Here is a 72,089-nt window from a genome sequence, read left to right on the forward strand (position 1 = left end):
GCAAGGGGCACCCGATCGAGTAAGTGACGTACTCGATCGAGTAAGTCGGTTTTACGCATTATTTTGCCGGGTTTCGTTAGCAATGCGAGAAAGATATATAAACACTTCCGTCAGTTTCTTTTTCACTTTTACCTTTTTCTAAAAACTTCACAAAGCTTAAACAAGTTACGTTGCTTTCTTTTTCGCATTGCTATCGAATCCTAGAGGCTAGAGTCGTCGGATCGTTGTGTTCTCTGCGCCGTTGAGACCGTCGCATTGTGGGTAAGGTTCTAGTATGATTTTTATATCGTTTCATTGTTTTTGATTGAAACCCTAATTGTGTATTTTGGGGGATTTTGGGAGTTTGGTGATTGTTATATAGTAATGATGTGATTATGTGATTATAGAAGGTGGTTTCGTAGAGAAGCGGTTTTGAATAGCTGATTTGTGACTGTAACACCCCCTCATACCAAGGTAACTTACCAGGACTACCCTAACATGAAAGATTGTTACCATCTCGGTTGCCCGAGGTTAGTGTTATGGATAAAAATGTCATTTATTACCCGTGACATGGCAGAATATCATTGGCGAGAAAAAGTGACAAGGGATGCCAACGTGGCGCGCGACAATTGGAAGAAGAGGGGAGAGAGGGATTGCTGAGGTGGCGTATTGTGGACCATGGGATGGAAAGTAAACAAACACAAGTTGTCTAAGTTAAAAGCCCATGCGCGAGAAAGAATAAAAGACCCAGTCAACTAACAAACTCCTACTTTGTAGCATGCTGACCCGTTATTCCGCAACAGAAGCAGAAGCAGCTTTCAAACCCTAGGTATTGACTTCAACAGCTATAAAAGCAAGAGCAAAGCAACGTACAAAGGACATTGACAAGTATCATCAAGCAGCAACTCCGCCCAAAAACAAATCACTAGCAATTGACGAGAATTATACAGTAATATTATACTTGTATTTCCTTACTTGTTTCATAAAATCTCGATTATAGTGCAATAATTGGCGGGATTCCGACTCCCCCCGCGGTTGTTCCCACACCGGGTTTTCCGCGTCACCAAAAATCCTCCGTGTCCTTCTCTTCGTTTATCTTTATTTCGTCGTTCCTTTCGTTCGTACTTTAAACGTAATTGGCATTAAGGATAATCACTATCACTCACATAATTAATTCATAGTCGGTAAATTTTTACCAAAACAGTTTGGCGCCCACCGTGGGGCCTAATGATCATTTTCTATAGCCAAGCCTCGCAAAACCGAACCAGCCATCGCAATGTCTGGAACCAGCCCGAGTCCTTCCAGTAGCCAGAGTATGTCAGCCCTATCCTCTGCAGCAGGCCTCACTTCTGCATCTGCAGGATCAGTCAGTGCATCCCCTGCATCCAGTCAAATGATCCCTGCCAGCATGTCAACCAGAGCCATGCCCCAGCCTCAGAAACCACCGCAGATTCCCAAGGCGGCGCAAACAGTGCATCCGGTCAAATCCAAATCCGGCAGGAGAGCAGCCCCTGCAGAGGAGGAGAAGCAGTATCCAGAAGCCCGACCCAGGAAAGCTCAGCGCGAAGTTCTCCGGCGAGGGTCCCCAAAGCACTCGATCCGACGGTGATGATTCAGGGGATGGACATTCTGCGTCGGGCCGTTGAGGATCTGAGGAAAGACAACCAGAACATGATGGCTCAAATCGTGACGGCAGTCCAGTCCAAACCAGCATCAACACCAGAGGCTCCAGCCAGAACCAGCAGTGGAGGATCGGGTCGACCAATTCCGTCAGAACTAGTTACCAGGCTGGATCTTGCAGGAGTAGCACCCAGCGAACCAATCGAGCCAAGAGGATTGGGGTGTCTGTCATTCGATAACCCACCCAGTCTGCAGCAGACAACAGGTAACGCTTTGTTTAGCACCCCTTCTGGATCCGACCTTCCACCCTTTTCAGTACCCCGCGCACCGAGGCACCAGGATGGCAACGGATCTGTTCCCAATGCACGATAGTTCCATCCCGCAACCAATTCACCAAAGTGGAGCCTGGATCGGAGAATTGGAAGCAGACACCGGGATGGCACTGGATCCACAATCAATGCAACACCAAGAACGGTCACCCAAAGACCAGGCCAACTTTTCGGAGCGCCCGGCTAGGAGGTATACCCGCGGTTCCTTCCTTTGTTTCTAACTCTCTTGCGGGAGCGGGTAACTCTGTTGGAGCAAAGCAATACCAGGAGCCGAGAGAGCTAATGTATAGGATACGGGCGTAGCCGCCACTGGAGAAAGCGACCAAAGATAGCTACGCAGACTCACCTTTCGTGGATGACATAGCTCTAATCGGTGTTCCTAAAGGATGTGTGCCGCCGACTATGACACTCTATGACGGGACCTCGATCCACTTGACCATATCAACCACTACAAGCGAGAAAATGATGGTGATAACCGCAATCGGATCTCTAAAGGAAGTTTGCATGTGCAAAGGTTTCGGATCAACACCGTCAGAGCGACCCTGCAGTGGTTCGTAGGCTTACCGAACAAAAGCATATCCAGCTTCGCCGACCTAGTCAATGCCTTCAACCAGCAGTTCGCCAGCAGCAGAAAGCCAGAGAAGCAGACCAGCGACCTCTATCGGCTGGTGCAAGGATTTGAGGAATCCACCCGTGATTACTTGAACCGGTTCAACAAAGAGAAGGTGTCAATTCCGAGGTGTGATATAGCAACCGCTATACAAGCCTTCCGCCGAGGGCTGCACCAGGATTCACAGTTATACAAGGAGTTAACCATGCACCCATGCACTACCTTTGAGGAGGTGCAATCGAAGGCAATCGCTGTCATGAGGCTAGAAGAAGACGCTGCACCTGTAAGAGGCACTTATGATTCAGACCCAGTATCCAGAAAGGCTCCTGTAGAGAAGAAAAGCGAAAGATCCAAACCCTACAGCAGGAACGTGAATAAAGTTTCTGGAAGCCCAGAAGGAAAGTCAGAAGCAGATCTGCCTCCGAAAGTAAGTGAGTATGGTTTCACTACCAATCTTGCAGGACTATTCAAAGCCTTGAAGGAGCTGGGACGCAGAGTCAGATGGCCAAAACTTCCAGAAGGAAACCCCAGCAGCAGAGACACAGGCAAAAAGTGTGAGTTCCACGGCAGCAACACTCACAACACCGATGAATGCCACTCCCTCAGAAAGGAAGTCAAATTCCACTATGACCAAGGAAACCTGGATCACCTCCTCCCCAGAAACACAACAAGAGTAAATTCAGCAGACCAGGTTCTGCCCTCCCCTCCTCCTCATTGTTCTAGAACTGTGAATGTCATTACAGGTGGATCGGAATTGTGTGGGCTGACCTACTCAGCAGCTAAGAGGCACGCAATCAGGGCTAAAGGAGACAGACCAGAGAGCTCCTGCAGGGTTAACCACCAGAATCTGCCGTCAGTCACCTTCGACGAAACAGACGCAGGATCTACTCCTGAACAGCACCACGACGCCCTAATCATCACGCTTCCCATAGGAAATTGCAAAGTAAAAAAGATCCTAGTGGACACTGGAAGCTCCGTCAACTTGATCATGATGGAAACACTAAAAGGAATGGGATTCACCGATAAAGATCTAGCAAAGAAGGCAATTCCCTTGATTGGTTTCAGCGGCGAAACAAAGCACTCCTTAGGAGAAATCATCATACCGACCTACGCCGGAGGTGTAAACAAACAGGTAAGGTATCTGGTTATTGATGGGCCCTCTACTTACAATGTAATCCTTGGCAGGCCCTGGATCCATGAGATGAAAGCAATCCCCTCAACGTACCATCAGTGCCTGAAGTTTCCAACACCTTGGGGGGTGCAAGAAATACGTGGGGACCTGGAAGAAGCTAAGGATTGCTACAAGGTGGCTCTGAAGCCGACAACAAGTTCGCTCGCATAGCAATTCTGAGCCAGCGCATCCGGACGAGTACATTGAACCTCAAGAAAGGAGAACTAGACGAAGTCATCCTGGACTCGCCATTGCATCCAGAACGAACTATTCTCATTGGATCTGAATGTAGAGGTAAGATTCGTGAAGAACTCGTTCGGTTGTTGAGAACTAACATAGATTGCTTTGCTTGGTCACATGATGATATGATAGGGATAGACCCAAGTGTGATAACTCACAAGCTAAGTGTGGATCCAAGCTATAAACTGTGCGGCGAGAAAAGAAGAAAGTTTGCTTCGAAAGAAACCAGGTCATAAATCAGGAAGTAGATAACACGCTTTGCGGCGGGAAAGATTCGTGAAGTAAAGTACCCAGAATGGTTATCTAATGTGGTAGTGGTCCCAAAGAAGAATGGCAAGTGGAGGGTCTGCGTCGATTTCACGGATTTAAACAAAGCTTGCCCAAAGGATCCATTCCCTCTGCCACATATAGACGCCATGGTGGATGCTCTGCAGCCACGAGATCCGACATTCCTGGATGCCTGGAGCGGATATAACCGAGATAAAGATGCACCCAGTGACCAGGAAAAGACGACATTCAGATCCGAGAGAGGTATCTATTGTTATAATGTCATGCCTTTTGGACTAAAAAATGCAGGATCTACCTATCAGAGGCTGGTGAACATGATGTTTAAAGAACAAATAGGCCAAACTATGGAAGTATATATAGACGATATGGTCGTCAAATCAAAGCAGGCTTCACAGCACCACCAGCACCTGGAAGAAACTTTCAATACCCTTAGGAAATATCAAATGAAGCTGAATCCTACGAAGTGCACCTTCGGAGTATCCAGTGGAAAATTCCTAGGGTACATGGTGACCCAGAGGGGGATAGAGGCCAGCACCGAGCAAATAAGAGCTATTCTGCAGCTGGAATCACCACAGAAACCAAAAAAGACGACGGCGACCTTTGTTGGAAGAGTGGCGCTTTAAACGATTTATATCCGGATCCTCGGACGGATGCAGGCTATTCTATGATATACTCGAGAAAAAGCCAAAGATTTGAATGGACGGACGACCACGAGAAAGCATTTCGGGAGGAGTCAAGCGCTATCTCGACCCCACCTCTCTGTCGAAACCAGAGCAGGGGAGCCACTGTTCCTATATCATCGATCAGAAGCGGCACGATCGGTGCGGTGCTAGTGCGAGAGCGGGAAGGATCACAAAGCATCCGGTATACTACATCATCGGTAAGTCTCGCTTTCGGCAGAGACAGGTACACATCACTAGAAAAACTTGTCCTTGCACTTGTTATCGCATCCTATAAACTGCGTCCCTACTTTGAATCTCATACAATTTCTGTGATAACTAATTATCCTCTTAAAACTATCATGAGAAAACCGAATTGTCGGGACGAATGGCTAAATGGTCCGTACATTTGAGCGGGTACGATTTGAAATTTGAACCACGTACGGCCATAAAGTCTCGGGCTGCGCGGACTTTGTGTCGACTTCACGCCAAAGCACTCGGACCCAGGCCGAACAGGATATCCGAATCGGAAGAAGACAAAGGAGAACAAGTGTGGGAGTTACATGTGGACGGAGCCTCAAACGCCAAAGGAGAGGAGAGTAGGTGGTCCTCAAATCACCCCAAGGAGACCTCATAGTCAGGCCGTACGATGTGAATTCAAAGCCACAAACAACGAAGCGAGAATACGAGGCACTAATCCCGGGTCGAAGGCGGCTCGGATCGAAAATCGACACCTTCGAGGTTTGCGGTGATTCTAAGCTTATAGTTAACCATGTGAATGATTGCTATGAAGCCAGGGACCCCAGGATGATGGCATATTTAGATGTAGCAAAAGAGTGAAAGTCAAGTTCGTCACATTCAACATCAAGCAAATCCCCGGGAGCGAGAATGCGAAGCAGACGCACTAGCCACCCGGGGGCAACCTTCAAAACGGGAACTATCTCCACGATACCAATTGTCCACGTCGGAGCCAAGCAACACTAAAATCTCGGCAGAAGCGAGAAAAAGTGTGCGGCACCGGCGATGAAGAAAGTACTCAGACTGGAGGAAACCCTATCTAGACCGGTTGCGAGAATGACGTCCTACCCGCAGATAAAAAGGAGGTAAGGGGCTTTAAAATGAAAGCATCCAGATTCCTACTAATCGATAATGTTCTTTTCGGGAAATCCCACGCTGGACCCTACCTCGGATGCCGGATCGGGAAGAGTCTCAGTGTTTTGCATGCTATCCACAGTGGAGAATGTGGAAACCATGCGGGGCGAGAGCCTTGTCCAACAAGGCACCGAGGCGGGGATATACCGGCCCACAATGCGCAAAGATGCCATGGAACTCGCAAAAGATGCGACGCTTGCAGAGACACGCCCATGTTAGCCACCGGCCCAAAGTGAGCCTCGCACCAGGTTATCTCACCATGGCCTTTCATGAAATGGGGGATGGATATCGTGGGACCATTACCCGAGCACCAGAAACAAAGTCTACATGCTCGCCATGACGGATTACTTTTCCAAATGGATAGAAGCAGAATCATCCTCCCGGTTACGAAACCAGGTGATATCTTTCATTAAACGCAATATCATATGCAGGTTTGGCATTCCATCCGAGATTATATGTGATAATGGGTCCCAATTCATTGGAAATAAGATAGAAGCTTTTTGTGCTAGGTGGAATATCTCGTTCACGAGTAAATCTACTCCCAGGAACCCCAATCCAACGGACAAGCTGAGTCCAGCAATAAAATTATCATTTAAAACTTGAAAAAGAAACTAGAGGAAATTGGGGGCAAATGGGCAGAAGAGCTACCTCTGGTTCTCTGGGCCGACAGGACCACACCAAAGGTTGCAACGGGGCAAACCCCTTTAGCCTAGTGTTCGGAGCGAAGCGATCATCCCATCCAAGTCGGGTCCCAACCCACGAGATATGGATGCATCACAGAAGATCGGAACCAGGTAGAAATGGCAAGCAGCCTGGACACAATAGATGAACTCAGAACCAGCGCCCAGATCAGGATGGCTTCCTACCGACGATTTGTGGCTAAAAGCTACAACAAGAACGTAAAAGTAAGAACTCTGCAGGTGGGAGATCTGGTCCTAAGGAAAGTCTTCCAGAATACCAAGAACCAAAGAAGCGGGGAAATTTGCCTACAAGCGGGAGGGGCCATACCAAGTAGAAAGCACGGTTGGAAATGGAGCCTACCGACTCATGACTATGGAAGGGCAAATGGTTCCCAGATCCTGGAATATCACCCACTTGAAAAAGTATTTTATTTAAAGTCACCAAAGAAGGTCAACAAGGTCAACAACCAGAATTTACTCGGCCTACGGATCTGATTGACCCGGGTTCGGATATTGCCTTACATATTTTCTGGCTCTGAATATTTTTCTGTCTCTGAATACTTTTATGCCTCCAAAAATTCTTCTGGCCCTAAAAGATATTTTCCTATTTCTAAAACATTTTTCTATCTTTTATATGTTTATCTGGGTCTAGATATCTCATGAGTCTGAATGTTTCTGGCTCTAAAAAACGTTATTTTTGAATCCAACATTTCTGGTTCTAAAAGCCTTGCTCGTATTTTTTCTAACAAGCTTTAAAATTGCAAAACCACTGTGAATAATTTAAAATATTTTCAAGTAAGCCAAGGAAATAAAATGCAAACTAATCTGGCAGAGCCTGTATTCACTACAGAAGGCGTGTGTTTGTGGCTAAGCACGTACAACCGGGACAACCAGCCTCCCGCGATGCATTAGCACCCATGCAAGCCTGGCTCCTCTGGACGAGTGGGCATACTAGACCCCTTAGCCAGCAATCTAACAGCGATGGCCAAACCAACGACGTGCATGCACAAATCAAAGCACCAGAAACGGTACGACACAAAAAGATAACCAATAGAAAATACTTAAGTCACAAAGCAAAGTACGTCTGGCACCAGAGCCAGACCAAAAGTACACAAACTGTTCAAAATAAAGATGTCATGCCCCGTAGGGCCAAAAACTAACTAAGCATAGCATAAGTCTTTCAGATGCAGAAAAATACTAATCCACGTCAATATGCACCACAGTTTCAGAAGCAGCTGCCTGAGCATCAGGAGCAGGAGAATTGACCTCTTCCTCAGCGCATGGATCATCAGCAGGAACAGTACCAGGCTCCACCAAGCCAGCCAATATGTCCAAATTCAGACCATCAGGAAAAGTAGCAGCAAGCCTCCCCTCTTCAGCTCCTAAATCCCAGGCCGAATGCCCTCCCTTCTGGAACACCTTTATACAATCAATCTTCGTTTCCAGAGCAGCATAAGACAGAGCATCCACCAGAGTCCTTTTCAACTCCTGCACCTCAGAAACCTTCTCCTCCTGAATCTGGGCAACACGAGCCTCTGCATCAAAAGCACGCCTTTCAGCATCAGCAACCTTCTCCTTAGCATCAGACCTCCTTCTCAAAGATCGCTGACTTTCTTCAAAGATCGCAATTTTCTTCTCAAGACGTAAAAACCCGCTCCTCAGCAAGAGAAAGACTGTTCTGCAAACTCTGCTTCTGAGTGGCCTCCTCCAGCAGCAAATCCTGGGACTTATTTAAATCAGCCTGAGTTTTCAGCCTATCCTCATTTGCCTCCTTTGCCAGCTTCCGGAGTTTCGCATTTTCTGCTACCAGAAGAGGCACCTTCTCCCGCAGATACAGGGCCATCTGAAAAGACTGGTGGACCAGAACCAAGCGTCAAAAAAAAAAAAAAAATATATATATATATATATATATATATATATATATATATATATATATATATACAGCAGCGGCCAACGAATGTTTACCTCAAAAGAATGCTCAGTAGCACGATCCACCAAGTCAGGCAAAGGACTGCTATCCAGCGTAGACCTAGGAACCGGAAGAAGCATCTGACTCATTAAGTCCAAGCTACTCGTAGACTTAACCCTACCAAAATCATCTGGAAGTGAAAAAACAATAACCCCCGGAGTAGATTTAGCCCTGAAGCGGGAGCGATTGGGAACCGAAAGCGACGAAGCGGAGCGATCTTGGAACCAGAAGCGGCTCCAGAAGCAGGGATAGCTCCAGAGGCAGGGGTGGCTCCAGACGTGGGAGTCGCACCAGACGCGAGCACGGGGGACGAGAACCGAGAACGACTTTGAAATTAGAACATCTCCAGAAGCAGACGATCCATGCCCAGGTAATGGAGGCCTCACAGCCAGAGGCGTAGCTTCAATAGGAGTCTGCTCCTTAGCCGTTCTCCAGCAGACCTCCTTTTGGGACGAGGTCCGAAACAGGGGGCAGGAGTAGATTTTCTTTTCTCAGCAGGCTTGGGGACAGCCGTAACCTGCTCTTGCACTCTCTGAGCCAAAACATCTTGCAGTGAAATTCTAGATTTTGCAGAACCTAGAAGCAGCAAATATTAAGTCAGAACCAGATATACGAAGAATCCAGAAATAGAACCAAGTCATAAAAGGGAAGAGCAACGCACTAGTCGACATTGAATCTTTTTCTTCAGCAGCTGTTTTCTTCACCACAGCAGCAGAATCCTGGATCAGATTGGGAAAGGTCCTATTTCTTCCGGAGGTGGTGAATAACTTGGAAAGCGAGGCAGTCTTGTCAGGAGACAAAGGCAAGTGGCACAGACCTACACAATAAACCAAGTAAGGAAATATAAGCGCCAAAGAAAAATGCACAGGAATAAGGGCATGCAAATACCGTGTGTTGATCGCCAGACACTGACGATATAGTCAGTCGGAGCAGGAAGAGTATCAATTTTCACGAAAATAAAGCGGGAAAACCACTTGCTATCATCCGGTTTCACGGGGAAGATGATGCAATTCTTCTCCCCGTCTCGAACCCGAATAGTCACTTGACCCCGAGCAAGGGACCTGACCGAGAACAAGTGTGCAAGATCCGGGAGACCAATTTCATAACCAAAACGATTGTTCATAGCATCAATCGCAAGCAAGGTCCGCCAAGTGTATGGGGCCACTTGGCAAATAGCCAACTGATTCAAGTTCAGATACTCTTGGACCAAGGGAGGGAAAGGAAATCGCAGACCCAGACGAAAGGCGTATTCGTACAAACAAATTCACCCTTCCCTCACTGAGTCGGCTTTCTGGCCAGGAGTCGGAATGTGGAACACCACATCATCAGAAAAACCAAAGGTTTTCTTGATATAATCAAGATCCTCGGAGGTAAAGTCAGAATCACAGGAGTGCTTGGCGGAGAGCACACCGCCGGAAAGAAAGAGGTTAGGCGACATCGCCGGATCCGAGTCTGAGATTGAAGAAGCGGTTTTTTGTGACATAGTATGCAAAGAAACAGAAAGAGAGTGAAGGTGAAGACGAAGTACCTGTGAAACAAAGCAACCGGCGGAGAAGATGGGAAGTGATTGATGGTGATAGGAAGTGAGAAGTAATAATAGAGGGAGTTGGGGAATATAAAAAGAGGGAGGATACCGAGGGAGTGGCGTGAGAGGAAGAGTTTGAGGGCAAGTGGGGAAGTTAATGGGCGGTTGGGAAGAATTAAGTGAGGGAAGTTGTAGAAACCAAGATAACTGCTAAGGCTTCGTCAGTTCTCCGCGTCGCAACTGAAATTCCCGCCTAAAAAATATTTGAGACGGAAATTTGGGGGCAATTGTTATGGATAAAAATGTCATTTATTACCCGTGACATGGCAGAATATCATTGGCGAGAAAAAGTGACAAGGGATGCCAACGTGGCGCGCGACAATTGGAAGAAGAGGGGAGAGAGGGATTGCTGAGGTGGCGTATTGTGGACCATGGGATGGAAAGTAAACAAACACAAGTTGTCTAAGTTAAAAGCCCATGCGCGAGAAAGAATAAAAGACCCAGTCAACTAACAAACTCCTACTTTGTAGCATGTCGACCCGTTATTCCGCAATGAACGTATGCGACTTTCAAACCCTAGGTATTGACTTCAACAGCTATAAAAGCAAGAGCAAAGCAACGTACAAAGGACATTGACAAGTATCATCAAGCAGCAACTCCGCCCAAAAACAAATCACTAGCAATTGACGAGAATTATACAGTAATATTATACTTGTATTTCCTTACTTGTTTCATAAAATCTCGATTATAGTGCAATAATTGGCGGGATTCCGACTCCCCCCGCGGTTGTTCCCACACCGGGTTTTCCGCGTCACCAAAAATCCTCCGTGTCCTTCTCTTCGTTTATCTTTATTTCGTCGTTCCTTTCGTTCGTACTTTAAACGTAATTGGCATTAAGGATAATCACTATCACTCACATAATTAATTCATAGTCGGTAAATTTTTACCAAAACAGTTAGTACATATCAAAAACAACTGTCCCAAACACATTTATTAAAGTACTGTAAATGTAATAAGGTTACAATGTTCCAAAAATCCAATAAATAATAATCCGACTGATAACAACTAAAAAACAGACACTAAGACTCGTGATGGTACTACTATATCTGGCGTGACGACTCTCGCATGACCGCCCCAAGCTCACCAAACGCAATACCTGTCACAGCCTACTCACCATCCCCGAATGGATCACCGCAGATATCACAAAACAACATCTGGGGTCGATCGCTCAATTAAAACAAGACAAATGCACAAGTAACCAGTGATCATCCTCCAACCCCGGTCTCCGATATCATACGAAGAACTACACACATCAAAGTGTGTAGCCCTGCCAGATTACCCATCGCAACAGGTAATCCTCGCCGCCAGTGGGGGACCGCAGCCAATCCCCACCTAAATCCCGCTCATCAACGAGCGATAACCATGTCCCTTAATGTGCACATCCCCTCCCGTGACGGGTTCCACGGAGGGCGAATTAGGGTGTGAAGCCACTCCCGCAAGTGACTCCACCGCAATCATCACAACACCACAATCATCACAACCACCACCACAACACCAATACTCCGATGATCAACAAATAACAATATACACAATACAATCACATCTTAATTCAATCAACAAAAACTGAGTAGGAAAACCCTACCTTAGCAACAATCAGCAATGATGGAAATCAAGCACTAGAATGGCTCCTCTACGAAGTCCTCGCCTAAACAATAATCACATAACACAATTACAATTTGCAAAAACTCCATTCCCCCAATTCATAAATAAAGACAACCCTAGAATTAACCATCAACAACATAGGGATAAAGACTTACCGGCGAATGGATGAAGGATTGAATACGATTGGTAAAGTGTCCACACACACACAGAGAGAGGAGAGATTTGGGAGTGATTAGAGCGTCGTAGGTTTGATTAGGTTTTGTAAATGATGTTTTAGAAACTGATTATCGAATTATATAACTTCTAATTACTCCCGAATCAAACCCGAAATAATACACGACATAGGATACTCTGGTCGAGTATAGAGTATACTCGGCCGAGTATCCTCTACCTGGCCGAGTATTCATCATACTTGGTCGAGTGTTCCTCGCAGTAGCCAAAAGACTACACAATCCACACTACTCGACCGAGTAGGCCATACTCGGTCGAGTACTAGCCTATAAAATCCGTAGTATTACGTGTGACGATCTTGGTGATTTGCCTTTCCATGTAGGGTTTCCCTACTCGATTATTGTTAACATGGTATTTGATAGTTGGTTGGTGATGATTGTGATTGTTGTTGATCTTTATCATATTGGTATTGTAATTGGTGTTGTTGTATAATTGGTTGAATGTAATTATATGTGGTTTTGAGGCGTGTCCTCGATCGAGTGGAGTCACTTGCGGGAGTGGCTTTACGGCCTTGATTCGCCGTCTGTGAAACCCACCACAAGAGGGGATGTGCACATTAAGAAACTTGGGTTTTCGCTCGGAATTGTTGAGCGGGAATTTGGTGGGTACGGCTGCGGTCCCCACTGGCGGTGTGGAATATTTGTTGCGATGGATATTCTGGTAGGGCTACACACTTTAGCGTGTAGTCAGGTGTGTGGAGATGTGACGGAGTTGGATGATCATGTGTATTGTTATTTCATTTATCTTATATTGTGTAATCGAATCGACCTCGATAATTGTTTTTAAATCGTGGTGATCCATTCGGGAATGGTGAGCAGTATTGAGAGGTATGAGATCGATTGCGCGAAGGATAGGCAGGATGGAGTTACCACGAGTCATTAGAATCTTTCGTTGTGTCTTAGAACTCATTTTTATTTAGTTGGTTTTGGAATTGGAACATTTGTACTTCACTTTATAGTTTTGCGATTTCGTTATGTAATCACTTAAATTCATTTACTTAATTATGTTCTTTTTGGTCGATTTGATATATATCATTAGGGAATCGAGACAGAAAGACTCCAACGTCATTAGGTGGTCCTCCTTGGTGTATGAGAGTGTTAAAAATACAGCGAAAACCCAATTATTGGTTGTCATGGAAGGTCGAAAGACCTGGCAAAATAAAGATATAGTCTTAGTTTGTTGTGGCGAGACATTCAAAAAAGTTAAGCAAGTTGAAAAATTGGATAACATGAATAGATGTCATGTATTGAGTTATTTTAGTGGCCTGGCTTTGGTTAGAGATGGGCCTTATAATTCATTTGAAAAAGATGTTATATCATGGATCCACTATGGTAATTATAGCTCATTAAAAGAGATTTTATTTTGGAACCCTTCTATAAACAAGTGTATTAAGGTCCCTAGGCCTCAGGGGATATTAAGTGATCTTGATCTTAGTTTAGGGTTCGATGCATCGAAAAACAATTATAATTTAGTATTATTTGTGTATCCTCCGATACAAATTCAAACGGATAATCAAGGTGACTTAGTCTCGGGATTAGTGCAAGTTTGTACACTAAGTACCAATTCTTGGATTACCAAGCCTATTGTCCATCCTCCATCACGTTGCTTAATCGGGTCTCAAGTTTTCTTCAATGACACGATACATTGGAGGGCTTTCGGCACAAGTGTTGTCGTAGATGGTTCACTTTCGATAATAAAAAATGATTGCTTTTATATTGTTATATTTGAGGTGGTCGACGAGGTGTTTAGTGACTTGGAGTTGCCAATTGGTGTCGTCGTGTACCAACCGAGGACAATTTTTTAACTGTTATTGATGGTTATCTAGCTATCTTTTGTGATAGTCTTTCAGAACATGATATATCGGTTATGAAAGATTACGGTAACTCAAATTCATGGATGAAATGTTACACGTTTTCATTAAAATACGGTAACCCCTTGTAATACAAGGGCAATGGGGGAGTTCTTCTATGCCAAAGATGGATTTGGCATCAAGCCATATGATGTGAAGAAGAATCGGGTTAGGGATCTTACAAGAACTTACTGTAAAACTTCAAATTATGAGATCTATACGTATGTCGAGAACTTAGTATTATCAAGTATCAAGTTGTCCCGTTAGGGCCCAGAGAACTTAGAAGCTCAAGACTAGTCATATCTATATCTGTATATCTATCTATATCTATATATCGATATAATAGAAGAACCACTTTAGATTAATATGTACACGTGTCAACTCCACAATGAAAATTTTCCCGCTCACAGATCAACTCAACACAAAAAGGGGAAAAAATAAACAAACAATATATATACTTAACCAAAAAATTAATAAATATGTTTATTTATGGAACCATATCACTGAATGTTCATTTGAAAAGGGGAATAAGCAATCCATACAAAGATGCTTCTTATTGACTACACTTTTGGTCATTACAATCTTTTCATTCGAATAATCTATCTATATCTATATTAAAATTATAAAAGAATAATCACTATGCCACATGTCCTATGGAAGTTCACTCCCCTATTGGTCCATACTAAATTGTTTAGGTTATTAAATTGAAGCACAATTACTCAAGTAGAAAACTTCGGAGAGACGGTGTCTCAATAACGTTATTAAGAGACCTCTAACATGATGTGGTGAGGAACCTACTGAATTTCTTTTTTCCTCTATTATATCTCCCACTAAATTAGTGAGAGACGGTCTCTCATGAGACCTACTGTTACTCAAGAATATTATTGCCATTAATAATTACATTCATTAAGCAATAGACAAAAAGATCACGTAGTATCTTTCAAAAAAAAAAAAAGATCACTTGTTTCTTTTTATTATTTGTTATAACAGTAAGTCTTGTAACCAAAAAAAAAAAAAAAACAGTAAGTCTCATGAGAGTCCGTCTCCCACTAATTTAGTGAGAGACATAATAGGAAAAAAAAAAATTAGGTGGGTCCCTCACCTCTCCCACTAATTTAGTAGGAGACATAATAGGGAAAAAAGAAATTAGGTGGGTCTCTCACCTCATCGTGTGAGAGGTCTCTCAATAATGCTATTGAGAGACCGTCTCTCCGAAGTTTTTGTGTTGTTATAAAACCTTAAACATAAATCAATACGCCCTACCATTTTGTTTAAGGTTTGATATTTTTTTTTCCTAATGATGTATAAATAACGCTAGATTTTTTCTCATTATTTGGGAGTATGTTAGAGTGGGGAATTGAGAATATTTTGTAAGATCACATTCACATAATCACATTCTTCCTAAGTTAAGTTTAAACCTAATTTAATATAGGAGTATAATGCTTATTATGAAATAATTATTTTACAAAAAAAAATCTTGAATTCACTATCAACTCAATTTGATGTCTCTACCTTTATAAGACTGTAACTATGTTAGCTTTTGTTTTTGGTATTCTATTTTTCCATCTTTAAGTCCTCTGAATCGTTTGATATTAAGATTAAATTAGCATTAAATTAAATTTTCAATAGGAAATACACATGATACCATGTTCGAATTATTCTTATTAAAGGCCTTTTAAAAGTTTAAGCATAAGGAACTCATATCTAAATTCCATCGATTGTGTTTCTTTTCCAGCAGATGTTCATCTTAAACTCAAATTTTTTTTGCTTTTCGTCTTAAACATCACCATTACTCACTCCCTTTGCATTAGGACTAAATTATCATCTTTTGGGTGAGTTATGATCAAATCACTCATAATTCATATCCGATCATTTTTAAGTTCAATTATTTTAAAAATCGGGCTACCTTTAGACTTCAGTTATATTTTTTTTCAGAATTGGGCAGGGTCGGGGTTGTGTATGTCAATACAGATCAATCTTTTAAATGATCAGTTTTTACCATGCTTAATTGTTAAATACTTCGATTTCTAAGTGTGTAACTAATTTTGTAAGCACCTAAATAATTCATAATGCTTACTTGAAATTTTATTCATTTAATCTATTTAATTGCTACTCGTATTTACTAAAATTTAATCAATGAAACTAGATATGCCACGGGTATTATGTTAGTATGATTCATATACATTATACCATTAAAGCTGTTATGGTATGTTAATTTCCCAATTCAAAGACAATGTTATTATATTGCCTATTGGCCTAACCATTTGAAATTCGATACGGCATACGCAGTATATCTCGGCTATTTGTCGATAGGCAGTAATAAGTGAAAAAGTTTGATCTGTAATTCTATTTGTCGATAGCCAGTAATAAGTGAAAAAGTTTGATCTGTAATTATGGTTTTAGTGACTTGGAGTTGCCAATTCGTGTCGTCGATGTACCAACCGAGGACAATTTTTTAACTGTTATGTATGGTTGTCTAGCTATCTTTTGTGATAGTCTTTCGGAACATGTTATATGGGTTATGAAAGATTACAGTAACTCAAATTCATGGATGAAATGTTACACGTTTTCATTAAAATACAGTAACCCGCCTTGTATTTCAAGGGTAATGGGGAGTTTTCGTATGCCAAAGATGGATTTGGCATCAAGTCATATGATGTGAAGAAGAATCGTGTTAGGGATTTTGCAAGAACGTACTGTAAAACTTCAAATTATGAGATCCATACGTATGTCGAGAGTTTAGTATTATCAAGTATCAAGTTTGATCGGTAATTATGGTTTTTGATTTTTTGACAGTATTTAATAGTGTGTTATTGCCATATACTTTATCATAATTGATTATTTAAACTCGTCTCAAGGGCATCCGAATTCGTCCAGTGTGGCTCATTTGATCATGTCATCTCTACCCGATGGCTGGTCTTTTTGGAAACGAATAAAAAACAAGGCAACAGTAGAAGTAAACCTTAACTGATTTGGAGAGGTGCGCCAGGCCCAAGCAGTAGTGCAACGCATGGGCGACGCGTGAAGGCCCAGGCAGCAAGCTACCTTGATGGACCTCCCCTCTTAAAAAATAAATTTAATATCGTGTGAACCAATGGTCCACATATCGATATTAAACGATAAAACAGATACTACACGATCTTAGCCAAAAGGCCGAGAAAGGTATGATTTGTTCAATGGCCAGCTTTCGTTTATATAGTCTTTCTCCAGTTCAATAACCATATTTCTTAGATGTGGGATATAACATGGATAGTATTACTAATGTTGCTGTATTTACATCATGCGGTTGCATTGAATCAAGTCTTTCAACCTGTGATTTTTGAACTTTATGCTTGTAATGAGCAAATCGACATAACAGTATCAATTCCGTCATGCAATTATTCGATGCAAAATCGTAAATTCACTTCCCTACCGTCTAATACATATCCTGATATTAAGCTAGCAGCAATGCTCTTTGAATGTTTATTCCTTATGAAAATTTGAGGGTTTTTCAAGGGTTTATGTTTTGTTTAGATTAAAATACAACATTTTTGTTGGGGGAAATCGGATATGTGTGTGCTGTGGACCTGTGGTGGATGTGGGCTAGTGAAGCTTGTTAAGTCATGTAGTTACGGATTTTTATGAAACCGTCTCGTATTTAAAAGACTATTCATCTCATATTTGTAGGGTTGTAAACGAGCCGATTTGAGCTCGAGCTCGCTCGGCTTGAATTTTTTAGCTCGAGCTAGAAAAATTGAAGCCCGACCTCGTTTTGTCTTTATATTATTTACACTTTCTCACCTTTTAAATCTAACTAAATATAAATAATTTTAAAAAATAAATAAGATTATAAAATACTAAAAAATATTATATTATAATATATTTATAAATGACTGTATAACATGTTCAAAATAAAATTAATATTAAAGTGTAAAAATTATTAAAAAAAAAAATTAGACGAGCCTAAACGAGCTTCAGAGCCGAGACACTATGAGCTCGGGCTGGAGTCGCATTTGGCCAAGCTCGGCTCAAGCGCGAGCTCAGTTTGACCGAGCACGAGCCGATTTCGAAGGATATACGAGGCGGCTAAGATCACTTACAACTCTACATATTTGAAAAAGGAATAGGATATTGGAGAGCTAGGACGTAGTAGATGAAAATAAAAGATCGTCTTTGTTCAATGAGTATCAGTTTCATGTGGGAGAGCCATGTCCGGGTCGGGTCGTTCGAGTCATGTTGTATACGGATCAGGTCAAATACTGGTTAAGCCATCCGGGTCACGGGTTAGAAGATTAAATTATTTTGGTATTATTATAAGTGTAATACAATTCTAATATGATTAAGCAATGAATGAAGTTGAATGATTATTCCATGTGAATTAGAAGAAGTATAGTGCTAATAAGAATGGTAATAATACGAATTAATCTTCATCTTTTGACATCTAAATGGCCAATTAATAGCCATATGCATTACTTCAACTACTCTTCTAACTTTAGCTTTTGAAATTGTCAACCTTTAACAAGAAACTTCACATTTCATAACAATCACTTATTGTTTCTACATATAAACCAAACATAATCAATCGTTACTAATTCTTTCGGTTACAAAATTATCGCGTAATGAATCCTTAAAATGTTGAAGAGGTTCTTATGGATTTCAAGGGTAGAAGGGTAGGTATAGTATAATCAAAGCTCTTACTAAAGATGCAGATGAATTATTCTACAAATTATGTGAACCTAATCACCCAAGTTTATGTTTACATGGATAGATGTCATGTTGTGAGTTATGTAATGGCCTGGCCTTGGTTAGAGATGGGCCTTATAATTCATTTGATATAGACTTTATATCACGGATCCACTATGGTAATTATAGCTCATTAATAGAGATTTTACTTTGGAACCCTTCTATAAACAAATTTATTAAAGTCGCTAGGCCCGAGGGGATAATAAGTGATCTTGATCTTGGTTTAGGATTCGATGCATCGAAAAACGATTATAAGTTAGTATTACTTATGTATCCTCCGATACAAATTCAAACTGATAATCAAGGTGGCTTAGTCCCGGGATTAGTGCAAGTTTATACATTGTACTAATTCATGGATTACCAAGCTATAATGTCCATCCTCCATCACGTTGCTTAGGCGCCTAAGATCACTTACAACACTACATATTTGAAAAAGGAATAGGATATTGGAGAGCTAGAGCGTAGTAGATGAAAATAAAAGATCATCTGGCTAAATGAGTATCAGTCTCCTGTGGGAGGGTCAAGTTCGGGTCGGGTCGTTTGAGTAATGTCTGAATACGAATCGGGTCAAATACTGGTTAAGTCATCTGGGTCACGGGTTAGAAGAAGATTAAATTATTTTGGTATTATTATAAGTGTAATACAATTCTAATATGATTAAGCAACGAATGAAGTTGAATGATTATTCCATGTGAAGAAGATTTTGAATCGCGTGGGAGAGGTTGCTTACCAGATAGCTTTTACCACCAATTTTGGATCGGGTGCATAATGTGTTTCATGTGTCTCAGTTACGGAAGTATGTTAGTGATCCTTTGTGACACCCTTAAATCTAGCCTTAATTATATACGTAAATTCTACAGAAAAACTGGTAGGATATGTTTGTAAATGGTTCAACTAGTCCAAAAACCTGCAATTTCAAAAAAATTTCTAACTAAACCATTCACAACCAATTCCAACTCAAGAAGAGTGTCATAACCCTGCAACAGCTGATAAACTAACTTACATATATAACTAAAGACGCGGAAATATATGGATACAAACCAAAAATAAAAAGGGAGACATATGTCCCTTCAAATTATATACAAACCAAAAATATAAAAGGTTTACTAATAGAATAGCCAAAACTAGGTCCAAGGTTCCTTGCTCACTAGCCGTCTGTGACCCCAACTAAGCATCAACAACCTGTCAATCGCATTTTATACAAACACGAAAGCCACAATTCGGTGGGGAGTAACTTGAGTCCTCCCCACCCACGAATCGTCAAAATTTATGTAACATGTAATAAAACATGTAAACAAGATGATAAAGAATTCGATTATCAATTATTCTAACATATGAGCCCTAAACTGACCAAACTAAACTAACATGTGAAACATTTAACAAATTGTAATCCAAACTCTATCAACCATAGCCGCTTGCATCTCACCTTCTATGATTCATAGAATCATCAAACAAGAAAGGGCAATATAACAAAGACAGGCATAAGTTCTTAGCACCGTCAATAGTCACTTTGTAACTCAAGTCTATACCACGAGGTAGGGAAGGTAATCGAACCGGTATCTTGGCTCAGCGGTTACTATTAAGAAAACATGGCCAAGAGACAACACAACCCTAGCCTAAAATCTGCGCAGACCTAGACATGCGGATACACACCACCGCACCCAAGACTCACAACTTTTTTTAAAACAAAGTGAAGTGAGTACCCTAAGGACACCACCGAAGGGTCGGCTAGTACTTAAGCTGACCCCATACTATCAAAATTAGTACCTGAGGTCATGCCCCAACTTGGATAAACATCCACTAGTCAGGAACACAAAGGCTATCAAGCAGTGAACATATACTCGTCAGAGACTATAAAGACCTATCTATGATGAAGGCCGAAATACTCACCTAGGACCTAGTCACGGCCTAGTCCCGGCTTGAATATTTTAGCCCACACCACCCAAAACTCACCACATAAGTCAAGTAAGACACCCACTTAACCTTAAGAGGGCAAAAAGTCCTACTTACCAACATAAATTCTAACATTCTATCATGTGAAAGCTATATAAATGTCTATTTACAACAGATACAATCCCAATGAGTTCCTCAATAAGAATTCAATACTAATTTCCAATCCTAGCAAATATAACAATATAAAAGGCTTTAGGGAAAACTAGGGCCATTACTACAAAATGAGAAGCTATTTAAATTCAATCGACTAAATAAGAAACTATTTAAATTCAACTAATTACACATGTGAAATAGAGATATAATAAATGGCCTAAAACAAGAAAAAGGCCGATTATCTAAATCATTCAACCGAATTTTTTACCCGCAACCCCAGCCCTGCGACAGGTACGGGTCAAATTGCGGCTGACCAATCACTCAATTAATCGACATCGCATCACCAAAGGGACTAAGGCTCGGTTTTTCAAGACAATCAACAAAACATTACAATTATCACTATAAAATTCATTTTGAGCCTATTAATTACCATTTCATTTTGTAAATTATCCTAACATGTGATAATTGTCAATATAACATAATTTTTCTACCATTAGCATAACTTTTAGCTACTTTTATGATTCTCTTAACAAATTTAACCATGTAAACTCATACTAATTATATCCATGATGAACCTAAAATGACGGACAAAGCATGGAAAACCGCGAAACAAGCAATGACCGACCCCGGGCCAACCCCAAGACCGGGGCTGCCGTGGCTGCCTGCCTTCTGCTGCCCGCCGCGCACCATTTCTTCTTTTTTTTTTTTTCATTTTTATACATTATAAGACCGTCTGAAAATTAATTAATCGTCCCCAATTCAACTTTGATAATTTAAACTACCAAAAGGCACAAATTAAGCTTGCATGCAACTAAATTTAACATGTGAAAATTACTACCCAAATTAAAATTCACCAAACATATAAAAATCAAAAACATGTGACGATAATTCGTCGAGTAGCTCGAAATATGTTACCTTAAGCTAGAAAATGAGCAATTAGTCCTCAAAATCGAAACCCTAACCACAACTAACCGCTATCCTCTACAATATACGAGTCCCCGAACTCGTCTTCCAATCCTTCACCTAATTAAACAATAAAAACACAAAAATTAAGCACAAAACCGAAATCACCGAAATTTGGTCTTAAAAGAACTTAATGAAAATTGAAATTAGAACATACTAAGTCGTAGATCGTGGCGAGGGGATTCCGGAAAGGTAAATTATGCGAAAAACGGACAAGAAACGAAGATTTTATGACGATTTTGAGCTTGAATGTGTATGAAAATGGGGTTTTGGTGTTTTTAGAGGATGAACACCAAAAATTTCAGAAAAATAAAAGGAAAGGGGAGGGGAAGCTGCCGGGTAAGGGAAGAAAGGAGGAAAAAGTACGTGCGGAATTTTTAGTCGGGATTTTTAACGAGTCGGTTTTGACTCGTTTCAATAATAATTAAATCCGTAAGTCAAATGCAAATTCCGTCAAATCCAAAGTCTTTAAACACGAGATTACAATAAAATTGAGTATTCATTCGACCCATTTCCAAATTCGTTTACCCAACGTTCAAACGAATTGTCATTTCCCCCCCGATACGCCCTTAATTCAAAATAAAAGATTTTACACGGTTTAAACTATTTTTAAACCTTTCAAAACTATCAAAATAAATACTTTTCTTCAAAATATAATAAAATTATATTTCTTTAAATTATTTTTACTTTAAATACTTAATTATCACTTTTATTTTGATTAATAAATTATTTCTGAAATATATTAACGGTCCGAAATTTACGGGGCGTTACAATCACCCCTCCTTTTAAAAAGTTTCGTCCTCGAAACTTAGAAGGAGAAATTATAGTTATAAGAAAATATAGGTATCTTTTCAATGAAACGGTGATACTCTCGTTGATCAGACAAGAACATCCACATTCATATCAAGACATAAAAAAAAATATTTCTACACCAATAAATGAGAAAACCCATTATTGGGACGTCACCAACAACGAGATTCAACATTCACTAATGTTAAAACCATTGAAAATCATACAAGCATTTTCAAACTTTTAGTTTAAAATTCTATAGTAAGAATACTATCTTTACTAATTATGATTATACAAGGCTTAGTAACGCGGAAAAAGAGTAAGAAAAAGGAATCATTACACAAAACGAGAAATAGCTTAGGTATCCAATTGAACACTAGGGTTGAAAGAGAGTGAGAAATCATTTTCAAATGTTATAGAAAGAGGTCAAATGAGTGTCATAAAGGCGAACACAACGGAACAAGCCAGGATAGCAAGAATGACAATTGTCAGAGATCGGAATTAGGAAGATCGGTACATCGAGAAAGGTTTACTCAATTTTCCAACCACAGAGTCATCTTACTAGGTCCTCCGAACATCAACAGGGCAACAATCAGAGGCCACACTAATCCAAAGAGCCATCTGAACCACTCCTCGACAAGTCTACTCATAAGCTAATCCTTGAGACAATCCTATCCTCTACAATATTCCAATTCCAATAGAAAGATTCCTCAAAGGATTCAATATAAGGTCCAAATTTACAATAACATTCCAAAATAACTTTCATAAGCCTAAGGCTAAGGCTTCCAACAAAGTAATATTCGTATCCAACTAGTGTCAACTATGGGTTCCTCAAAAATTCTACAAGGTTTTCATTTCAAAACAAGGTAGTAACATACCAATCCCAAAATTCGAAAAATCAATAGGATCTCACGTTCCTTTATCCTTTTATTTATTAAGGATTGCCAAAAGCGGAGCTACACTCAGCTACACTCAGCTACAACACCGTCCCAACATCTCAAGTACTCGGTGCGACCTCAAGGTCTATAAAACTATAGGATTAACTAAATCTTCTCAATACTAAGTCTCTCTTAACTCAAGAACTCTCAAGAGCCAACTAATACCAAATCACATCACCAATCCATTCTGGTCATCAACATCCCAAAGGAGTATTCTTTCAAATTTGATATCCTAAACTCACTTACCATCAAATTCTCAAGGAACAAGGTCATGATTGTAACAACACTTTATTACCTCAGAGTTCCTAAAATCGTAAATTGAAATTATGTTCCTTAGCCTAACAATTGGTGTCAACCATACCATTACCCTTTCTAGTTATCAAAACAAGTGCTAAGACTTCCCAACAATGTAGCTTACTCTCACTCTCATAACATACTTCAAGTAGTAATCAATATCACTCACTAAAATCAACTAATAATCCTACATTTAACATTTCTCACACGGTAACATATACATTATCAAACCCTCATCTCCAAAGTGATTATGGAAGCCAATCACAAACTCGGCTACTTAGTCAATCCTATATCCTCAAATCACATTTCACTAACTCTGTAAACATGGTCAACAGGGTACCAACTATACTAAGGAGATAAGGAGTGATAACGGAATAGAGAAACGGTAAAATATTTTCAAAGGGTGCATGAACCTGACAAGTTAGGAAACTAAGGAGTCAGACCGTAAAGATAACGGTTGACAAAAAAATAAGAGTTATTCGAGTTAAGAAGATATCTAGGGCAAGAAGAAGATACGTAAAACTTTGGCATAAAAACAGGGTTCAACAAACATTAAAGAGAAGGAAAGGAGAATAGAAGCGGCACAATGAAAGGGTTACCGCTTACCAAACACTCATCAAAGCTTAAGATCGATATGATAAGGTTACACCACTAAGGTGCTCAACAAAGCCCCAAAAGTCTACCAAATCATAGGACTAACAAGGACTCCACAATGGTAGGTATTCCTCAACTCAATTGGTTCTAAGAGCCAAAATCAATTCACCACACAAGTTCATTTGTTACCATCCATGTCCCAAAATATCTCCTTTACAACCCTCGTCATTGAACTTCACTTACTATGTCATCCCCAAGTACCATAGCTTGTCTACTCCATCATCTCACCACTTAATACTTCTAGTCTCCGATACCATAAATTGGAATCACATCCTTGAACTCACGAACTATATCGAACAACATTCCACCAAAATTCCCAAATTCAGATATGTTTCATAAGGTCAACAAGGGCTACTCTATACTAGATTTGGTCAACTTAAAAGGTTTAACAAACTAACTAATTCCAAAGTACAATACCAATCCATTAATCAACATCAATGTCTTATTGTATTCCTTTCAAGGCCCACAAGGATTAGGGCTAACTATCATACCTTTAATTCTCCACAAGAAATATCGAGACTCTCAAATGAAGTAGCTTAGGTTCATTCCATCCTATGTGCTAAGGTAGTACCCATGCTTAATCATCTATAGCAAACAAGCTCTCTATAGACATAAATCCCAAGGTATTTCTCAATTCACTAAATTCTCATATCAAGCACAACTAACAAGACTAACCAAAGGATCCCAAATTATATTCTCCTATACAACTCAAACCTTAAACAATCAATTTCTCCACTCGTTCACGCCCTCCAATGATACATTCTCTCAAAACTGGGTTCTCTTGAACAAGGGAACTATCCTGCGGTATAAAAGGAAGGTGTCCACATGGACTTTATTATAAGAAGAAAACGAACCTAAGATGAAACGGGAGAAAGAATTGAAAGGTAGTTACCTAGGCGAGATAAGAGGAATTTGAAAGACGAATGACCAACGAAAATGGAAGATTAAGGTAAGATACACTGAATACGAAAAAAGAAATATCAAGGAAGTGGAAACATTCTACATTTGGCATAACCAACCTTTAGTGGCACCAAAACTAATAACTAACAATCAACAAACCTAACAATTAGCAATCACAAACAGACTACCACATAAAATCCTAATTCTACCCATCCTACCCTTCTCTCAAGTTTATTATTTTAAGGTCAAGTGATTTCTAAGTGGGGTGCACAAACGTGCATCGGGAGCAATAGGCTCTGATACCAACTGTGACACCCTTAAATCTAGCCTTAATTATATACGTAAATTCTACAGAAAAACTGGTAGGATATGTTTATAAATGGTTCAACTAGTCCAAAAACCTGCAATTTCAAAAAAATTTCTAACTAAACCATTCACAACCAATTCCAACTCAAGAAGAGTGTCATAACCCTGCAACAGCTGATAAACTAACTTACATATATAACTAAAGACGCGGAAATATATGGATACAAACCAAAAATAAAAAGGGAGACATATGTCCCTTCAAATTATATACAAACCAAAAATATAAAAGGTTTACTAATAGAATAGCCAAAACTAGGTCCAAGGTTCCTTGCTCACTAGCCGTCTGTGACCCCAACTAAGCATCAACAACCTGTCAATCGCATTTTATACAAACACGAAAGCCACAATTCAGTGGGGAGTAACTTCGAGTCCTCCCAGCCACGAATCGTCAAAATTTATGTAACATGTAATAAAACATGTAAACAAGATGATAAAGAATTCGATTATCAATTATTCTAACATATGAGCCCTAAACTGACCAAACTAAACTAACATGTGAAATATTTAACAAATTGTAATCCAAACTCTATCAACCATAGCCGGCTTGCATCTCACCTTCTATGATTCATAGAATCATCAAACAAGAAAGGGCAATATAACAAAGACAGGCATAAGTTCTTAGCACCGTCAATAGTCACTTTGTAACTCAAGTCTATACCACGAGGTAGGGAAGGTAATCGAACCGGTATCTTGGCTCAAGCGGATTTACTATTAAGAAAACATGGCCAAGAGACAACACAACCCTAGCCTAAAATCTCAAGAGACCTAGACATGCGGATACACACCACCGCACCCAAGACTCACAACTTTTTTTAAAACAAAGTGAAGTGAGTACCCTAAGGACACCACCGAAGGGTCGGCTAGTACTTAAGCTGACCCCATACTATCAAAATTAGTACCTGAGGTCATGCCCCAACTTGGATAAACATCCACTAGTCAGGAACACAAAGGCTATCAAGCAGTGAACATATACTCGTCAGAGACTATAAAGACCTATCTATGATGAAGGCCGAAATACTCACCTAGGACCTAGTCACAGCTAGTCCCAGCTTGAATATTTTAGCCCACACCACCCAAAACTCACCACATAAGTCAAGTAAGACACCCACTTAACCTTAAGAGGGCAAAAAGTCCTACTTACCAACATAAATTCTAACATTCTATCATGTGAAAGCTATATAAATGTCTATTTACAAAGATACAATCCCAACAGTTCCTCAATAAGAATTCAATACTAATTTCCAATCCTAGCAAATATAACAATATAAAAGGCTTTAGGGAAAACTAGGGCCATTACTACAAAATGAGAAGCTATTTAAATTCAACTGACTAAATAAGAAACTATTTAAATTCAACTAATTACACATGTGAAATAGAGATATAATAAATGGCCTAAAACAAGAAAAAGGCCGATTATCTAAATCATTCAACCGAATTTTTTACCCGCAACCTGACCTGCGACAGTGCGGGTCAAATTGCGGCCGACCAATCACTCAATTAATCGACATCGCATCGATCAAAGGGACTAAGGCTCGTTTTCAAGACAATCAACAAATCATTACAATTATCACTATAAAATTCATTTTGAGCCTATTAATTACCATTTCATTTTGTAAATTATCCTAACATGTGATAATTGTCAATATAACATAATTTTTCTACCATTAGCATAACTTTTAGCTACTTTTATGATTCTCTTAACAAATTTAACCATGTAAACTCATACTAATTATATCCATGATGAACCTAAAATGACGGACAAAGCATGGAAAACCGCGAAACAAGCAACGGACCGACCGGGCCAACCCCAAGACCGGCCGGGCTGCCGTGGGCTGCCCGGCTGCTGCCTTAAGACCCATTGCCCGCACCATTTCTTCTCTTTTTTTTTCATTTTTATACATTATAAGACCGTCTGAAAATTAATTAATCGTCCCCAATTCAACTTTGATAATTTAAACTACCAAAAGGCACAAATTAAGCTTGCATGCAACTAAATTTAACATGTGAAAATTACTACCCAAATTAAAATTCACCAAACATATAAAAATCAAAAACATGTGACGATAATTCGTCGAGTAGCTCGAAATATGTTACCTTAAGCTAGAAAATGAGCAATTAGTCCTCAAAATCGAAACCCTAACCACAACTAACCGCTATCCTCTACAATATACGAGTCCCCGAACTCGTCTTCCAATCCTTCACCTAATTAAACAATAAAAACACAAAAATTAAGCACAAAACCGAAATCACCGAAATTTGGTCTTAAAAGAACTTAATGAAAATTGAAATTAGAACATACTAAGTCGTAGATCGTGGCGAGGGGATTCCGGAAAGGTAAATTATGCGAAAAACGGACAAGAAACGAAGATTTTATGACGATTTTGAGCTTGAATGTGTATGAAAATGGGGTTTTGGTGTTTTTAGAGGATGAACACCAAAAATTTCAGAAAAATAAAAGGAAAGGGGAGGGGAAGCTGCCGGGTAAGGGAAGAAAGGAGGAAAAAGTACGTGCGGAATTTTTAGTCGGGATTTTTAACGAGTCGGTTTTGACTCGTTTCAATAATAATTAAATCCGTAAGTCAAATGCAAATTCCGTCAAGTCCAAAGTCTTTAAACACGAGATTACAATAAAATTGAGTATTCATTCGACCCATTTCCAAATTCGTTTACCCAACGTTCAAACGAATTGTCATTTCCCCCCCGATACGCCCTTAATTCAAAATAAAAGATTTTACACGGTTTAAACTATTTTTAAACCTTTCAAAACTATCAAAATAAATACTTTTCTTCAAAATATAATAAAATTATATTTCTTTAAATTATTTTTACTTTAAATACTTAATTATCACTTTTATTTTGATTAATAAATTATTTCTGAAATATATTAACTGTCCGAAATTTACGGGGCGTTACATCCTTCCTATGTGCTAGAGGCGGAGAACATCGAGTTGGATGAATCCTTGTCTTATCTTGAGGTGCCAAAATAGATTCTTGATCGCAAGGTTCGGAAAACTAGGTCAGGGGAAACGGTGTTGCTTAAGATTATATGGTCTAATCACGAGGTTGAGGAAGCTACTTGGGAGGCGGGAGAGGCTATGAGTGAGCGGTATCCGTCTCTTTTTGATCAGGTATGTGTGGTTACGGGGACGTAACCATGTTTCTTTTAAGGGGGTAGAAGATGATCGCATAAGGGTTTGGTGTGGTTTTATGTTGGTTTTTGTATAGTTAGTAGTTGCTTTGAGTCGGTTTGAGTTGTGGTTGGGGTTTTGGTTTTGAGTTTTTGTTGCGTTGTTGTGTCATGGTTGAGTTAGTATATTTGTTTTTGAGTATGTGTTTGAACTTCAGGGAAGAAGTTCATTTTTAAGGAGGGAAGACTGTAATACTACGGTTTTCTGTACTGTTGGGTACTCTATCGAGTAAGTGAGTTTTGGTTTATAAACAGTGTACTGCTGATGGGTACTCGAGCGAGCAAGGGGCACCCGATCGAGTAAGTGACGTACTCGATCGAGTAAGTCGGTTTTACGCATTATTTTGCCGGGTTTCGTTAGCAATGCGAGAAAGATATATAAACACTTCCGTCAGTTTCTTTTTCACTTTTACCTTTTTCTAAAAACTTCACAAAGCTTAAACAAGTTACGTTGCTTTCTTTTTCGCATTGCTATCGAATCCTAGAGGCTAGAGTCGTCGGATTGTTGTGTTCTCTGCGCCGTTGAGACCGCCGCATTGTGGGTAAGGTTCTAGTATGATTTTTATATCGTTTCATTGTTTTTGATTGAAACCCTAATTGTGTATTTTGGGGGATTTTGGGAGTTTGGTGATTGTTATATAGTAATGATGTGATTATGTGATTATAGAAGGTGGTTTCGTAGAGAAGCGGTTTTGAATAGCTGATTTGTGACTGTAACACCCCCTCATACCAAGGTAACTTACCAGGACTACCCTAACATGAAAGATTGTTACCATCTCGGTTGCCCGAGGTTAGTACATATCAAAAACAACTGTCCCAAACACATTTATTAAAGTACTGTAAATGTAATAAGGTTACAATGTTCCAAAAATCCAATAAATAATAATCCGACTGATAACAACTAAAAAACAGACACTAAGACTCGTGATGGTACTACTATATCTGGCGTGACGACTCTCGCATGACCGCCCCAAGCTCACCAAACGCAATACCTGTCACAACCTACTCACCATCCCCGAATGGATCACCGCAGATATCACAAAACAACATCGGGGTCAGTACTGCTCAATTAAAACAAGACAAATGCACAAGTAACCAGCTGATCATCCTCCAACCCCAGTCTCCCGATCTCATACAGTAACCGACTACACATCAAAGTGTGTAGCCCTGCCAGATTACCCATCGCAACAGGTAATCCTCGCCGCCAGTGGGGGACCGCAGCCAATCCCCACCTAAATCCCGCTCATCAACGAGCGATAACCATGTCCCTTAATGTGCACATCCCCTCCCGTGACGGGTTCCACGGAGGGCGAATTAGGGTGTGAAGCCACTCCCGCAAGTGACTCCACCGCAATCATCACAACACCACAATCATCACAACCACCACCACAACACCAATACTCCGATGATCAACAAATAACAATATACACAATACAATCACATCTTAATTCAATCAACAAAAACTGAGTAGGAAAACCCTACCTTAGCAACAATCAGCAATGATGGAAATCAAGCACTAGAATGGCTCCTCTACGAAGTCCTCGCCTAAACAATAATCACATAACACAATTACAATTTGCAAAAACTCCATTCCCCCAATTCATAAATAAAGACAACCCTAGAATTAACCATCAACAACATAGGGATAAAGACTTACCGGCGAATGGATGAAGGATTGAATACGATTGGTAAAGTGTCCACACACACAGAGAGAGGAGAGATTTGGGAGTGATTAGAGCGTCGTAGGTTTGATTAGGTTTTGTAAATGATGTTTTAGAAACTGATTATCGAATTATATAACTTCTAATTACTCCCGAATCAAACCGCTGAAATAATACACGACAGACCGGATACTCGGTCGAGTATAGAGTATACTCGGCCGAGTATCCTCTACTCGGTCGAGTATTCATCATACTTGGTCGAGTGTTCCTCGGCAGTAGCCAAACAGACTACACAATCCACACTACTCGACCGAGTAGGCCATACTCGGTCGAGTACTAGCCTATAAAATCCGTAGTATTACAGTGACGATCTTGGTGATTTGCCTTTCCATGTAGGGTTTCCCTACTCGATTATTGTTAACATGGTATTTGATAGTTGGTTGGTGATGATTGTGATTGTTGTTGATCTTTATCATATTGGTATTGTAATTGGTGTTGTTGTATAATTGGTTGAATGTAATTATATGTGGTTTGCGAGGCGTGTCCTCGACTGAGTGGAGTCACTTGCGGGAGTGGCTTTACGGCCTTGATTCGCCGTCTGTGAAACCCACCACAAGAGGGGATGTGCACATTAAGAAACTTGGGTTTTCGCTCGGAATTGATGAGCGGGAATTTGGTGGGTACGGCTGCGGTCCCCACTGGCGGTGTGGAATATTTGTTGCGATGGATATTCTGGTAGGGCTACACACTTTAGCGTGTAGTCAGGTGTGTGGAGATGTGACGGAGTTGGATGATCATGTGTATTGTTATTCTGTTTATCTTATATTGTGTAATCAGTAACTGACCTCGATAATTGTTTTTAAAACTGTGGTGATCCATTCGGGAATGGTGAGCAGGTATTGAGCAGGTATGAGATCGATTGCGCGAAGGATAGCTGGGATGGAGTTACCACGAGTCATTAGAATCTTTCGTTGTGTCTTAGAACTCATTTTTATTTAGTTGGTTTTGGAATTGGAACATTTGTACTTCACTTTATAGTTTTGCGATTTCGTTATGTAATCACTTAAATTCATTTACTTAATTATGTTCTTTTATGGTCAATTTGATATATATTGCCTCGGGTAATCGAGATGGTAGCACTCCAATGCATTAGGTGGTCCTCCTTGGTGTATGAGAGTGTTAAAAATACAGCGAAAACCCAATTATTGGTTGTCATGGAAGGTCGAAAGACCTGGCAAAATAAAGATATAGTCTTAGTTTGTTGTGGCGAGACATTCAAAAAAGTTAAGCAAGTTGAAAAATTGGATAACATGAATAGATGTCATGTATTGAGTTATTTTAGTGGCCTGGCTTTGGTTAGAGATGGGCCTTATAATTCATTTGAAAAAGATGTTATATCATGGATCCACTATGGTAATTATAGCTCATTAAAAGAGATTTTATTTTGGAACCCTTCTATAAACAAGTGTATTAAGGTCCCTAGGCCTCAGGGGATATTAAGTGATCTTGATCTTAGTTTAGGGTTCGATGCATCGAAAAACAATTATAATTTAGTATTATTTGTGTATCCTCCGATACAAATTCAAACGGATAATCAAGGTGACTTAGTCTCGGGATTAGTGCAAGTTTGTACACTAAGTACCAATTCTTGGATTACCAAGCCTATTGTCCATCCTCCATCACGTTGCTTAATCGGGTCTCAAGTTTTCTTCAATGACACGATACATTGGAGGGCTTTCGGCACAAGTGTTGTCGTAGATGGTTCACTTTCGATAATAAAAAATGATTGCTTTTATATTGTTATATTTGAGGTGGTCGACGAGGTGTTTAGTGACTTGGAGTTGCCAATTGGTGTCGTCGTGTACCAACCGAGGACAATTTTTTAACTGTTATTGATGGTTATCTAGCTATCTTTTGTGATAGTCTTTCAGAACATGATATATCGGTTATGAAAGATTACGGTAACTCAAATTCATGGATGAAATGTTACACGTTTTCATTAAAATACGGTAACCCCTTGTAATACAAGGGCAATGGGGGAGTTCTTCTATGCCAAAGATGGATTTGGCATCAAGCCATATGATGTGAAGAAGAATCGGGTTAGGGATCTTACAAGAACTTTTGTAAAACTTCAAATTATGAGATCTATACGTATGTCGAGAACTTAGTATTATCAAGTATCAAGTTGTCCGTTAGGGCCCGGAGAACTTAGAAGCTCAAGACTAGTCATATCTATATCTGTATATCTATCTATATCTATATATCGATATAATAGAAGAACCACTTTAGATTAATATGTACACGTGTCAACTCCACAATGAAAATTTTCCCGCTCACAGATCAACTCAACACAAAAAGGGGAAAAAATAAACAAACAATATATATACTTAACCAAAAAATTAATAAATATGTTTATTTATGGAACCATATCACTGAATGTTCATTTGAAAAGGGGAATAAGCAATCCATACAAAGATGCTTCTTATTGACTACACTTTTGGTCATTACAATCTTTTCATTCGAATAATCTATCTATATCTATATTAAAATTATAAAAGAATAATCACTATGCCACATGTCCTATGGAAGTTCACTCCCCTATTGGTCCATACTAAATTGTTTAGGTTATTAAATTGAAGCACAATTACTCAAGTAGAAAACTTCGGAGAGACGGTGTCTCAATAACGTTATTAAGAGACCTCTAACATGATGTGGTGAGGAACCTACTGAATTTCTTTTTTCCTCTATTATATCTCCCACTAAATTAGTGAGAGACGGTCTCTCATGAGACCTACTGTTACTCAAGAATATTATTGCCATTAATAATTACATTCATTAAGCAATAGACAAAAAGATCACGTAGTATCTTTCAAAAAAAAAAAAAAGATCACTTGTTTCTTTTTATTATTTGTTATAACAGTAAGTCTTGTAACCAAAAAAAAAAAAAAACAGTAAGTCTCATGAGAGTCCGTCTCCCACTAATTTAGTGGGAGACATAATAGGAAAAAAAAAAAATTAGGTGGGTCCCTCACCTCTCCCACTAATTTAGTAGGAGACATAATAGGGAAAAAAGAAATTAGGTGGGTCTCTCACCTCATCGTGTGAGAGGTCTCTCAATAATGCTATTGAGAGACCGTCTCTCCGAAGTTTTTGTGTTGTTATAAAACCTTAAACATAAATCAATACGCCCTACCATTTTGTTTAAGGTTTGATATTTTTTTTTCCTAATGATGTATAAATAACGCTTGATTTTTTCTCATTATTTGGGAGTATGTTAGAGTGGGGAATTGAGAATATTTTGTAAGATCACATTCACATAATCACATTCTTCCTAAGTTAAGTTTAAACCTAATTTAATATAGGAGTATAATGCTTATTATGAAATAATTATTTTACAAAAAAAAATCTTGAATTCACTATCAACTCAATTTGATGTCTCTACCTTTATAAGACTGTAACTATGTTAGCTTTTGTTTTTGGTATTCTATTTTTCCATCTTTAAGTCCTCTGAATCGTTTGATATTAAGATTAAATTAGCATTAAATTAAATTTTCAATAGGAAATACACATGATACCATGTTCGAATTATTCTTATTAAAGGCCTTTTAAAAGTTTAAGCATAAGGAACTCATATCTAAATTCCATCGATTGTGTTTCTTTTCCAGCAGATGTTCATCTTAAACTCAAATTTTTTTTGCTTTTCGTCTTAAACATCACCATTACTCACTCCCTTTGCATTAGGACTAAATTATCATCTTTTGGGTGAGTTATGATCAAATCACTCATAATTCATATCCGATCATTTTTAAGTTCAATTATTTTAAAAATCGGGCTACCTTTAGACTTGATTATATTTTTTTTTCAGAATTGGGCGGGTCGGGGTTGTGTATGTCAATACAGATCAATCTTTTAAATGATCAGTTTTTACCATGCTTAATTGTTAAATACTTCGATTTCTAAGTGTGTAACTAATTTTGTAAGCACCTAAATAATTCATAATGCTTACTTGAAATTTTATTCATTTAATCTATTTAATTGCTACTCGTATTTACTAAAATTTAATCAATGAAACTAGATATGCCACGGGTATTATGTTAGTATGATTCATATACATTATACCATTAAAGCTGTTATGGTATGTTAATTTCCCAATTCAAAGACAATGTTATTATATTGCCTATTGGCCTAACCATTTGAAATTCGATCGGCATACGCAGATATATCTCGGCTATTTGTCGATAGGCAGTAATAAGTGAAAAAGTTTGATCTGTAATTCTATTTGTCGATAGCCAGTAATAAGTGAAAAAGTTTGATCTGTAATTATGGTTTTAGTGACTTGGAGTTGCCAATTCGTGTCGTCGATGTACCAACCGAGGACAATTTTTTAACTGTTATGTATGGTTGTCTAGCTATCTTTTGTGATAGTCTTTCGGAACATGTTATATGGGTTATGAAAGATTACAGTAACTCAAATTCATGGATGAAATGTTACACGTTTTCATTAAAATACAGTAACCCGCCTTGTATTTCAAGGGTAATGGGGAGTTTTCGTATGCCAAAGATGGATTTGGCATCAAGTCATATGATGTGAAGAAGAATCGTGTTAGGGATTTTGCAAGAACGTACTGTAAAACTTCAAATTATGAGATCCATACGTATGTCGAGAGTTTAGTATTATCAAGTATCAAGTTTGATCGGTAATTATGGTTTTTGATTTTTTGACAGTATTTAATAGTGTGTTATTGCCATATACTTTATCATAATTGATTATTTAAACTCGTCTCAAGGGCATCCGAATTCGTCCAGTGTGGCTCATTTGATCATGTCATCTCTACCCGATGGCTGGTCTTTTTGGAAACGAATAAAAAACAAGGCAACAGTAGAAGTAAACCTTAACTGATTTGGAGAGGTGCGCCAGGCCCAAGCAGTAGTGCAACGCATGGGCGACGCGTGAAGGCCCAGGCAGCAAGCTACCTTGATGGACCTCCCCTCTTAAAAAATAAATTTAATATCGTGTGAACCAATGGTCCACATATCAGATATTAAACTGATAAGAACAGATACTACACTTGATCTTAGCCAAAAGGCCGAGAAAGGTATGATTTGTTCAATGGCCAGCTTTCGTTTATATAGTCTTTCTCCAGTTCAATAACCATATTTCTTAGATGTGGGATATAACATGGATAGTATTACTAATGTTGCTGTATTTACATCATGCGGTTGCATTGAATCAAGTCTTTCAACCTGTGATTTTTGAACTTTATGCTTGTAATGAGCAAATCGACATAACAGTATCAATTCCGTCATGCAATTATTCGATGCAAAATCGTAAATTCACTTCCCTACCGTCTAATATATATCCTGATACACAATTTCTCTTTCAAAAATCAAGTATTCTATACAAAATCAAATCAAATTATTTATTTGAATTTATATAATTTTGGATTATATAATACGCAAATGATGATATTAAGCTAGCAGCAATGCTCTTTGAATGTTTATTCCTTATGAAAATTTGAGGGTTTTTCAAGGGTTTATGTTTTGTTTCGATTAAAATACGACATTTTTTGTTGGGGGAAATCGGATATGTGTGTGCTGTGGTGGATGTGGGCTGTGAAACTGTTATATGTGGTGGGCTAGTGAAACTTGTTAAGTCATGTAGTTACGGATTTTTATGAAACCGTCTCGTATTTAAAAGACTATTCATCTTATATTTGTAGGGTTGTAAACGAGCCGATTTGAGCTCGAGCTCGCTCCGCTTGAATTTTTTAGCTCGAGCTTGGACTCGGCTCGAAGCTTGTCGAGCCAGAAAAATTGAAGCCCGAGCTCGTTTTGTCTTTATATTATTTTTACTTTCTCACCTTTTGAATCTAACTAAATATAAATAATTTTAAAAAATAAATAAAATTATAAAATACTAAAAAATATTATATTATAATATATTTATAAATGGTTGTATAACATATTTAAAATAAAATTAATATTAAAGTGTAAAAATTATTAAAAAAAAATTAGACGAGCCTAAACGAGCTTTAAAGCCGAGACACTATAAGCTCGGGCTGGACTCGCATTTGGCCAAGCTCGGCTCGAGCGCGAGCTCAGTTTGACCGAGCACGAGCCGATTTCGAAGGATATACGAGGCGGCTTAGATCACTTACAACTCTACATATTTGAAAAAGGAATAGGAGATTGGAGAGCTAGGACGTAGTAGATGAAAATAAAAGATCAGATTGCTAAATGAGTATCAGTCTCATGTGGGAGGGTCAAGTTCGGGTCGGGTCGTTTGAGTCATGTCTGAATACAATTCGGGTCAAATACTGGTTAAGTCATTTGGGTCACAGAAGAAGATTAAATTATTTTGGTATTATTATAAGTGTAATACAATTCTAATATGATTAAGCAACGAATGAAGTTGAATGATTATTCCATGTGAATTAGAAGCACAGCATATAGTGCTAATAAGAATGGTCAATAATATGAATAAATCTCCATCTTTTGACATCTAAACGGCTAATTAATAGCCATATGCATTACTTCAACTACTCTTCTAGCTCTTGCATTATTTGTCAAATTGTCAACCTTTTAACAAGAAACTTTACATTTCATCAAAATCACTTATTGTTTCTAGATGTAAACCAAACAAAATCAAACAATTATTAATTCTTTCGTTTACATAATTATCGTGTAATGAATCCTCGAAATGTAGAAGAGGTTCTTATGAATTTCAAGGGTAGAAGGACAAGAATAATCAAAGCTCTTACTAATGAGTAATGATGCAGAATTATTCTACATGTAAGATTTTATGAATGTGTATATTATTAACAATGAGAATGTACAATATTTATAGGAAAGTTACGCTAGGGTTACAAGGATTACTACGCAAGACATGCCTAATTACAAAGATATACGGAATGATATTATGTCTAAATACAAAGCTAAAATAAGGAAACAAATAACTAGGAGATACATAGATTACAATAGCTAAACTATGGAACTATTTTATAAACGAAATATCTCGAGGAGATATTTCCTTTACACGCTCTCGCAAGACGGTCGGTCGGAGAGTTAGACCGATCTTGGAGACCAAACTGAGATAACGAGTACGAGGTAGCGGCTTGGTTAACGTGTTTGCTAATTGATCATTACCATTAATATGTTGAACACGGACGCAACCCAGTTGGACTTGCTCACGGACAAAATGAAAATTAAGAGCCAAATGCTTTATTCGGGAGTAAAATATCGGATTAGAAGAATAATGTGCAGCGCCTAAATTATCACAGTAGATGCTCGGTGTATGACGTAACGGAACTCGGAGTTCAGAAAGCAAAGCACAGAGCCAGAGGACTTCGGCTTTGGTGGCTGCAAAAGCTCGGAATTCAGCCTCCATATAGGACCGAGAGATGGCACATTGCTTCTTTGATGACCATGAAATCGGATTGGAACCAAGAAAAACAAGATAACCCCTAGTCAAAAGGTAGTCATCGGTATCACCCCCAATCATCATCACATAATGCATGAAGAGTCATGGGCGATGAGCGCTGGAGTAAAATGCCTTGATGGAGAATAGAGAGTCCCTTTAAGATAACGAAGAAGTCGCTTGAGAGCGACCCAATGCAAAGCAGCCGGGTGCGTTAAAAATTGAGCTAATTTGTTAACCGAAAAAGCAATATCGGGTCGAGTGAGAAAAAGGTACGGGAAACTTCCTACTACGGCTTGATAAATAGACTCATCAACAATAGGTTCTGAGGGCTGACGGACCAGAATGGTGTCACTAGACATGGGCGTGGGTGCAAGCTTACTGTCAGCCATGTCATAACGGGTTAGAATATCCGAAACATATTTTGATTGATTGAGATGAAGACCTCGGGGGTCGACACCCAAAAAATAGGATAGGGGACCTAAATCCCTTAGTGAGAAACGACTAGAAATCACAGCAATGAACTAATTAATGTCATCGGATAACGGGCCTGTGACGATTATATCGTCAACATAAACGAGAACCAAAAGGTAGGTGCTAGCTGTATGACAAATAAATAGCGATGAATCAGATAATGAATTAGTAAAACCATGAGATAGCAAGTATGTACTAAGTTCAGTGTAACAGGCTCAAAGAGCTTGTTTGAGACCGTAAATAGCGCGAGATAGTTTGAAAACATAGGACGGATGCTCGGGCTGGCAAAACCAAAAGGTTGAGCCATGTAAACATCGTCTGTAAGGGAACCTTGAAGGAACGCTTTGTTGACGTCAATTTGTCGGAGAGCCCAATTATTTGTCACGGCTAAGTGCATGACTAACCGGACAGTCGTAGGCTTAATGACCGGACTAAAAGTTTCTGAATAATCAATGTCTGGGCGTTGATTAAAGCCCTTGGCCACTAACCGAGCTTTATATTGCTTCAAAGAACCATCCGGATTGTATTTGATCCGAAATATCCATTTGCATCCAATAACATTTTGGTGGGGCTGTGGTGGGACAAGTGACGAGGTTTTGTTGCGGGTAAGAGTGTCATACTCACTAAGCATGGCAGCACACCGTTGGGGATTGATCAAGGCTTGCTTTACCGTCGTGGGTGTGGGGTAGGGGGTGGTGAGAGTGGCAGCATGAATACTCAAAATGTTGAAGAGGTTCTTATGGATTTCAAGGGTAGAAGGGTAGGTATAATCAAAGCTCTTACTAAAGATGCAGAATTAATTTACAAATTATGTGAACCTAATCACCCAAGTTTATGTTTGCATGGACTTCCTAATCAACAATGGGAAGTCAAACCATCGCTACCACCAACAGACCTCTCAGAGCCTCGATCAGGCATTAACATAGTTAGGGACGTCACGTCAAAGGAGGAATGATTATCTATGGTGGCTTTGCAAAGTGATGCGTGGTTGCACGCAATTGCATCTTGTTTTTCTGCTAAGTGTAAGTTTGTTGAGGCCGAGAGGAATCGTCTTTTTGAAAAAAATCTTTGATATTTCTTCAATATCTGATCTAATCATGGGTGGGACGACCAAGACAAGAGCCAAGGCCGAGTTTGGTCCTTTGCCGGATGAAATGTTAGTCGAAGTTCTTGCAAGGCTTCCTGTAACAAATCTCCTTACGTACAAATTTGTATGTACCAAGTGGCGAGCTATAATCAATGATCCAAGTTTTGTTTCGTCTCATCTAAGGAGTTACAAGGGTAATACCGCGAAAAACCAGTTATTAGTCGTCATGGAAGGTTGAAATACCTGGCAAAATAAAGACCGGGTCTTAGTTCGTTGTAGCTACACATTTAAAAAAGTTATGCAGCTTGAAAAATTGGATGACATGGATACATGTCATGTTTTTGAGTTATGTTAATGGGCTGGCCTTGGTTAGAAATGGGGTATATTCATTTGATAAAGATTTTATACCATGGTACCAGTGGTAATTATAGTTCATTAAGAGAGATTATACTATGGAACCCTTCAATATACAAATGTATTAAGGTCCCTAGGCCTGGGGGGATAATAAGTGATCTCGATCTTCGTTTAGGATTCCATGCATCTAAAAACGATTATAAGTTGGTATTACTTATGTATCCTCCTACACAAATTCGAACTTGTGATTATGTTAGTAATAATCAAGGTGGTTTAGTCCCTGGATTAGTGCAAATTTATACACTAAGTACCAATTCTTGGATTACCAAGCCTAATCTCCATCCTCCATCACGTTGCTTAGTCGGATCTCAAGTTTTCGTCAATGGCATGATACATTGGATTGCTTTCGGTACAAGTGTTGTATTTGATGGTTCACTGTCGTCGGTAATAAACACTGATCGATCGTATATTGTTACATTTGAAGTGGCCAACGAGGTGTTTAGTGACTTGGAGTTGCCAACTCGTGTGGTCGATGTACGAACTAAAGATAATTTCTTAACTACTATGGAAGGTTGTCTAGCTATGTTTTGTGGTAATCCTTCGGAACATGATATATGGGTTATGAAAGATTTGGGTAACTCAAATTCCTGGATGAAATGTTACACATTTATGTTAGAATACGGTAAACCCTTGTATTTGACGGGCAATGGGGAGTTCTTGTATGCGAAAGATTGATTGGGCATCGAGTCGTATGATTTGAAGAATAGTCAGGTTAGAGATATAGCAAGAACTTATTGTAAAACTTCAATTTATATGATTTATACGTATGTCGAGAGCTTAGTACTATCAAGTCTACCCGTTTGGGTCAGCGGGAACTAAGAAGCTCAAGATTCGCCATATATATGATGCATTTATATAATATATGTACTATGGAAGTTCTTATAGTACGGTATTACTTTTCCGTTCGAGGACAATGTAATTGGCCTTTCTGTAAATCATTAAATTTTGAAATCAAAATAATATGGAAAACAAAAATTTTATTATGGGTTTTTCTAACGTATGCCCTGAGGGCACACATTAGGAGGCTAAATATAGAAAGAATTAAAGGAATATATCATGAGAAATGCAAGAATCAACTCATTTTTTCTATATTTAGTGAAATATTCATTTGAACTTGTGTAATTCTCGATGCAGTTATCAAGTGTCGTTCAAAACAAGTTAATTGTTTTTTCTTGCATGTAAGAATGTATTGTTATTATAAATTTGGAGTTGATGCCAGAGCCGCCTTTATCAATATTTCAATTGAGTCGAATAAATTTGAACCGAATGAACAAAAAAACAAGATATTACATTACACAATATATATACCGTTTGAAAAAGTTCTTTTTGCATTTGCATACGGTGTAGTGTAATAATTGAGACGATATTACATAACTTCTTATATATATGGTGGAGAAAGTCTTTGTGAGCATGGTTAAAAATGTTCGCCATGTTTATTCTTCCTCCCAAGTTGACAATATTCGACCAACGCTGTTTGAGAGCTTAGAGTTTACGGTGGTTTCATCACATCACTTCATGATAATCCAAACTCAACTTCAGAACTTGGAGCTTAAAGTTTCATGATTCATTCAAACTCAGACTCCTACTGTGAGCCTAGTTTTCACTTCAATCAGAAATCCATAATCGTTCCAAGATTCTAATGACAAAGAATTGTAAAAATTAAACTCGAATTGGAGAGGTGCGCAAAGCCCGTGCAATAGTGCAACGCATGGGCGACGCGTGAAGGCCCAGGCAGCAAGCTACCTTGATGGACCTCCCCTCTTAAAAAATAAATTTAATATCATATGAACCAATGGTCCACATATATCAGATATTAAACTGATAAGAACAGATACTACACTTGATCTTAGCCAAAAGGCCGAGAAAGGTATGAGTTCTACAAAGGCCCGTCTCCGTTTTTATATTGTATCATGCTCTTCTCTTTTTCTCTCTGGGCGGTGTGGGATAGTTTTCCTCTTATTTGAAGATACACCCTTTTACGGGTCTTGCTTCTTTGGAGTATCATAAAACTCTTTTTATGAGTAATAGTACTTACTTGTCATTATCTTTACATTGTTTTCAGTTTTAATTGTGCAAAACACTCCTACTCTTTAACTTAATCAGCATAATAAAAGAAACAAATAGTTTACGTTACTCATATTGTGAATACACACGGTGGTATGAGTATGTCGATATATATAATCTTGACTCTATTTCTGCAAATTGTTTCGTTACTCATATTGTGAAATATACGGTAGGATAAGTCTCTTGATATAATATCGACACTATTTTCAATATAATATAAGTCATTAATAAACTATGAATTATTGATACGATCTCAACATTATTTCCATTATTATGACTTTTATAAGTCAACAATAGACATGTAAAGAATTGAAAGTGTTTATATTAATTGTGTTGATCAAATAAGTTACAGAAGGTTGCAATATATACTTGAAGAAGCTAACAAAGACTAGGTTAACTAAAGGCTATAAACAAGCTAACAACTACTATAAACTAGGAATTACATTTGACTAGGATATTAACAACAACATAGGAAAATAAGGAGAACAATCAGGCTTTGGATTGTATATTTTTAACAGGCTCCCGCAAGATGGACGGCCGTAGGGTGAGTCCAATCTTGGAAGCGAGTAATAGGAATCGAGGGCGTGGTAACGGTTTAGTTAATGTATCAGCAAGTTGATCATCACCGTTAACATGTTGAATACGACCTGTTCTCGGACAAAATGAAAGGCCAGGGCCATGTTCCATCCGAGAATGAAAAATTGGATTGGCTGAGTAATTCGTTGCACCAAGATTATCGCAAAAAATCATGGGACTAGAAAGCAGTGGAACGTGCAATTCAGTGAGTAGCGACTTTAGCCAAAGTACTTCGGAAGTTGTATCGCGATGGCACGGAATTCAGCTTCGGTCGAAGAACGAGAGACAACACGTTGCTTCTTCGAGGACCAAGAGACGGGATGTTGACCAATGAAAACAATATAACCCGCGGTAGACAAATAATTGTCTTGATCACCACCCAAATCCGCATCACAATAAGCATGAAAATTAAAGGAATTGTTTCGACGAAAAATAAGACCATGATGTATAGTGCCTTTGAGAAACCGTAGAAGCCTTTTAAGGGCACACCGGTGAACGAACTTGAGTTGGATGAGTAAGAAAATGTGCCAGTATATTTACCGAGAAAGCGATATCGGGGCGTGTAAGAGAAAGATATTGTAAACTCCCAACGATAGCGCGATATTTAGTAGCATCTTCAATAGGCATATCGTCTTGACGAATTAAAGGTGAATGAGATAACATAGGAGTAATGAGGAGCTGCAGTCAAGCGTATTAAATCGAGCAAGAATATCGGAAACATATTTGGATTGATTTATATGGATACCGGATGAGATAGGCGTGACTTCCATGCCAAGAAAATAAGACAGGGGACCCATATCTTTAAGCGAAAAACGTTGGGAAATAGCTGAAATAAACGTAGTAACGGCATCGGAATTTGGACCTGTGATAACAATATCATCCACATAAACAAGAGCATATAACGGATGTTAGCACGATCATAAATAAACAATGACGAAACGGGGTTCAAGTTTATGGTGAGAGTAAGGGCGTAACCAAGGGAAGCATAGACACCCGAAACTATGAAGTTTATGGATGTTCGGTTCTTTGTGAAGAGAACGAAATAGGGAGATTGATTTTGTAATGTAGGGGTAGGAAGCCGATTTATTAGATAAGCCGTTGTAGAGAAGGCGTTAGGCCAGAAGGAGACGGGAAGACGAGCATGAGTAAGCAGAGATAAGCCCGTTTCTACAATATGACGGTGTCTTCGTTCTGCAAAGCCGTTATGCTCCGGAGTATGAGGGGGAGAAGTAAGATGATTAATGCCATTTATGTTAAGATCTTGCGTCATTTTAACAAACTCTCCGCCGTTGTCGGAATAAAATTGACGAATCGGTTTATTAAAGAATTTTTCAACAATAGCACGGAATTTAATAAAGGTAGAAGCGGTGTCGGATTTTTGTTTTAGTGGATAGAGCCATATATAATGAGTAAAGTGATCAACAAAGACAACATAATATTTAATGGAATTGGCGGAAATAACAGGGGACATCCATAAGTCGTAAAAAATTAAATCAAGCGGAGCAGACGATTTTAGCGAGGATCCGGCAAACGGAAGCTTATGACTTTTATTTATATGACATGAAATGCAAGAATCGGAACAAGAAGCATGTAATTAAAATCTAGAATTAAGAAGTTGCATGATTTTATTTGAGGGATGTCCTAAACGGTGATGCCATGAGGATTGACCGGGAGCTATGGCGAGTTGAGCTTGAGGCGAGGAAGAAAGCCAAACATACATTCCGTCAATGAGTTGGCCTTGAAGAAGAACCGCTTCCGTCTGAATGTCATAAATAGAAAAGGAAGTGGGTGAGAATTTAGCGAAAGCATTATTATCATGACAAAACTGTAAAACGGAAAGTAAACGGCGAGTTGAGAGGCTTCGAAGTCTACTGCCTAGTTTAATTGGTGAGACTCGGACTGCATTTGTATAGAATAGGCATATATTGGATGGCGCCTTAATCGCAAATGAAGTGGTGCATTGGCTTAAAAAGAATAAATGAACCGGAGTCTTGCTTAAATTGGACCTTCACAAGGCGTACGACTTGGTTAGGTGGGAATCTGTTATCTACATACTGAAAGCCATGGGTTTTGGGTTCAATTGGAGAAAACGGATCTACACATGCCTATCTTCAAGTGCCATTTATATACTTATTAATGGTACTCCCAACAGACCCTTCGAAAAGGAAAGGGGCTTGAGGCAAGGTGATCTCATTTCCCCTTTCCTATTTTTGTTAGTTACAGAGGCTTTCAACCAAGTTATGCATAAGGGCATTTAAATGGGGTTAATTCAAGGTTTGGAAGTGGGTAAGGACAAGGTTGTTTTAAGTTGCTTACACTTTACAGATGATACTCTTATATTTTGTCCTGCTAAATCTCAAAGTCCTGACAAATATTAGGAGGCTTATTGATAATTTTCAACGCTCTATTACTGGACTCACTATTAATTTTAAAAACTCTGCTCTCGTGATACTCGGAAATAGTCAGCATTGGGGAGAATCAAATGCTCGGAAATTGAGCTGTCAAATAGTACAATTACCTGTGAAATATTTGGGTATTCCACTGGGTTCTAACCCGAATAATCTCTCAACGAATAAGCTCTCAACCTTGGAGTCCGTGGTGGAAAGATAAGGAGAAGGTTGGCTAGTTGGAAGGCGAGGCTAATTTCAAAAGTTGGAAGAGTGGTCCTCATTAAATCCGTCTTGAACTTGTGTTGCCCCTCTTTTATGTGTCTATGTTTAAGATTCCTAAAGGCGTCTTGAAAAAGATTATCAGTTTGCAAAGAAAGTTTTACTGGGGAAGAAAAAATGGACGGGATGTTATTCCCTTGATCAACTGGAATATTATCCAACTGCCAAAGGCGATGGGTGGCTTAGACGTGGGTGATTAATAGATTAAAAATGCAAGTATGCTCTTCAAATGGTGGTGGCGATTTTCAATGGAGCATAAGGCGCTTTAAAAAAGAATTATTTCTTCAATTCACGAACTCAATCCCGAAGGAGTGTTTAGAAGTGAAGAAAAAGTGGCTATGTTTGGCCTATGGAAGTCGATATGCTCTGTTAATGATTGGGATACTTGGGATACTGACATTAGAGAAGTCACAAAACAGGGTATCAGGATACAAATTGGAAAAGGTAGTAAGGTCAGTTTTTTGGGAGGATCTCTGGATTGGCAATGTAACTCTCAAAGAAAGGTTTCCGAGACTTTTTAACGTGTCGATTCAGAAAAATAAGTGTGTGGCTGACATGGATACTTCGCAAGGCGATGATTGGGTCTGGCAACTTCAATGGCAAAGAAGATTATTTCAATGGGATAAAGACGATTGCCATATATGGTCTTTTGACAAATCAGAATGCTACACGGCTAGAACTTTTGTTGACACCTTCTATAACATGAAATACAATGGAGCAGAGTGGAAGATTTGGTTCAACCATGTTTGAAAAGGACTTGCACCACCAAGGTATGAGATATTTTCTGTGGTGAAGAGTTGGAGACCGCCAGAAATCTGATTTTGCATTGTAGTTATTCTTGGAAGCTATGGACGAGTATTTGTAATTTTGTAATACATTTATTAAACTCTAATTAATAAATTGTTGAGATTAGGGCTTCAGATCGCGAGTTAAAGGCGAGTCTTTGTAAGCATGGTTAAAAATTGTTTGCTTTGTAGTTTGTATAGTTGAGATGATTTTATCATAAATTATCGCCATACTTCATCATAATTGATACAAGGATTCATACTCCAAATCACTTTGTCCACCATATAAAGTAAAATGTGCATCACTTCTTCCATCATAATCTGCTTCATGATCATCCAAAAAACTCAGTTCACATTCATCAAAATACCAAAAACTCATTGATTATAACATCTCAACTCGATGGCTCGATTCAAAAATAACTTCGTACTCCCTCATATTCTCTAACATCTTCGACATTTCCTAAAATGATAAATTCATTAAGATCTTACAATTTCCTTATTTATCCATAATTTGTGGTTCTTAGGACATTTAACCCTATAATTTCTCTTCATTTCCTCCATTTTCCACCACAAATTTCATTCCTTTTAAAAACTACCCAAAAAGCAACGTGAAGTATCAATTGTAAGTAGGAGGGAGTAACTACTTAGAGTAAACTTACTTTTACGGACTATATATCACATGAATACACCAACAGACTAACAAATTCTTTGAAAAGAGGTGAGCCAAGCCTAAGCAGTGCTGCAACGAATGGGCGACACTTGAAGGCCCGGGTAGCAAGCTACTCGATGGACCTTCCCTATTAATAAAAAAATTAATATAGGAGTGAATCGATGGTCCACATACCAGATATTAAACTAATCAGAATAGATACTACACTTGATCTTAGCCAAAAGGCCGAGAAAGGTATTAGTTGTTCAAAGGGCCAGCTTCTGTTTTTATAGTCTTTCCGATGTGGGGTATAACATGGAAAACATTACTAGCCTCCTTTCTTCTTCTCACCTTCATAACTAACCCAATTATCAGAATCATGATTTTTGCCCTTTAAACTTGAATCGATACCTTTTCGGTATTATATAATATAATACGAAGATGATGATATTATCCAAGCAATGCTCATTGAATGATTGGCTATGTTCGTTAAGCTGTAGAGGTGTACTTTATCATCGTATGCTCTAATCATCACTGAGAATAATGGAGCACTGAAAGAGGTGACCGATCTAAGAAACAAAACTTTAACAAGTACTCCCTTTGTCCAGTTAATAGTTTACATGAAAATAAAGCAAACGTAAACTATTCAACGAGGGGAGAGAGTAGAATAATGAGTGAGGTTAATTGTTGATATGTAGCATGTACCACGACGTACAGTATTAAAGATGTTATAGAATGTTGCATGTATGTTCTTTCCAAAGAACTGTTCTTCAAGGACATTATGTAATGAGGAGCATTATTTGAACTATGTAATTCTCGATGCACTTATCAAGTGTCGTTTAAAACAAGTTAATTGCTTTTTTCTTACATGTAAAAATGTATTGTTATTATAGATTTGGAGTTGATGTCAGAGCCGCCTTCATCAATATTTCAATTGAGTCGAATAAATTTGAACCGAATGAGCAAAAAAACAAGATATTACATTACACAATATATATACCGTTTGAAAAAGTTCTTGATGCATTTGCATACGGTGGAGTATAATAATTGAGACGATATTACATAACTTCTTATATATGGTGGAGAAAGTCTTTGTGAGCATGGTTAAAAATGTTCGCCATGTTGATCATAACTGATACAAGGATGCATTCTCCAAATGACTTTGTCCCCCCATAATTCGTTTGATGGCTCGACTCATGGCCACAAATTAAAATAACTTTGCAACTATTGAGGGAAATTAACTTAACTCCCAAGTTGACAATATTGGAACAACGCTGCTTGAGAGCTTAGAGTTTACGGTGGTTTCATCACATCAGTTCATGATAATTCAGAACTTGGAGCTTAAAGTTTCATGATTTACTCAAACTAAGACTCCCTACTGTGAGCCTAGTTTTCACTCCAATCAGAAATACATAATTGATCCCAGATACTAATGACCAAGAATTGCAGAATTTATAAAAATTAAACTAGAATTGGAGAGGTGCGCCAGGCCCGTGCTATAGTGCAACGAATGGGCGACGCGTGAAGGCCCAGGCAGCAAGCTACCTTGATGGACCTCCCCTCTTTAAAAATAAATTTAATATAGTGTGAACCAATGGTCCACATATCAGATATTAAACTGATAAGAACAGATACTACACTTGATCTTAGCCAAAAGGCCGAGAAAGGTATGAGTTCTACAAAGGCCCGTCTCTGTTTTTATATTGTATCATGCTCTTCTCTTTTTCTCTCTGAGCGGTGTGGGATAGTTTTCCTCTTATTTGAAGATACATCCTTGTACGGGTCTTGCTTCTTTGGAGCATCATAAAACTCTTTTTATGAGTAATAGTACTTACTTGTCATTATCTTTACATTGTTTTCAGTTTTAATTGTGCAAAACACTCCTACTCTTTAACTTAATCAGCATAATAAAAGAAACAAATAGTTTACGTTACTCATATTGTGAATACACACGGTGGTATGAGTATGTCGATATATATAATCTTGACTCTATTTCCGCAAATTGTTTCGTTACTCATATTGTGAAATATACGGTAGGATAAGTCTCTTGATATAATATCGACTCTATTTTCAATATAATATAAGTCATTAATAAACTATGAATTATTGATACGATCTCAACATTATTTCCATTATTATGACTTTTATAAGTCAACAATAGACATGTAAAGAATTGAAAGTGTTTATATTAATTGTGTTGATCAAATAAGTTACAGAAGGTTGCAATATATACTTGAAGAAGCTAACAAAGACTAGGTTAACTTAAGGCTATAAACAAGCTAACAAGTAACAACTACTATAAACTAGGAATTACATTTGACTAGGATATTAACAACAACATAGGAAAATAAGGAGAACAATCAGGCTTTGGATTGTATATTTTTAACAGGCTCCCGCAAGATGGACGGCCGTAGGGTGAGTCCAATCTTGGAAGCGAGTAATAGGAATCGAGGGCGTGGTAACGGTTTAGTTAATGTATCAGCAAGTTGATCATCACCGTTAACATGTTGAATACGACCTGTTCTCGGACAAAATGAAAGGCCAGGGCCATGTTCCATCCGAGAATGAAAAATTGGATTGGCTGAGTAGTTCGTTGCACCGAGATTATCGCAAAAAATCATGGGACTAGAAAGCAGTGGAACGTGCAATTCAGTGAGTAGCGACTTTAGCCAAAGTACTTCGGAAGTTGTATCGCGATGGCACGGAATTCAGCTTCGGTCAAAGAACGAGAGACAACACGTTGCTTCTTCGAGGACCAAGAGACGGGATGTTGACCAATGAACACAATATAACCCGCGGTAGACAAATAATTGTCTTGATCACCACCCAAATCCGCATCACAATAAGCATGAAAATTAAAGGAATTGTTTCGACGAAAAATAAGACCATGATGTATAGTGCCTTTGAGAAACCGTAGAAGCCTTTTAAGGGCACACCAGTGAACGACAGTTGGATGAGTAAGAAAATGTGCCAGTATATTTACCGAGAAAGCGATATCGGGGCGTGTAAGAGAAAGATATTGTAAACTCCCAACGATAGCGCGATATTTAGTAGCATCTTCAATAGGCATATCGTCTTGACGAGTTAAAGGTGAATGAGATAACATAGGAGTAATGAGGAGCTGCAGTCAAGCGTATTAAATCGAGCAAGAATATCGGAAACATATTTGGATTGATTTATATGGATACCGGATGAGATAGGCGTGACTTCCATGCCAAGAAAATAAGACAGGGGACCCAAATCTTTAAGCGAAAAACGTTGGGAAATAGCTGAAATAAACGTAGTAACGGCATCGGAATTTGGACCTGTGATAACAATATCATCCACATAAACAAGAGCATATAACGGATGTTAGCACGATCATAAATAAACAATGACGAAACGGGGTTCAAGTTTATGGTGAGAGTAAGGGCGTAACCAAGGGAAGCATAGACACCCGAAACTATGAAGTTTATGGATGTTCGGTTCTTTGTGAAGAGAACGAAATAGGGAGATTGATTTTGTAATGTAGGGGTAGGAAGCCGATTTATTAGATAAGCCGTTGTAGAGAAGGCGTTAGGCCAGAAGGAGACGGGAAGACGAGCATGAGTAAGCAGAGATAAGCCCGTTTCTACAATATGACGGTGTCTTCGTTCTGCAAAGCCGTAATGCTCCGGAGTATGAGGGGGAGAAGTAAGATGATTAATGCCATTTATGTTAAGATCTTGCGTCATTTTAACAAACTCTCCGCCGTTGTCGGAATAAAATTGACGAATCGGTTTATTAAAGTATTTTTCAACAATAGCACGGAATTTAATAAAGGTAGAAGCGGTGTCGGATTTTTGTTTTAGTGGATAGAGCCATATATAATGAGTAAAGTGATCGACAAAGACAACATAATATTTAATGGAATTGGCGGAAATAACAGGGGACATCCATAAGTCGTAAAAAATTAAATCAAGCGGAGCAGACGATTTTAGCGAGGATCCGGCAAACGGAAGCTTATGACTTTTATTTATATGACATGAAATGCAAGAATCGGAACAAGAAGCATGTAATTAAAATCTAGAATTAAGAAGTTGCATGATTTTATTTGAGGGATGTCCTAAACGGTGATGCCATGAGGATTGACCGGGAGCTATGGCGAGTTGAGCTTGCACTACTACAAATACAGGCAACCACAACGGCCCTTTAACAACGATTATTCACGAAAATCACAATAGACGTTGTAGAATGTGTGGCGCGAATTTTACTAAAATAAATTAAAACGGGTATGGTTATAAAAACCGTTGTTATTAGTGTTAACAACGGGTAACACATGCACAACCGTTGTTAATAATTTGGCGCAAAATTGGCGCAAAGTTAGTGAAAAGTAATCACAACGGTTATTTTTGAAACCCGTTGTTAAAACTTATTTAACAACGGGTGTTTTTTACAACCGTTGTTAAAACATATTTCACAACGGTTGTTGTTTAATAACCGTTGTCAATACCTTCCATACTATAAACCACACAAACACAAGTCTCTGCGACCACAAAACACAAACCTTAATACACAAACACAAACCCAAAGAAGAGCCAAACACAAACACAAAACACACACTTTCTCATCGTCTCTTTCTCTCTTTCTCATCGTCGCTTTATCTTCTCGCCGTCCTTTGTTGATTTCATCGTCTCTTTACGTACGTTCGTAATTATCGGGTTTGTTTCATCGTCATTATTTTATTTTTCTAATTATTGCATTTCCATGTATGTGTTTTTATCGACCATTAGGTTCCGTTCAAAGATCTGCTAATTATTTCATTTCCATCTTCTTTGGCGTCCTTAAGACGGATCGAGCATAGTAAGAGTCTTAAGGATGATATCATTCATTTTGTTGGAGTTTGGAGTTTGTTTTGAAAGATTAAGGAGAGGGTTAATTTATTTGGAGTTTGTTTTAGTGATTAGGGTTTGGAGAATATATTGAGATAATGGAAATGCATGTTAGTTGAGATAATGCAATGTATTTATACTAAGCAATGTGTGGGTTGAGTTGTTTTTTAATTAATAATCTGGATCTTGATGATGACTGATCTATGGAGTTGAAAAAATGGAAGCAAATCAAACAAGCATAACTCAACACTTTCAAAATGATCATTTCATTTAATTTTAAACCAAATACATTACAACAATTATCAGAAATCAAAAGATGTATAATAAGCCGGAACAACCCCGGTTAAGCGTAAAAAGCGCTTCTCAACCTGCCACCAATCACGCCACTCTGGTATACCGCTAACTTCCGGGTCATTGGCTTCATATTTTGTAATAACAGATTGAATATATGCAAGGACACGACTTGCATGTGGAGATAAGGTTGGAAGAGTACAACTCAACATATCTCGGGTCGTGACCAAGTTTGCGAGTAACAGCCGACGAGGGTATGAAGATGATGATGATGATGAGGCTTTGTTGACAAGCCGGACTGCTTCACGCCTCTTAATCCAATAATTCCGTTGATGTTCAAGGGATGCTTTGATTAATGGGTGTTGATCGGCGGGAAGCCCGGCGAGAACCTTCCCATCATCTTCAATCGTTTGTGTAAGCCATTCTTCGTTGTTGATAAAATTAGGGTTCATTGTCATGTTGTTTCAATTAATGAATGTTAGTAAAGGATGCTTTAATATGTTAGTAAAGGATGCTTTAATATTTATAGCTAGTAATATTTAATTTAATTTTTTTTTATTTTTTAAGAACAAACAACAACGGTTATTTACAAACAACCCGTTGTTATAACTTTCCCCCCAAAATTGAGTCACACTTTCCACAACGGGGTTTTATACTTAAAACCGTTGTTAGTATTTTTGACAACGGTTTCCTTAAGAAAACCAACCGTTGTTAAAACCTTTTACAACGGACGCTTTAACAACGTCCGCTTTTTTATATAACAACGGGTTTTGACCGTTGTTATAGCCTGTATCTGTAGTAGTGTTGAGGCGAGGAAGAAAGCCAAACATACATTCCGTCAATGAGTTGGCCTTGAAGAAGAACCGCTTCCGTCTGAATGTCATGAATAGAAAAGGAAGTGGGTGAGAATTTAGCGAAAGCATTATTATCATGACAAAATTGTTAAACGGAAAGTAAACGGCGAGTTGAGAGGCTTCGAAGTCTACTGCCTAGTTTAATTGGTGAGACTCGGACTGCATTTGTATAGAATAGGCATATATTGGATGGCGCCTTAATCGCAAATGAAGTGGTGCATTGGCTTAAAAAGAATAAATGAACCGGAGTCTTGCTTAAATTGGACCTTCACAAGGCGTACGACTTGGTTAGGTGGGAATCTGTTATCTACATACTGAAAGCCATGGGTTTTGGGTTCAATTGGAGAAAACGGATCTACACATGCCTATCTTCAAGTGCCATTTATATACTTATTAATGGTACTCCCAACAGACCCTTCGAAAAGGAAAGGGGCTTGAGGCAAGGTGATCTCATTTCCCCTTTCCTATTTTTGTTAGTTACAGAGGCTTTCAACCAAGTTATGCATAAGGGCATTTAAATGGGGTTAATTCAAGGTTTGGAAGTGGGTAAGGACAAGGTTGTTTTAAGTTGCTTACACTTTACTGGATGATACTCTTATATTTTGTCTGCTAAATCTCAAAGTCCCGACAAATATTAGGAGGCTTATTGATAATTTTCAACGCTCTATTCTTTGGACTCACTATTAATTTTAAAAACTCGCTCTCGTGATACTCGGAAATAGTCAGCATTGGGGAGAATCAAATGCTCGGAAATTGAGCTGTCAAATAGTACAATTACCTGTGAAATATTTGGGTATTCCACTGGGTTCTAACCCGAATAATCTCTCAACGAATAAGCTCTCAACCTTGGAGTCCGTGGTGGAAAGATAAGGAGAAGGTTGGCTAGTTGGAAGGCGAGGCTAATTTCAAAAGTTGGAAGAGTGGTCCTCATTAAATCCGTCTTGAACTTGTGTTGCCCCTCTTTTATGTGTCTATGTTTAAGATTCCTAAAGGCGTCTTGAAAAAGATTATCAGTTTGCAAAGAAAGTTTTATTGGGGAAGAAAAAATGGACGGGATGTTATTCCCTTGATCAACTGGAATATTATCCAACTGCCAAAGGCGATGGGTGGCTTAGACGTGGGTGATTAATAGATTAAAAATGCAAGTATGCTCTTCAAATGGTGGTGGCGATTTTCAACGGAGCATAAGGCGCTTTAAAAAAGAATTATTTCTTCAATTCACGAACTCAATCCCGAAGGAGTGTTTAGAAGTGAAGAAAAAGTGGCTATGTTTGGCCTATGGAAGTCGATATGCTCTGTTAATGATTGGGATACTTGGGATACTGACATTAGAGAGGTCACAAAACAGGGTATCAGGATACAAATTGGAAAAGGTAGTAAGGTCAGTTTTTTGGGAGGATCTCTGGATTGGCAATGTAACTCTCAAAGAAAGGTTTCCGAGACTTTTTAACGTGTCGATTCAGAAAAATAAGTGTGTGGCTGACATGGATACTTGGCAAGGCGATGATTGGGTCTGGCAACTTAAATGGCAAAGAAGATTATTTCAATGGGATAAAGACGATTGCCATATATGGTCTTTTGACAAATCAGAATGCTACACGGCTAGAACTTTTGTTGACTCCTTCTATAAAATGAAATACAATGGAGCAGAGTGGAAGATTTGGTTCAACCATGTTTGGCAAGGACTTGCACCACCAAGGTATGAGATATTTTCTGTGGTGAAGAGTTGGAGACCGCCAGAAATATGATTTTGCATTGTAGTTATTCTTGGAAGCTATGGACGAGTATTTTTAATTTTGTAATACATTTATTAAACACTAATTAATAAATTGCTGAGATTAGGGCTTCAGATCGCGAGTTAAAGGCGAGTCTTTGTAAGCATGGTTAAAAATTGTTTGCTTTGTAGTTTGTATAGTTGAGATGATTTTATCATAAATTATCGCCATACTTCATTATAATTGATACAAGGATTCATACTCCAAATCACTTTGTCCACCATATAAGGTAAAATGTGCATCACTTCTTCCATCATAATCTGCTTCATGATCATCCAAAAAACTCAGTTCACATTCATCAAAATACCAAAAACTCATTGATTATAACATCTCAACTCGATGGCTCGATTCAAAAATAACTTCGTACTCCCTCATATTCTCTAACAACTTCGACATTTCCTAAAATAATAAATTCATTAAGATCTTACAATTTCCTTATTTATCCATAATTTGTGGTTCTTAGGACATTTAACCCTATAATTTCTCTTCATTTCCTCCATTTTCCACCACAAATTTCATTCTTTTAAAAACTACCCAAAAAGCAACGTGAAGTGTCAATTGTAAGTAGGAGGGAGTAACTATTTAGAGTAAACTTACTTTTACGGACTATATATCACATGAATACACCAACAGACTAACAAATTCTTTGAAAAGAGGTGAGCCAAGCCTAAGCAGTGCTGCAACGAATGGGCGACACGTGAAGGCCCGGGTAGCAAGCTACTCGATGGACCTTCCCTCTTAAAAAATAAATTTAATATAGGAGTGAATCGATGGTCCACATACTAGATATTAAACTAATAAGAATAGATACTACACTTGATCTTAGCCAAAAGGCCGAGAAAGGTATTAGTTGTTCAAAGGACCAGCTTCTGTTTTTATAGTCTTTCCGATGTGGGGTATAACATGGAAAACATTACTTCCTCCGTTCCATTGAATTGTTTACGTTTGCTTTTTGGGCACTATTCATAAGTGAGAAGAATCTTAGAAGAATCTTCAATACAACTTCTAATGCATAACATAAAAGATAGTCATGTGTGATCTTGTTTAAATCGTCTTACCGAGTACATTAAGAATATCAAATTTTTATAATTTTTAATGATACGTAACTAAAGATATGAACAAAATAAAACAAGCATTGACATACGTGCATAAAGCAAACGTAAACTATCATATGAAACGGAGGAAGTACTAGCCTCCTTTCTTCTTCTCACCTTCATAACTAACCCAATTATCAGAATCATGATTTTTGCCCTTTAAACTCGTTATTTGAATCGATACCTTTTCAGTATTATATAATATAATACGAAGATGATGATATTATCCAAGCAATGCTCATTGAATGATTTGCTATGTTCATTAAGCTGTAGAGGTGTACTTTATCATCGTATGCTCTAATCATCACTGAGAATAATGGAGCACTGAAAGAGGTGACCGATCTAAGAAACAAAACTTTAACAAGTACTCCCTTTGTCCAGTCAATAGTTTACATGAAAATAAAGCAAACGTAAACTATTCAACGAGGGAGAGAGTAGAATAATAAGTGAGGTTATTGGTTGATATGTAGCATGTACCACGACGTACAGTATTAAAGATGTTATAGAATGTTGCATGTATGTTCTTTCCAAAGAAATGTTATTCAAGGACATTATGTAATGAGGAGCATTATTTGAACTATGTAATTCTCGATGCACTTATCAAGTGTCGTTTAAAACAAGTTAATTGCTTTTTCTTACATGTAAAAATGTATTGTTATTATAGATTTGGAGTTGATGTCAGAGCCGCCTTCATCAATATTTCAATTGAGTCGAATAAATTTGAACCGAATGAACAAAAAAACAAGATATTACATTACACAATATATATACCGTTTGAAAAAGTTCTTAATGCATTTGCATACGGTGGAGTATAATAATCGAGACGATATTACATAACTTCTTATATATTACAAGAAGTCCACCATAATTCGTTTGATGGCTCGACTCATGGCCACGAATTAAAATAACTTGGCAACTGTAATACTCCGTATTTATATATCTTGGGGGTACTCTATCGAGTAGCCCTTACTCTGTCGAGTAAGGCAAGTTGCGAAGTTAAATAGTTTCTGACCTGTTGGGCACTCGATCGAGTAGCTGGGGCACTCGATCGAGTAGGGGGGTACTCGATCGAGTACCTTGAAGGAAATGTAGATTCATATACATATAAACATATTCATATATGTCAAAACTAATTTGTCATAAAATTAAAACGGATCTTATGCATGCAAACAAAATATAATAGAGAAGAAATCATGTCCTTACTTTGATGATTTCGGTTTAGAGGGCACAAGAGAGATCACCTTTCTCTCTTGTTCTTGAGCTTATCCTTATGGAAGAACAAAGATCTAAGTATAAGATCTCTCCCTAAGCTTTATACCCAAGGCTTTCACTTAATCTAATTAATATTATAAGTACTAGTATAATATTAATCTTAGTAGAAAATTGAACCAAAAACTTTTATAAACACTTATGTGTTTCGGTTTTTAAGAGAGAAGAAGAGAGGATTTTTCTTCTCACTAGAACTAATATTTTGGATGAGTAAAAAGAATGAATAATAATCTACAACATTTTGTATATTATTAGGTAAAGATTATAGAAAAGCAATGATGATTTTTGCTTCTCTAAACCGTGTAAGTGGGGAAGAAAAGGGGAGCCAATGCATGGATTTATTTGTCTTCACAATGCACCATAGGCTTGCATGGCTACTAAAGCAAAACAATCATTATGTTTAGCTACTAATTAAACAATTAATTAGCTTAAACCTCTTCTTTATTTCGGTCCATATGATAATATGGAATCCATATTATTTTGTCAATTGTCAATATGTAACATGTCACATGTTAACATAATTTGTAATGTATTTTTAACATATTAAAAATCAACGTATTAATAAAAATACGTCACATACAAAAATTGATTTAGTAATTCCATAATTACTTGTGCCGAAATATTTTTTACCAATTTATAAATCACAACAGTTTGTATTTATAACAATTCATTCAATTTAATTGTTACATTAAACAATTTATTTCATCCGAGTAATTATACGGTTTGATTACTCGAATAGTATCTCATTTAATCACATTTCAATTCGATACGTAAATTATACTTCCAAAATCGTCCGTCAATTTTCAAGTAATTTAATTAACTCGTAACATTATACGATTAATTAAATAATCAATTAAGAGTATTGCCCTTTAGGTATGACCTAGGGGTCAAATCGATCACCACCGTCACACGACGTAATGTCAAACTCTAGTCACCAATCATTACCGATATATGTTAACCAGTTGTTGAGTAACAAAATTACTTCCCAATTGTATTCATCTTAATGAGACTTAAACATGTGATCATCATGATCAACGTCGTGATCGCATTATTGTCGGAGGACACATATTCCAACAATCTCCCACTTGTCCTCGACAAGTGTGCGTCACCAATTCTCTTGTCCTATTACTATCTCCCACTCAATGCAAGGTGTCTTTCAGGTCGTACTTGCAAGTGATCATATCGAGAGTGGTTTCCTCGATCGGAGAATAAGCGATTGACCGGATTTATCCACCCGGAAGCCATCCGAGCGTGGCCACGCATTTCGTTCATTACTCCTCGAGTGGCCCTGAGATATTGTTATAACCCTGACTAGGGGTGGACAATTCCTATTGCACTCATTCCCTTCGACTAGCCACAGCCATCATAACCCAAAATATGCCCATTTGACCCCATTTACGAAGGTCGTAGTAACACAAATCAAAGTTAATCGAAATCGTGCCATCTTAGGTGATTAGTCTTTAGTCAAAAGAATCGACTCATTTGAATACTATAGTAGCTCTCGCCACGACCAGGCTACATAAATTTGCCAGAACTCTATAAGCGGTCATTAGGCCCGACAAAATGTTCCTAACAGTCTGCCTATGTGATCGACTAGTCATCTCACATGACTCTATGGCACTTGAACTTGCCATCAATCGCCTCACACTCTAGTCACTTCGAGACGTCACCTCATATAAGTGACTATGGGCAAATACAATGTTAATCCATGTTCACTTTAACGGGGTTCAATTGTCTCCACAACCCGTTTGGATATAACAATGTACAAGGTGAGTTTAATAATAACTCAAACGACAAATGTCGACATCACACTCGGGTTGTCAATATCATATTACAACCTTGTGATGTATATCGTAAGTGTAACCACTTATTGATTGCAATAGAAGTTTAACATGCCATGTGTCCATGTGTTCAAACTTCTTACACTTGCAATTTCCTTCACATTCATGTTCTCTCTCATAGCATGAATCTTACCAAGTACACATCAAGGTTCCTGACCTTGGTATCGGTTCTTTAACTTGAAAGAACTTTCTTATCGATTATCACATAACGAACGATTTTGTGATGAATAATACAACTTGTACTGATCAAGTATTCCATCCACACATAATGCACTAGGTATATGTATTGTAGTATCTTGTAACAATTGACAAGATATTTCAGCTTAGCACTTCTCACAAGTCCTAGCTTAACTAGGAAAGATTGATTTTGAATAACCTCTTTATTTAATCAAGTATCTTTCCAAAACTTCTCATTTCACTTTCTAGGCTTGAAAGAATTGGGATTCTCATAAATCCTCATATGTGCTCGGATTTTCTACAATATGTGCAACCTCTTATCACATAATGGAGTATTCCGTCAAGCACCGAAATCGCTCATCGGATTCTACTTGAGAATTCATGACGTTTCTTATATGGCTTACAATCCATCATCATGCTCTTATGCATATGATTCATAATTGGACATGTACATGATAATTCTAATGGCGGAAACATTAGTTACTAATAATCATGAGATCAACCGTTCTTAGGTTCTATGAATGACCATGACTGCTAATGGTAATTCCATTTTCATTCATATGAATAACCTATACATAAGTTGATGTGATGTGTATTTCTCAATACTAATCCAACATCCCTTGATGCAATTGGATTCATCATAGTCCATTTTCATCCAGAATTGAAAACTCAAATCTTCCTTTATGAAGGAAGGTATTAGCTCGTCATTCTTCAATGAGTGATGAGTTATAAACTTTTCAAGATGATTGCTCCCACTAAATTCCATGTCTTCACATGATAATTGCCTAGCTCCCACTTAATTCCACATGTTTCGTAATTGACTTCTCAATCGGAACTTTTAAAGGAATTGGAATCGAAGAATTGCTTTTGCCAAGTTATTAAGATAGAACCAAATATGCTCCCATCATATCCCTTCAAAATACACTTTTGAAGTGGTCTCATTTTAACCTTATTAAAAGATTTTAATCTAACTCACACATATCATAATGATGTGTAGTAATGTCTTTATTCAAATATAAATAATATTTAGAATACATCCTTTGAAATACCCTTTTGAAAGGAGGTTTAACCATTTCATTTTCATAATGAGGTTAATAAGTGACACTAGCTTGGTTAGAACTTAGCTTTTGAAGATATCGGTATATCAACCTTTACAATTTCTAGTCATAAATCTCGTATGTATATACTAGAAGTTTACTTTGATTCATTTAGGCTCTTAAGTAAATCTCGGTTGAAACTATAGGTCAAAACTTATCACAAATAGTCTAAACTTAGTCAAAACTTGTTAAGACTTTACATTAGTCATTTCTTCCAAAACTCACTTTTGGTGTCCTCACGTAGTATTCTTAAGAATAATTCTTTCGAGTACTTCACGTGGTCTCATTCGTCATATAGAACTTACTTGAGACCATAGATCTCATCTATTTGGCATACTATGATTCAAATCATTTTCTCTTGTGTAGATCTTCATTTACACAAGTACACAATTTTATCTTTCCTTGTGTGTTGTGTCCTCATTTTTCTCCCACTCTATCTTTAGAATAAATACACTATAGATTCAAAGATAGCATATGAGACACAATTTAATGATGTTGAAGTATAAGGAGAACCACCTCATAGGTTGACTAATAAATAAGGATTTCATATGTGTTCTTGGTGATTGACATTCCTTTAAGAGAGTTCATAGACTCAAAATCGCTTTATAAATGATCATACACAAGCCTTAAGCATGTGGACATATAATGAAACCCGTCATTATATTTGTCTATTAGATCACTTTAAGTGAATAATCTTATGTTTCAAAGTGCAAGCAATTTAAAGATGAAATTTAGAACATTAAAAGGATAAATGATAAAACGGGTGACTTGGGTTGCAAACCAAGTCACCATCATCCAAAATACAAACCATTATCCAAAATACCTTTCCATGTCGAACACGGAAACTTAAAGTTCTAAAAATTCAAGACATAACTTTAAAATAAGACAATGGAAAAACAAAGCTCCATAAAAGCTATCCATAGCTTCATCATGGTTTCTTATGCTTGCTTTTCCTTTCCTTTGTCTTTGCTTGGTGGAGGCCCTATTTACAATAAAAAGGGAGATACATTATCACAACTTTGCATCATAATACCATAGTTGAATTAGAAACATAAAAGAAGGTTAGTCATTTACCTACTGGAGTGATCTTTCCAGCTTTGATATCACCAAGGTATTTGGAACAATTTCTTTTCCAATGTCCCATGCCATTACAATAATGGCACTTATCAAGATGACCCTTCTTGACTTTGGAGGTGCTAGCTTCACAAGACTTAGCTTTGGTGAATGTGGGAGCTTGCTTTTTACCCTTTCTTCCACTCTTCTTGAATTTCCCCTTACTCTTAGTGCTTATGTTAAGCACATCTTTGGGAGGGTTCACATTTAACCCCATGTCCCTCTCGGCTTGCACAAGTAGCTTGTGCAATTCCTCAAGAGACACATCCTTGTCTTGCATATTGAAATTCACCCGGAATTGCACATATGCCTTGACTTTAGACAAGGAGTGTAGAATCCTATCTACGATGAGTTCTTTGGGGATTTCAACCTTTTGAATTTTCAAGGTCTCGACAAGCTCCATGAGTTTGAGCACATGAGGGCTAACCTTTTGGCCCTCTTTGAAGTCGAGATCAAAGAATGCCGCGGCCACCTCATATTGGACGATCCGCGGAGTTTGTGAAAACATGGTCACAAGTTTGGAGTAAATCTCATTAGCATTGCCCATTTTGAAGGCTCTCCTTTGGAGGTCCGCCTCCATCGCAAATATTAAGACATTTTTCATTGCGGCGGACTCCTTTTGGTAAGTCTCATATGCTTCCCTAGTGGCCGCGGTGGACCTAGTGGAGGGCTCGGGTGGAGAGGCCTCGGTAAGGTAACGAAGCTTGTCGTCACCTTCGGCGGCTAATTTGAGTTGGGCATCCCAATCGGAGAAATTTGACCCATTCTTTTCAAGTTTACATCGATCCATAAAGGATCGGAGCCAAGACGAACTAGCGAGAGGTGTAGCATTAGGAGTTGGTGTTGCCATTTGTTATGAGAAAAGAGAAGTGTTCTACAAAACAAAAATTAAGGAGTAAAACAAATGTCGTTTTAATGATACTCGTAAAAATGTATGATTTAAACAAGTTATATGCATATTTCTAGTGACCTCTACCCAACTAGAAAAATGATTCCAAGACCCAAATTCATATCGACTTAGGCACGGTGGGGCCGATACATCCTTCATCAATATAACTCGGTGGATTAACATTTAATCGATTCTACTTTTTAGAACTCTTGGTCGATAATATTACATTAACAATTATCTTTAGCCCAAAACACATCGATAAGGGCACGGTGGGGCCGATACATCCCTTATCAAATACTTTTGTTGAGTTCAATCCAAATTTCGAATAAATGTGTCCATGATCCAAACCCACATTAACTTGGGCACGGTGGGGCCGATACATCCCTCATTAACATGAATTCGGTGGATTAACATTCATCACCCACTTCCCCTACGTAACAAGGTTTGTACCCCGGTGTGGCCGAGTGCACTCCCTCACGAAATAGGTTTTCATGGTTTCTACTATTTGGTAAGGCTATATCTCAATTAATTGTTTTAGCGAGAGGTCATGTCAATTTATTATCTATCACGTTTTAAGTGAACTAAAGCGGTGAACTATGATAATTCTAATTGACACGGTCGATAAACTCGATAAGACAATGCATGTTTAGTTATGGCGATTTAGCAATGCATGTGACATAAAATAAAATGCAAGCATAAAAGAATAAATAAATCCTAGTATGGCCTTTCCTAAAATAGAAAAACTCTTTAACTATTACATATTCGGAAACCAACTCCATTGGTCCCTTGAACTTCGGTTGTGGCACGCATCTCGATGTAACACCGTCTTTATGTATCGCCATTCTTGAAGAAATCCGTCTTTTGGAACTCCGGAATGAATAAAATTACATAATAAATTACATAATTCCTATTATACATTTGTAACTAAAATAAAATAAATCTATTAAATTACAAAACGGTGATACGAGATCACAATAAAAATTACAACCGAATCGATACTCCCATACATTTCGGGAAATACCAATTAAAATCTAAGGCCATACTAAGTAAAATTACATAATTCAAAATTACATAAATTAAAATTATGACAATCATAAGAAAAATGCAGCATTATAATATGTAAGAACATGCTCAATTTTATGCTAAATCGCCTTTAAATTGCCAATATCGTATATTACTCGGTTTTTACGGATTTGCATGATTTCAATATTTTATAATCACAAAAATGCATAAACTCATATTTATGCACTAGTTAATTACCCTAACCACTTAGGACTCAAAATATAGTCTTCACTAATAATTTGACCATAATTAACCCATATCTTATAAAATTGTTCATAAATGGACCAAAATTACAAAAATAAGCTATTAAACTTCAAATAAATCACAAAACTTCAAATAAATTCAAAATTTGAAATTTAAATTTATGAACATTCTGGAAAAATACCATGACACTCATAATGTTCAAAATCTTAGGTTAAAAATAATTTCGAAATTTCCGGAAAAACAATGTTGCGGTTTATCGATTTTTACTAAAATAATCATAAACATGAGGAAAAATATATTCATTAACTTTTCAATTTTATATCTGAAAAAGATAATAAAAAGCAACATTAGACGTTTTTCCTAAGTCATAGATTATGTTTTATTAATTTTTAACTAATAATGTCACTATTTATGCTATTTTTCTTCAAAAATCCATAAATCATGCATAAGGACTTCTTTATGGCCAATAATTTTACACACATCTTGTAAAATTGCATGTGATAACATATAAAATTTCTATGACCAGATTCGAAATTTAACTCATATTAACCTATTTTTCACTTTAAATCCGAATTAAAATTGAAAAATCCATTTTTCGAGCATAACAAGTCCTAAAATTATGAAAATTTACAGGTTATCTCAAAATAATATGTATCACAACATATCCAAAAATCAATGAAAAATTCGAAGTATAGCAAGTTTTAGACCAAAAATGACATTTTTACTCATAAAATCACATTTAAATGCCATTATTGTAAATTATGAACAATAAAAATCCGAAAAAATAACCAAAATATCCTAAAACACTTTAGGACCAGAAATATTAACATGCATGTAAAGATTTCGTGATATATCATAATAACACAAAATTTACAAGTTTTATTTTGTTATTCTTATAACTCGGAAAAACTTTTAACCAATTTGCATGCAAACAACCGTGGCTCATGATACCGATTGAAGGAAATGTAGATTCATATACATATAAACATATTCATATATGTCAAAACTAATTTGTCATAAAATTAAAACGAATCTTATGCATGCAAACAAAATATAATAGAGAAGAAATCATGTCCTTACTTTGATGATTTCGGTTTAGAGGGCACAAGAGAGATCACCTTTCTCTCTTGTTCTTGAGCTTATCCTTATGGAAGAACAAAGATCTAAGTATAAGATCTCTCCCTAAGCTTTATACCCAAGGCTTTCACTTAATCTAATTAATATTATAAGTACTAGTATAATATTAATCTTAGTAGAAAATTGAACCAAAAACTTTTATAAACACTTATGTGTTTCGGTTTTTAAGAGAGAAGAAGAGAGGATTTTTCTTCTCACTAGAACTAATATTTTGGATGAGTAAAAAGAATGAATAATAATCTACAACATTTTGTATATTATTAGGTAAAGATTATAGAAAAGCAATGATGATTTTTGCTTCTCTAAACCGTGTAAGTGGGGAAGAAAAGGGGAGCCAATGCATGGATTTATTTGTCTTCACAATGCACCATAGGCTTGCATGGCTACTAAAGCAAAACAATCATTATGTTTAGCTACTAATTAAACAATTAATTAGCTTAAACCTCTTCTTTATTTCGGTCCATATGATAATATGGAATCCATATTATTTTGTCAATTGTCAATATGTAACATGTCACATGTTAACATAATTTGTAATGTATTTTTAACATATTAAAAATCAACGTATTAATAAAAATACGTCACATACAAAAATTGATTTAGTAATTCCATAATTACTTGTGCCGAAATATTTTTTACCAATTTATAAATCACAACAGTTTGTATTTATAACAATTCATTCAATTTAATTGTTACATTAAACAATTTATTTCATCCGAGTAATTATACAGTTTGATTACTCAGACCGTATCTCATTTAATCACATTTCAATTCGATACGTAAATTATACTTCCAAAATCGTCCGTCAATTTTCAAGTAATTTAATTAACTCGTAACATTATACGATTAATTAAATAATCAATTAAGAGTATTGCCCTTTAGGTATGACCTAGGGGGGGTCGATCACCACCACCGTCACACGACGGTAAAATGTCAAACTCTAGTCACCAATCATTACCGATATATGTTAACCGATTGTGATAACAAAATTACTTCCCAATTGTATTCATCTTAATGAGACTTAAACATGTGATCATCATGATCAACAGTCGTGATCGCATTATTGTCGGAGGACACATATTCCAACATACCTTGGGTACTCGATCGAGTGTCCGGTTTTACGGAGGAGTTTTCTCGGGTTTTGTTAATTACGCGATTAAGGTATTTAAACATATTCGGCATTGTTCTAAATCACTTTTTACAAAACCTAAAACCTGTTTAAGAGAGAAAGTAACTAGTCTTCTTCCTAATCGCGTTCTTGACAATTCCCGGAGTTCAGACGGTCGGTTCGTATCGTAGTTCGTGTCGTTGGATTCCTTGCGTCGAGGGTAAGCTTTTAATATAATTTATATAATGCTTTGTTAAGATTGGTGAAACCCTAATTTAGGAATTGGGGGTTTTTATGAGTAGTATTTGAATGGTAGCATCTATGTGTTGTATGATAGGAGGAGAATTCGTAGAGGAGCCGTTTTGATACAATTTGTAGATACCGTCTGCGTGTTGTGCTTTCCGGTAGGATTTCCTACTCAAGTACTAGTCCCATGATGGGATATTGGTGATGTCTTGTAATTAGTTGATTGATATGATGATTGTAATTGTGATTGTGATTGTGGTTGTGTTTGTTGATGGTTCTCGAGATGCGTTTCTACCGAGTGGGGTCACTTGCGGGAGTGATCTCACGCCCTAGTTTCGCCCTTCGTGGAACCCGCCACGGAAGGGGATGTGCACATTAATGGACGGGGTTATCGCTCGTACGATGAGCGGGGCTTAGGTGGGAACGGCTGCGGTCCCCCATCTGGCGTGGTGGTCCGGTGGACGATTGATGATTGAGGCGGTTGGTTTGGCTGCGTGTGTGTGTGTGTGCGTGTGGCGATTCGGTTGCTCATTCGTCTTATTGTTGTTATCCATATTGATTGTGTGATTAGTCGACCCGGTGTTGTTTTGTAAACTGCGGTGATCCATTCGGGGATGGTGAGCAGATATTGAACAGGTATAGAGATGAGTCGGGATATTTGGGATGGCCACGACATGACGATAGAGTCTTCCGCTGTAGTTTAGCATTTATTTACATTTCAGTTGAGAATAGATAGTTTAGAATAATGTATTGTACTTTCAGTTTGGTTTCGAGGATTGTACTTATTCATTAAACTACTTATAATAAATGTTGTTTCCGTTTTGTCTATTTGATTATCATACCTCGGGCGACCGAGATGGTGATGTCTTCATACCTGAGTGGTCCTGGTAAGGCACTTGGAGTATGGGGGTGTTACAAATGGTATCAGAGCGACGATCCTGAAACTTGTAACCAATGAACTTAATGAACATAGGGAGTCAATTAAAATGAACCCGGGGTAAAAGTTGTAGGAGCTAGTGCAAAGGCTTGGGAGACGTCCTAAAGTCGCAAGGGGTCGCCCTACAACTTTGAACCGGTCACATGGGGAAAATGTTTGTCGAGTCATTTGTGTGTTTGATTAACTTGTGCAACAAAGTGATGAAGTGTGTTGATTGTTTGGTGTTGAAATAGGAAGTTGAGCATGAGAAAGAAAATGATATGTGGAACATGTTAATGAGATGATAACATGTTGAATGATTTACAAATGTGGCTTTAATAACATGATGAATTGATCTTGTTGATAGTAGAATAAACACTAGCATATTTATTATGTTATCATGTGGTTTTATAAAGTTTAGCATGTTTAGTGTATGACGTAACATGCGGGTAGTCTTTACGTATTAGTGTTACTTGATCGAGTGAGACTAACTCGATCGGGTGGGTTTTTGGCGATTTTGAGTCCAGAATCGCGTTTTGGGGCACTCGATCGAGTAACTAGGGGTACTCGATCGAGTAGGGGGTCACTCGATCGAGTAGCCTAGATGCTCGATCGAGTGGGTTAGAGATCAGAAGGTCTGTTTGGTTCTGGAGTTTGGGTACTCGATCGAGTACATGGGGGCACTCGATCGAGTAGCCCGTTACTCGATCGAGTGGGTTTGGATACTCGATCGAGTAGGTTCTGGACAGCGAGTTTTCGTGTTTTGAAGTTTAGTACGTATGTTCATATCTACCCTTTCTTATATATGTATAGTTTCAAGATGCCGCCAAAGAGAGCTGCGTTGTATGCGAGAGCTGAGCTTATGACCGTGGATGACATCGTTAAGATGTTAGAGCACCAGGATGCTCTTACCGAGACCCTAAAGAAAGTGAATGAGGACAAGAATAAGGATAAGGAGAAGGAGGTTGACCATGCTAAAGTCAGCCTCTATATTGCGAGGTTTAACCCGAAAGAGTACAAGGGAGTTGAGGAGCCTAACCTTCTTGATAGTTGGCTGAGGGAGATGGAGAACATACTGGATTTAGTCCACTGTCCTGATGAGATGAGAGTGGATCAGGCTGCATTCTATCTGAGGGAGGCAGCTGGCAAGTGGTGGGATTCAGTGAAGGTGAGTGCTAAGGAATTGTATACCAACCAAGGCTTACCTGCTATACCTTGGGAAGAGTTTCGTAGGAAATTTGTGAGGAAGGAGTTTGTACCAGAGCATGTGAGGAGTAAGTTGAGGGAAGAGTTTGATAAGTTTAAGATGACCGCTGAGATGTCGGTAGCCGAGTACTACAGACAGTTCAATGAGAAATCTAGATATGCTGAGGACATGGGTTTGAGTGAGGAGAATCTAGCTTTGAGGTTTGAGAGCGGGCTAACCACGAAAATTATGGATAAGTTACCCGTGGGAGTCCTTACTGATGTAAAGGAAGCGTATGAGAGGGCTGGGAGAGCTGAGAGACTAGTGGAGATGGCTCAGGAGAGGTCTGGTGGTGAGAAGAGGAAGTCGGAGAGCGAGGGTGGTGGCCAATCTAATTACAAGAAAGGCAACTACAATCAGTCTAAAGGATTTTCTTCTGGATCTGGGTTTAGTGCTGGGGCTTCCTTTGGGCGAGGCCGAGGGAGTGTGAGTAATAGTTGGGGAGTGACCTGCTTTGGTTGTGGTGGGGTAGGCCACAAGAGACATCAGTGCACGAGTGCACCGGGATCTTTCGAGACCGCACGAGCTTTGCGAGCAAATGACCGGTGGGTCATGGCCAAACCGGGGAGGTCAGAGCTACCAGAGTGGAGGCAACCGCAACGGCGGTAATTCTTATCAGAAGACACCGATGAACAACAACAACAATCAAGGGTCGGGTGCTAAGCCGACCGCATCGCCAAGATCTTGTCCGGGGAGGTGGGCGGAAGACCGAAGGGCAAGTTATTCATGATGGACAAGAAGGCGGTGAGGAAGATGCGCATGTTATCACCGGTACATTCCTTGTTAATGGTATTCCTACGTTCGTTTTGTTTGATTCGGGGGCTTCTCAGTCGTTTGTGTCTTCGAGTCATGTAAAACAGTTGGGTTTGAGAGTATACGAGTCTGTTAGGGAGCAAGTTTTCATACCTCCGGGTGAGTCTGTACCATGTGGGAGGTTGTTTAGAGATGTGTCTTTGATAGTTGGGCAAGTTGATTTCCCTGTAGACTTGCTAGAGTTTCCTTTTAACGGTTTTGAGATGATAGTTGGGATGGATTGGTTAGGAAAGTATAAAGCTAAGATAGACTGTCATCAAAAGAAAGTGTCCTTGAGAGGTCCTAAGGGGGTTAGCGTGTCTTACCGTGGGTTTCTAGTCAAACCCAAAGTTAAGTTGATTGCAGCAGTTACCTTGAAGTCTTATCTGAGGAAGGGATGTCCTTTGATCTTATGCCATGTGAGAGATGACCGGATAGAGAGTCCGACAGTTGATGAGATACCAGTGGTGGGAGAGTTTGCTGACGTTTTTCCTGATGAGATTTCGGGGTTACCACCGAGGAGAGAGATAGATTTCACCGTTGAGTTGAAGCCAGGGACGGGGCCAATCTCTAAGGCACCGTATCGTATGGGTCCTAAGGAGATGGAGGAGCTTAGGAAGCAGTTGGATGATTTGATAGAGAAGGGATACATTAGACCAAGTGTATCGCCGTGGGGAGCACCAGTTCTATTTGTGAAGAAGAAAGATGGAACTTTGAGGTTATGCATAGATTACAGAGAGTTGAACCGAGTGACGATAAAGAACAAGTATCCTTTGCCAAGGATAGATGACTGTTTGATCGTTGAGTGGTGCTGTGAGTCTTTTCTAAGATCGATTTGAGGTCGGGGTACCATCAGGTGAAGATTAGAGAGGTGGACATACCAAAGACAGCTTTCACGTCGAGGTATGGCCATTATGAATATGTGGTGATGCCGTTTGGGTTGTCTAATGCACCGGCAGTGTTTATGGATTTAATGAATAGGATCTTTAGACAGTTCTTGGACCAGTTTGTAGTGGTGTTTATCGATGATATCTTAGTCTACTCTAAGACTAAGGAGGAGCATGAGGAGCATTTGAGGATCGTGTTGCGGACGTTGAGGGAGCATGAGTTGTATGCTAAGTTGTCCAAGTGTGAGTTCTGGTTAGAGAAAGTCGCTTTTCTGGGACATGTGATATCTAAAGATGGGGTAGCTGTAGATCCGGCGAAGATTGAGGCGGTGACAAAGTGGGAAGCAGAAGAATGTTCTTTGAGGTTAGGAGTTTCTTGGGTTTAGCTGGATACTACAGACGGTTTGTGAAAGATTTCTCCAAGATAGCTAGACCGATGACAGCGTTGATGAGGAAAGAGAACAGGTTTCGTTGGGATGAGAGTTGTGAGACGGCGTTCCAAACATTAAAGGAGCGTTTGACCACACTCTCTGTCTTAGCATTACTGAAGGGAGCGAGAACTTTGAGGTTTATACAGATGCCTCGAAGAATGGGTTGGGATGTGTGTTGATGCAGAATGGTAAAGTGATTGCCTATGCTTCTAGGCAATTGAAGCCTTATGAGGAGAATTACCCTACTCATGATCTGGAGTTGGGTGCAGTGGTGTTTGCTCTCAAGATTTGGAGATATTACCTTTATGGAGCAATTTTTAAGGTATTTTCTGATCACAAGAGTCTCAAGTACATCTTCACGCAGAAGGAGTTGAACATGAGACAGAGGAGGTGGATGGAGCTGATTGGCGATTATGACATGGAAATTATCTACCATGAAGGAAGGCCAATGTTATTTTGATGCTTTGAGTAGGAAGAGTGTACATTCCTTGTGTACAGCTCTATCTTTGATGAGGCTGAGGGATGAGGTAGCGAGCTTTGGGATACATATGATGCAGAAAGAAGATGCCATGGGTGATATGACAGTACAGCTTGAGTTTTATGATGACATTCGAGGTAAACAAGCTTTGGATCCTAAGATAGTTGAGTGGAGAGCGGGAGTAGAGAAAGGGACAGTGTCCCGGTTTTCTATTCATACAGATGGTAGTTTGAGGTTTGATGGTAGGTGGTGTGTTCCTAATGATGAGGAGTTGAAAAAGACAATCATGACAGAGGCGCATTGCACACCATATTCAGTTCATCCAGGTGGAGATAAGTTATACAAGGATTTGAAGAAAACGTTTTGGTGGCCTGGGATGAAGAAAGAGACAATTTGAGTTTGTGTCCCGTTGTTTGACATGTCGAGAGTTAAAGGGGAACAGAGAAGACCACAAGGTAAGGTTCAGTCTTTCGAGGTACCTGAGTGGAAGTGGGAATCCATTTCCATGGATTTCATTGTGGGTTTGCCAAAGAGTCAACAAGGTAACAACATGATTTGGGTGATAGTGGATCGTCTGACCAAGTCAGCTCACTTTGTTCCAATGAAAGATACATGGACTAAGGCACAATTGGCTATGGCCTATCGAAAGAACGTGCTTAAGTTACATGGAGTCCCTAAGGACATAGTGTCCGATAGAGATGCGAGGTTTATATCAAGGTTTTGGAAGGAGTTGCAGGAATCGTTGGGAACACCTTTGAAGATGAGTACAAACATTTCATCCCGCGACAGATGGGTGACCGAGAGAACAATCAAGACTTTGGAGGATATGTTGAGAGCTTGTGTGATGGATTTTGGTGGTAGCCGGGAGCGAGAGGTTGGACTTGATAGAATTTTCTTACAATAACAAACTATCACACTAGTATTGGTATGGCACCGTTTGAGGCTTTGTATGGGAGGAGATGTAGGAGTCCAATCTGTTGGGACGATAGTGCTGAGGCAGTGGTTTTAGGACCAGAAATGGTACATGAGATGGTGGAACAGATTAAGATGATCAGGGAAAGGATGAGAGCAGCTCAGGATCGACAAAAGAGTTATGCAGATCTACATCGCCGGGATATAGAGTTTTGTGTCGGGATAAGGTCCTTTTGAAAGTGTCTCCTATGCGCGGAGTTATGAGATTTGGGAAGAAAGGCAAGCTAAGTCAGAAGTTTATAGGGCCGTATGAGCTCTTAGAGCGAGTTGGAGAGGTTGCTTATCGTCTGGCTTTACCTGCTGCGTTAGAGAGAGTGCATAATGTGTTTCATGTATCGCAGCTGCGGAAGTATGTGAGTGACCCGTCACATGTGTTAGAGGCAGAGAGTTTAGAGCTAGATGAGTCCTTATCATATCTTGAGGTACCTAAGCAGATTCTTGACCGACAGGTTAGGAAGACTAGGAGTGGTGAGACAGTTTTGCTTAAGATCCTTTGGTCTAACCACGAGACTGAGGAAGCTACATGGGAGGCAGAGGATATCATGAAAGAGCGTTACCCTTTCCTTTTTGATCAGGTATGTATGGTTACGGGGACGTAACCTTGTTTCTTTTAGGGGGGTAGGAGATGATCGCGAGCGGTTTTTAAGAGTTTTATACCCCTTTTATGCGTTATGTTGGTATGTTTGTCGGGATGAGTTGGGTTAGTATCATGTCTTATGTTGTGTTTTTGTTTGGCTTTTG

At 38.5% G+C, this 72,089-nt stretch overlaps 2 protein-coding genes, 1 long non-coding RNA gene and 6 other non-coding genes across 11 annotated transcripts; 2 read left to right on the plus strand and 7 right to left on the minus strand.

Moving 5' to 3' along the window:
- The first annotated feature begins 1,599 nt into the window (after positions 1 to 1,599).
- Positions 1,600 to 3,880, plus strand: LOC141651114 (uncharacterized). Its single transcript, XM_074458838.1, has 2 exons — positions 1,600 to 1,864; positions 2,424 to 3,880. The coding sequence occupies exons 1-2, from the start codon at positions 1,600 to 1,602 to the stop codon at positions 3,878 to 3,880; spliced, it is 1,722 nt and encodes a 573-aa protein (XP_074314939.1).
- Positions 3,881 to 16,939: 13,059 nt separating this feature from the next.
- Positions 16,940 to 17,130, minus strand: LOC141654001 (U2 spliceosomal RNA). The gene has a single exon (XR_012547584.1). It is a non-coding gene; the product is annotated as a U2 spliceosomal RNA (small nuclear RNA).
- A 2,541-nt stretch (positions 17,131 to 19,671) lies between these two features.
- On the minus strand, positions 19,672 to 28,098 carry LOC141653105 (uncharacterized). 3 transcript variants are annotated; one of them, XR_012547337.1, is made up of 4 exons: positions 27,936 to 28,098; positions 27,731 to 27,838; positions 21,648 to 21,755; positions 19,672 to 19,868 (listed from the first exon to the last, which is right to left on the minus strand). It is a non-coding gene; the product is annotated as an uncharacterized LOC141653105 (long non-coding RNA). The 3 variants fall into 3 exon arrangements; XR_012547339.1 differs by lacking the exons at positions 27,731 to 27,838; positions 27,936 to 28,098 and adding an exon at positions 21,853 to 22,012; XR_012547338.1 differs by lacking the exons at positions 19,672 to 19,868; positions 21,648 to 21,755 and adding an exon at positions 25,750 to 25,946 and having other exon boundaries at positions 27,936 to 28,097.
- Positions 28,099 to 35,388: 7,290 nt separating this feature from the next.
- LOC141654275 (U2 spliceosomal RNA) lies at positions 35,389 to 35,584 on the minus strand. The gene has a single exon (XR_012547836.1). It is a non-coding gene; the product is annotated as a U2 spliceosomal RNA (small nuclear RNA).
- A 4,253-nt stretch (positions 35,585 to 39,837) lies between these two features.
- Positions 39,838 to 40,551, plus strand: LOC141651115 (F-box/kelch-repeat protein At3g23880-like). The gene has a single exon (XM_074458839.1). It carries the CDS (start codon positions 39,838 to 39,840, stop codon positions 40,549 to 40,551), a length of 714 nt encoding a protein of 237 aa, XP_074314940.1.
- Positions 40,552 to 41,549: 998 nt separating this feature from the next.
- Positions 41,550 to 41,747, minus strand: LOC141654523 (U2 spliceosomal RNA). Its single transcript, XR_012548081.1, has one exon. It is a non-coding gene; the product is annotated as a U2 spliceosomal RNA (small nuclear RNA).
- Positions 41,748 to 46,683: 4,936 nt separating this feature from the next.
- LOC141654012 (U2 spliceosomal RNA) lies at positions 46,684 to 46,878 on the minus strand. Its single transcript, XR_012547595.1, has one exon. It is a non-coding gene; the product is annotated as a U2 spliceosomal RNA (small nuclear RNA).
- A 1,216-nt stretch (positions 46,879 to 48,094) lies between these two features.
- On the minus strand, positions 48,095 to 48,290 carry LOC141654467 (U2 spliceosomal RNA). Its single transcript, XR_012548026.1, has one exon. It is a non-coding gene; the product is annotated as a U2 spliceosomal RNA (small nuclear RNA).
- Positions 48,291 to 55,040: 6,750 nt separating this feature from the next.
- Positions 55,041 to 55,236, minus strand: LOC141653967 (U2 spliceosomal RNA). The gene has a single exon (XR_012547553.1). It is a non-coding gene; the product is annotated as a U2 spliceosomal RNA (small nuclear RNA).
- Positions 55,237 to 72,089: the final 16,853 nt, after the last annotated feature.

The sequence above is a fragment of the Silene latifolia genome, chromosome 4 (genome assembly GCF_048544455.1).
Source record: "Silene latifolia isolate original U9 population chromosome 4, ASM4854445v1, whole genome shotgun sequence".
NCBI lineage: Eukaryota > Viridiplantae > Streptophyta > Magnoliopsida > Caryophyllales > Caryophyllaceae > Silene > Silene latifolia.

Excerpts from the sequence above, each read along its gene's own strand:
- LOC141651114 (XM_074458838.1), top strand. The coding sequence starts at position 1,600 with ATGGACATTCTGCGTCGGGCCGTTGAGGATCTGAGGAAAGACAACCAG. Across the intron at positions 1,865-2,423 it reads CAGTCTGCAGCAGACAACAG|GAAGTTTGCATGTGCAAAGG; the intron begins GTAACGCTTTGT and ends GGATCTCTAAAG.
- LOC141651115 (XM_074458839.1), top strand. The coding sequence starts at position 39,838 with ATGGGGTATATTCATTTGATAAAGATTTTATACCATGGTACCAGTGGT.